Source organism: Cajanus cajan, chromosome 3, assembly GCF_000230855.2.
Source record: "Cajanus cajan strain Asha chromosome 3, NIPB_CcT2T_4, whole genome shotgun sequence".
NCBI lineage: Eukaryota > Viridiplantae > Streptophyta > Magnoliopsida > Fabales > Fabaceae > Cajanus > Cajanus cajan.
This window is the reverse complement of record NC_138519.1, coordinates 63948076-64001837: the sequence shown is the minus strand read 5'-3', so window position 1 is coordinate 64001837 and position 53762 is coordinate 63948076. Positions and strand designations below refer to the sequence as shown.

Sequence of the window (53762 nt, the reverse complement as noted above, 5' to 3'; positions counted from 1 at the left end):
TACAAGAGAACCTTTTAAAAAGTAAATTTCAAACATATGATTTTCATTGTCTGCTAGACTCTTAAAACAATAGTTTCCTCATTAAAGACATCCAGTTTGTGAGGGATTCAACCCAGTTAGTGACGGATTTTATCCGTTGCAAATTGTGACGGAATTATGGCGTCGCAAATTGTGACGGATTCTACTCAATAATAGGCATCACAGTTTGTGACGGATTTTCTTCGTCGCAAATTGTGACGGATTCGTTCATCACAATTTGTGAGGGACTCACATACCTCTCAATCCCTCTCAAATTGCGAGGGGTATAATCCCTCAGAAATTGCGAGGGATTTAATCTCTCACAAATTGCGACGGATTTTTATTAATTTTTAAACATTTATTGTTAGAAATTAGTGACGGAAATTATACTGTTTGTGATGCCTTAATTCCGTCACTAATTGTGACGGAGCAAATAATCCGTCACTAAATATTTTGTGACGCCAAATTTTGTGACGGAATCATTTCCGTCACAAATTCCGTCACTAATTTATTTGTGACGGATTTTATGAAGATTAGTGACGGATTTGTTCCCTCTCTAATTTTAATTTTTCTAGTAGTGTCGGTCGTGAAGGACGATCTGTTGGGCAAGATTGGTGAGCCTCCTTCGCTCGGTACGTCGGCTGTTCCGAAGTGGGGGTGATACCTGCAAAAGAGACTTTGATGCTAAAGTTAGTCTTTGTAGGTATATGGTTCTCGTATATGTAGTGCACGTACCTTAGTGTGAGTTAGGATTTATCTAGGCCCTGGGCCCGAGGTTGATTGTGATCCGTTCAGATAGTGGGCCTTTGTTATGGTCGATGTCTTGTAGTGCTTTAGTGCCGAGCTTGAGCTCGGCTTCGTGATACAGATAGTACACTATCCCCCCGAGCTCTGAAGACTGCGGGTCGAGGAGTTAATGTCGAGTTCAGTGAAGGGTCGCGACTCTTCGTTTATGCCTCTTAGGCAGAGTGCCATGTATCATAAAGTGTTGCCTCGTTTCTCGAAATGCATGGGCGGCGCGTAATGGGGGTGACGGTTTATAATGATGGGGTGCTCCCGTCATTATGACCCTCATTTAATGCCTGCCCGTTTTGTCTTTTTTGCTTTTCGTTTAAAACACTTTGCCTCTTTCCTCCTCGCGCACTTTGCATTCTCACCTATTTGGCTTCCCTTGTACGTTTTCGTCTCCTCTACACCTTTCTCTTCTTCACCTACCTTCTCTGTCTCCGTTTTCCTTCGTTGTCACCATTTCCGGTAATCAGGTCATCGTTCTTCGCCACTGTCTTGTTGTTGTTGAAGAAGTACTAGGTACTTCTCTTCTTTTGCCTTTTCTTTCACTCTTCCCCTTTTCGAGTTTTATCCATTTCAATGGCTGGTGAGGGAAAGAGTGTCGCGCCTTCTTCTTCTGCCAAAGGTAAGGGCAAGGTGCGCAGCAAGGCGGCGGCCGTCGAAACGGTTGCTCCTGAAAAGAAAAGGGGTGGGAACAACCCTAAGGATTTCCATGCCCTTATCTCCGTCCTAGGATACGAATGGTTCATGGGGAATGTCGGAGAGTTTGAGAGTCACTTCAGGGCATTCTTGGATGTCAACGCCATGTGGAAATCCCTCAAAATTTGTAGTTCAAAGATTTCCAAGCTTGTCCGGGTGGAGCCTTGCCAGCCCAACGAGCGTGTTTACATGGCGGGTACCCCTAATACCCCTTTTTTTATATGTACGAGTTCTTCTTTAGGGACCTCGGTGTTTGCTTGCCATTCATCGAGTTTGAGTGTGCCTTCCTCTAGTTCGTCAATGTGGCTCCTTGTTAGTTGCACCCTAATAGTTGGGGTTTCTTAAGGGCATTTCAAGTTTTGTGCTCAGCCCTAGGAATGGGTGTGTCTCTGCCTGTCTTCTTGCATTTCTACCAACTGAAGTTGGGTGAACCTCCCCTAGGTTGGCTGTCTTTGAGTGGGAGTAAGGCTGGGGGGTTATTCCAACTTTACTCCCATCGTATAAAAATTTTAAAAAAGAGTTTTTCTGGATCTGTCCTACGGTTGTCGATCCGAGGGAGGAGGTGGTTTTCCATAGTGAAGTGGAACTGAGGTTCCCTTTCTTTTGGCAACGAAGCCCAGTCAAGTTCAATGGGTCGAGTTGTCTTTAATTGTCAGATTTGGACAAGGAAGACATCGTCAAATTGGTCGAGCTTCCATGCCCACTGGACAGCAAACTCGTCCTGTCCCTTGCCAATTTGACTGATAAACAAAGGGGTTTAGAGAGTGAGTACTTCATTTTTGTTTTTCCCTTTGTCCCTTCTCTTTTTTTTGTTGTTGTTTCTTGTAGTGTTCTAATGTGTTGTGCTGCTTTATGTGTGCAAGTCTGATGGGGAAGAGTAAATGGCGTGAGTTAAAGGCCAAATTCAACACGTAGGAGCTCGAGGTACCCGAGCCTGGCGAAGAGGTGCCTGGCGAGGAGGTTGCCCCGTTGGAGACTCGCTGTAAGAGGAAGAGAGCAAGGCAAGAGGTCGGTGAGGCTTCAGGTGCCCCTGCTGCTGAGGAGGTGACGTCTAAAGCTATTGATGCCACCCCCATTGATTTGACCGAGAGTCCTCGGGCTGAGACTTCTCAGAGAGAGCCTGTGGTGGAGGCTACTCCGAGGGGACAGGTTCTTGCCTCACTCTTCCTTAGTATTGTCCTTCTTGTGTTACTCTTGTGCTTGTAACTTAGGGATTTATGTTGATTTTGTTGCAGGTGGGTCCGATGCCTTCCTCTGCCGAGGTTTGCGGAGAAGGCCCCCGTTTGGCGATGCCGGGACCGGCTCCTTCCGCCACTACGCCCACTCCCCTAGGTGCTCCGAGACCGAGGTGCATCATGCAACGCTACGATGTCAAACGTCCGATGTCAAGGCTGGATCACATAAGTGTATCCCCGGATGTGATGTCGCTGTGGAGCTCGAGCATAACCACTGGGGAGTTTTTTAAAGAGGACCCGACCTTCGTCGTTGACAGGGCGATGATAGAGAAATTTGGCCTGGTGGAAGGCTTAGACTCTGTGGAGGTCTTTATGCAGAGGTCCATTGCTATAGTGGAACACTGGAGGCACAAGTGGTCGAGGCTTCAGGGCGAGCTGAAGAAGGCGAAGAAGAGCGAAGCTAAGCTCCAAGCTTTGAGGAGAGATCTTTCGAAGACTCAGAAGTCTTTGGAGATTGCCCTGGAGGCCAATGAGGCGTACACCACCGAAGTTGGTAGCCTGCAAGAGGTTGCTAAGGTCTGCAAGGCTGATGCGGAGATCGCACAAAGCCGGGCCCTGTCCTTGGATGAGGAGAACCGGGCCTTGAAGGCTGAGTTAGGGGAGGCTGCGGAGAAGCGTCTATACAACGAGGTGCTCCTAGCTGGTAGGGAGGAGGAGATCGGGGCCTTGAGGACTGATATTGATGCGCTGACCACCTCGAAGAAGACTTTGGAGGATAAGCTTCTTGAGACCGAGCGCACCGTTGAGGTTGAGCATCGGTGGGGCTTTGCCAAGGCAGTGCGTCAGGCTAAGTTGCTTGCGCCAGGGATCGACTTCTCTACTATGCACATAGAAAAGGATGTGCGGGGTGGGCAGCTGGTGAACGAAGATGACTTGTCTGAGAGTACAAGTGATAATGCGGCCTCTTAGGCCTTTTCTTCTTGTTTCCCTGTAATTAATTTAGTTTACAGTTTTTATGTATGAACTCTCCGTTTTATATATTTGCATTTCTCCTTCGTTTGCATCAATTTGGTGCTAATTGCTTTGATCTTGATTCTGCGCTCTTTGACTCGAACCGATGTTCCTTCAAGGTTGAAACTTTGGCCTTGGATTGTATGCTAAGAATCAACCTCGGCTTTTGGCTCAATTTTGACTTGTTTATGAGGTCCGAACTTGGTCTTTGAGGTTCATACTTGGCCTCTATTTTGTGTTTTAAGGCTCATGTTTGGCCCTTGAGGTTCAAAACTTGACTTTTAGTTTTCATTTTAAGGCTCAAACTAGGCCTGTGAAGGTTCAAACTTGACCTTTTTTGCTTTTCTAAGGTTCAAACTCGACCCTTAATATAATTTGCGCAAAGTTCTGAATGTGACCTTGATTTAAAATGAATCGTGCCAAGGTTCGAATTTGACCTTGGCTTAATATAAATCATGCCAAAGTTTGAATTCGACCTTGGCTTAATATAAATCGTGTCAGGGTTCGAATTTGACCTTGGCTTAATATAAATCGTGCCAAGGTTCGAATTCAACCTTGGCTTAATGTAAATCGTGTCAAGGTTCAAATTCGACCTTGGCTTAATATAAACTGTACCACCTTGGCTTAATATAAATCGTGCCAAGGTTCGAATTTGACCTTGACTTAATATAAATCGTACCAAGGTTCGAATTCGACCTTGGCTTAATATAAATCGTGCCAAGGTTCGAATTCGACCTTGGCTTAATATAAATCATGCTAAGATTCGAATTCGACCTTGGCTTAATGTAAATCGAGCCAAGGTTCAAACTTGACCTTGGCTTAATGTAAATCGTACCAAGACAGTGCTAAATTAAAGAAATATGAATAAAAGTAAGTTGCTTTTATTGATGCTGTGGGTGTGCCTCATTAAAAACCCTCTCAGCCAAAACCCATTTTTCTATTTTTTGGGACAAAAGACTGAGTAGGGAAAAGAGTGCACATCCCATTTATACAATTCAGCTAAAATAGAACTTGAGATGAGTGGCATTCCAAGTTCGCGGGATGGTCTTGCTGTCGATCTCTTCTAGTCGGTATGCTTTGTTTTCTAAGTCTTCTATGAATCTGAACGGTTCATCCCAATTAGGTGCGAGTTTCCCTTCTGATGGGTCTCTTCTTACTTCGACTTGTAGACTCCATACCAGGTCGCCTACCCGAAAAGAGCGAGGTCGGACTCGTGTGTTGTATCTTCTAGAGGCTCGAAGTTTGTAGCCTTCTTCATGAATTCAAGCCTCCTCTTTGAGTTCGTCTATTAGGTCGAGGTTGGCCGTTGTTTCTTGAATGTTTTGCTCAGCTTCAAAGGTGTGATGCCGATGAGACGTCTCGCCGACCTCTACTAGGATCATGGCATCGGCCCCGTAGGTTAGCCTGTATGGAGCTTCTTGAGTCGTGGACTGGGGGGTGCAATGATATGCCAAGAGAATGCTGGGAAGCTCATCAACCCACTATCCCTTGGCACTTCTTAGTCATTTTTTGAGTTCCCGAAGAATGACCTTGTTTGCAGCTTCAGCTTGGCCGTTGGTCTGGGGATGTTCCACTGAGGTGGGGAGGTGCTTGATACCGAGTTCTCGAAGGAAGTTTTCGAAGCTCTGTGTGATGAACTACCTACCATTATCGGTGATGAGGGAATGTGGGATACCGAACCTACAAATGATGTTCTTCCAGGTGAACTTCTACACGTTCTCGGTAGTGATTTTTGCAAGTGGGCAGGCCTCAATCCACTTGGTGAAGTAGTCGACTGCTATAAGGAGGAATTTGATTTGACCTTTCGCAGGGGGAAATGGTCCAAGGATGTCCATTCCCCACTAGGCGAAGGGACACGGGGACATCATTTTGTGGAGGACTTCGAGTGGTTGCCGATGTGTGTTGCCGAACTGCTGACATTCTTTGCATCTTTGCACGTAATCTTGGCAGTCTGACTTCATTGTGGGCCAGTAGTATCCAACTCGGAGCACCCTGATCGCCATCGAGCGTGCCCTAGAGTGCATACCGCATATTTCTCAGTGGATCTCCTCGATGACGTGGGTGGCTTGGGACTTTGTTAGGCATTTCAACAGGGGAGTCAAGATGTCGTGCTTGAATAGCTCGTCCCCGATGATAAAAAATTTGGATGACCTCACCCTCATCTTCCGAGCTTCATTTTTGTCTTCAGGTAGAGTCCCCTCCTTCAAGTAGCGCCATATACCTGTCATCCACCCCTGGTCTTCAGTAACATTGGTGTTGACGACTTTGTCATCTAGGCTGGGAGAATTGAGAGTCTCTTGGATGATGGTCCGATGTTGTCCAGGGCGCTTCGTGCTGTCGAGCTTGGACAGGAGATCAGCCCTGACATTTTGTTCTCGGGGTACGTGTTGTATGGTGAATTCCTCAAAGGATGAGGTCTATTGGGACACTGCGTGGTAGTACCTTTGCAGTAGGTTGTCTTTGGTCTGGTAGGACCCACTGAGCTATTCTACCATGATTTTTGAGTCACTGTTGCAACTCACCCTTTGCGCTCTGAGGTCGTGAGCCAACCTCAGCCTTGCTAGTAATGCTTCGTACTCTGCTTGGTTATTAGTGACTCTGAATCCAAATTTAAGAGATTGCTCTATGGTGACATTGTTGGGTCCTTCCAAAATAATACCTGTACCACCACCTTTAGTGTTGGAAGATCCATCAACATGTAGAGTCCATACCTGCTTTTCTTCTACCGAGGTTGGGGTGAGTTCGGCCACAAAATCTGCTAGGCATTGAACCTTCAAGGGGCCTCAACTTTCATATCAGATTTCAAACTCGGATAGCTCTACGGACCACGCGATCATGCGCCTTACGAGTTCTAGCTTCCTCAGTATTTGTTTGATTGGGTAGTCTGTTTTGACGATGATTTGGTGGCTTTGAAAATAGGGCTGGAGGCGTCGGCCCGAGGTGACCAACGCTAAGGCCAACTTCTCAATCGTTTGGTATCTTTTCTCTATGTCTTGAAGAACTCGGCTAATGTAGTATATAGGGGTTTGGTTCTTGTTGCACTCTTGCACCACCACGACGTTGATTGCATTTTCAGCCACCACCAAGTACAAGAGGAGGTCGGATTGATGATCTGGCCTTTGTAGGACTGGTAGGGTGGCGAGGAAAGTTTTGAAGCTCTTAAAAGCTTCTTCACATTGGTCAGTCCACTCAAAATTCTTCAGCTTGCATAATAAGGTGAAGATGGGCCCTATTTTCTCCGCCAACCTAGGGATGAAACGAGAAAGAGAGACTAACCTTCTTGCCAAGTGTTGGACGTCTTTGACGGTCTGGGGGCTTTGCATCTGTATATGGTGTTTCATTTCTCCGGGTTGGCTTTGATTCCCCTGTTGGTGATCATAAAGCCAAGAAATTTACCTCCCTGGACACCGAAAATGCACTTTTCCGAGTTTAGGCACATGTTGTGCTTCCGAATTTGGTTGAACACCTCGGCCAAGTCGATGGCGTGAGCCTCGGTTGACGGTGTTTTGATGACCATGTCGTCTACGTACACCTCCATATTTCTCCTGATTTGGCGCTAGAAGACTTTATCCATCAATTTTTGGTAAGTGGCTACCGCGTTCTTAAGGTCGAAAGGCATCACGCGGTAGCAGAAGTTGGCTTGATCGGTGATGAAGGTGGTGTTTTCTTCATCCGGTGGATACATCATAATCTGGTTGTACCCCGAGTATGCGTCTAGGAAGTTGAGAAGGGCGTGGCTGGAGGCCCCGTCGACCAGCCTGTCTATGCTCGGCAGAGGGTACGCATCTTTTGGGCATGCCTTTTTCAGGTCAGTGTAATCGACACACATGCGCCACTTGCCCGAGTGTTTCTTGACGAGTACTACGTTGGCTAGCCAAGTAGTGTATCTGACTTCTCGGATAAAGCCTTCTCTCAACAATTTTTGCTTTTCAGCCACGATGGCTTCTCGTCTTTCCCCACCGACTTTGCGTTTTCTCTGAGCCACTGGTTTGGCTTCTTTATGGATCGCCAACCTGTGACAGATAAGGTTAGGGTCTATACCTAGCATGTCGGCGCTGTACCATGCAAAGAGGTCGGGTTTTTTTGAAGATTTCAGCTACAAGTTGTTGCCCCAACTCCATGCTCAAATGTTAGCTTATCTTGGTGCACTGGCCAGGGAGTTTTCCGATTTGCAGATCAGCAAGCTCGTCAATTGGACTCGGTTGGTTGTCATGGGATTCCGTCCTTGAATCTAGGTCAGTGACGTCAGCTTGGGTTATGTGAGCTACTGTAGGGGGGTCACTTCGATAGTGCTTCTCTAAAGGTGAGGCCTTTAGGCTCTCGGCATAGCATTGCCGAGCTATTTTTTTATTTTCCCTAACTGAGATTATCTTGTCGTTGCTCCTTGGGAATTTCATCGTCAAGTGCGGGGTAGATACCACAGCTCCAAGTTGTTTCAACGTCGGCCTACCGATGATAATGTTATATGACGTGTTGGCCTCAACGAGGAGGTATCTGACCATGATCTTCCTTGAGTCGGGAGGGGTCCCGAAGGTTGTTAGCAGGTCGATGTATCCCCAGGTGTGGACTCGTTCACCTACAAAACCAACTAGGGGCTCTGTATGAGGTTGGATCAGGGAATGGGGGACGTCCAACCTTAGGAATGTTGGCCAATACAGGACGTTGGCTGAGCTTCCTTGGTCAATCAACGTCTTGTGGACCTCCCAGTTAGCTACCTCCACCGCGATGACCATGGGGTCGTCTTGGTTTGGGCAAATGCCAGTGTAGTCATCATCCGTGAAGGTGATGGGTGGTGTGTTGCGGTGCGGGGCCGAGGTGTCAATGTGGATGCTGTTAATGCTCCATAAGTGTCTTTTGCGCGCCGAGCTACTGGAGCCTCCCCCTGCGAAGCCACCTGAAATTGTATTGATGACTCCATGCAAGGGAGTCGTTCCTGTATCATGACCTACCTCGGCCTGCACTGCCCCGCCGATGTTTTGTTGAGACCTGGAGGGTTGATCAGTGCGAGTGCCAGAGCCCCGTCCTCGTCCTCGTCCTCGTCCATGGTAGTCTCCTCTGTGACATTGTTGTCGTTGGACGTATTGTCCAAGGTGCCCTCCTTGGACGAGTTCCTCGATTGATAGACCATGGGCCAAGGGCCCAGTGACCAGAGCTATGGCTAGGAGGATACAGGAAGAGCTGGATATTGAGAAGACTAATGGTCTTGTCAGGCCCAAGGTAATCTTCACTTGGAATGCTCTATCATGAAGAGAAGGCCTTAGTTCTATTTGTTTATATTGTACAGTTTATGCATAGTATTTTGTATAGGTTATTTTGCTTTTGTATTTGTGAGGCACTTTACTTGTTTTTTCCTAGTGATTGTATATTGTTTTTAAGGTAGGCTACTTGGAGAGTTTAGCTCCATTTAACCTCCCTAGTTGATACTTTCATTTTGTATTTTTTCAGTAGGGAAAAGGGGGTGACATTTAGCAATGCTTGAGGGTGTGCTTAGAAATTGGGCCTGAGTTGGGCCTAGGCAAAATTTTACATATTGGACTCATTTTGCTCCTAATTTTTCATAGATTTGATTTAGCTAGGTTTCATCATCAAATGATGAACCTAACTAAACCAAATCAAAGATTTTCAAATCAATTCAAGGAGCATTTTGAACCATGGGCCGCCTAGCTTGATTCCTTCTCCTTGGCCGAATTTCTCAAGCATTCCTTCTTGAGTTTGAAGCTTGTCTTGCAAGCTTCTAAACTCAAGCAAGGTTAGCTTACCTTACCATGGTTCCTAAGTGAACCATGGTCAAGGTTAGCTTCTCCTAGAAGCTAGCTAAACCGTGGGAGTTTAAGATAACCCTACCATGGTTCCTAGTGAACCATGGTTAAGGTTAGCTTCTCCTACAAGCTACCTTACCCTATATATTTGATTTTCCTACACTTGTACTCACTTTTGACATTTATGAGAAATAAACTTCAGATTTCTCTTTCAAGAGTCTTACCAAAACCGAAGAGAAAACCTTCTCTTTAAGGTTTCACCAAGGTTTTTCAAACCTTAACCTAGGTTCCTCAAGCTTCTACCCTAACTAGAAGTAACCGAACCACTTCTCATGGCTTCTCTTCCATGGAAGCTTCTTTCATGGAGATTCAAGCTTCATCCAAGGAATTAACCTCAAGAAGCATTCGGTCCTTGCATGGAATCAAGTGAAGGAACATCAATCTCCTCACCTAGTTCCATCATCGATGCGGTCCCTAAGCGTGCTGCATTCCTCGGTCGTGTGACCATAGTTTATGTGATACAGATAATGCTTGGATTTGTTCGCGCTACTAGGGTTGTGCCCTGGTGGTGGCAGAGTAATCAGGTCGGTATTACTAGTCTCCTCTAGTATGTGTACGCGGGGTGCATTCAAGGGGGTGTAGAAGTCGTACTTCCCGCCTTTGTTCGGTGTAGCCTTCTTGAATTGGTTGTCGTTGGTGACTCTCACCTTATCTTTGTGGCCATGGTCTTGCTTCCCCTGTGGTTTTCCACAAACTTGGTCACGGAATGTGGTGTGTTCTTCCATCTGGATGTACCCGGCAGCTCGGGCACGGAGTTCATCCATGTCCGGGGGAGGTCGTCGATAAAGGCTGTCAACGAAAGGTCCTGGCTTGAGTGCCATGAGCATGGCGTGTAAGGCGACCTCGGGGTTCAGGTTGCGGATTTTGACGGAGATGCCGACAAAGTGCTCCATGAACTTCCTCAGTGGTTCGTCATCGCCCTGTCTGAGGCTGGCCAAGGTGGTGGACGTGATGTGATGCAGTTGACTTGTTGCATACTGCGCCATGAATCGCCTCACCAGAGTGTCGAAGCTGTCGACTGATCCCACTAGCAATTGAGTATACCAGGCAAGTGTCGATCCCTTAAGCAAGGTCAGAAAAACCCTACACATAATAGCATCGTCATTAGTGTATAAGTTCACCTGCGTGACGTACAGATCGACGTGCTCGTCTGGGTCGGTGGTGCCATCATAGCAGTCGATGTTGAGGGGCTTCCATCCAAAAGGGAGAGGCGTCTCCATGATGCCGTCAACAAAAGGGTGACGGCGAATGCTCACCCTGTGTCTTGGAGCTTGGGCCTGTGCGTTGCTGACTTCATGGTCGGATCGATACATCGGTACATGTGACCGATGTGCGGTAGACCTATGGGTCGTAGCCCGGGGTGCAGTCGGTGGCTGGGAAATCGAGTTCCATTCTTCCTCGTTTTGATTGCTCGGTTGAGGGGGCTGATCTGGGGGCGCTGAGGAAGCTGAGCGTGGATGCGCTCGTTCTCAGCTCGTAGCACCACTAGGTCGGCTTCGTGGCGAGCGCGCATGTTCTCCAGGTCAGCAGTATGTTGTTGTCGCATTTGATCGACTTATTCGATCAGCCGTTTCAATGTCGCCTCTCCTTCCATTCTTGTTGCGTTATCTTGTTCGTTTGTTACTCGTCTACTATGGCTTCGGGTGAAAATCATAAGCGTGGCCGATAAGAGATGTCTTGATCGGCCCCACGGTGGGCGCCAAATATTCTTACCGGAGATCGGTCGTGAAGGACGATCTGCTGGGCAAGATTGGTGAGCCTCCTTCGCTGGGTACGTCGGCTGTTCCGAAGTGGGGGTGGTACATGCCAAAGAGACTCCGATGCTAAAGTTAGTCTTTGTGGGTGTATGGATCTCGTATATGTAGTGCACGTACCTTAGTATGAATTAGGATTTATCTAGGTCCTGGACCCGAGGTCGGTTGTGATCCGTTCAAATAGTGGGCCTTTGTTTTGGTCGATGTCTTGTCGTGATACGGATAGTACATAACTACTAAAATCAAAACTTCCTTATTTATAGAAACTAAAAATAAAATCATATTTAGTGCAAATTTAATTGGGATTATTTCCATATAAAGTATAAAAAAAATGTAGATATTGAGCTGTTTCAATATACGATCATTAATTAAGAAGCTTTTCCCACTCAGTAAGAAACCAGCTGTGCCATAGCTTTACAAGGAAACTTTTTAAGGTACTCACCAGCCCTTCTCTCATTTTGCGTGAATTTATTTAGAAAACCCTGCTCATAACACCTACGAGTGCCAGTATGAGATTTTTTTATTTACCAGTTTATACAGATTATGATCGGTTCTTTATTAAACCCAATCTATTCTAATTAACTGTTCCAAGTTACCGAGATTTTTATTTACCGATTTATACAGATTTTGATCAGTTCTTTAAGAAATCCAATCTAATGTTCCAAACATCTCAAAATTTTGTAAAATGACGCAATTCGGCAATTGTTTAAAACGCGAGTTTATCTCTTGCTCATTCCTATAAAACCCATCTTGAAGGGCATATTATTTTTCATATTGTATTTTTTTTTCTGTAGACATAATTGATATAGTGTCTCAAAACTAACGATGAAAGACTAATCTGCATTTATAAAACATATTTATGTTGGTCAAGTATCATTTTAACACATGAAAATGGAATTTGAGAACACTCTTATCTCATTCCTTATAACTTATATACTATATTTTAACCTTATTATTGATCGATATGAAATTTGGTTTTTCTTCAATACAAATTTTTAATTTAAACAATCAAGATCATTAATTAAAATAATTTTAATTGTATATTAATTGTCCTTAATTTTATTTCATTCAGTGAAGGTCTCAAAGTGACTTCTACACATTCTAAAATCTGCGGTTTGAAGTTGCTCTGCTTCCAGCTCATTATAAACTATTTGCTAAACTTAAAATACAATCTTAAGTTATTGAATATTTGAATATTACGTGCTAAACAAATTCAAATAATGTTCAATTTCTTTCATATCACTTGAGCTATAATTCCATATACATTTATTTAGCAATATGCTATATCTGAAACTTCAAAAGAATAATCGGTAATTTAATTTAAAAAAATTATAATTACATTGTTGTTCATAAAAAAAAACATCACAACCTTGTTTCATACAATTAATTTCACAATCACGTCCAGTCAAGACTAGATCAAAAGTGATCGATAAGCACGTTTGAGGTCAAGCGCGCAGAAGTTTTGGCGTTAAGGAGACCTCTAGGGTTACCACCTAGCATCATATGTCAAGAAGTACCACGATGCAATCCAATTTCTTAATCGTATATATAGGCACGCAGTTTCAAACAACAACCTCTATTGTTGATCTGGGTTAGAAAAAGAAGTGTACCACGAGACAAAACCAAAACGAATCAACAAATATTGGATTTCCCATAAATCCTTACACTGCCAGCAGACGCCTGATTTGCTGCTCGATTGCTTCCAAAATTCTTCCGATTTGATTCCCTTGCAATTCTTGAACCAAACTACAACAATGAAAATATCATCGAAAGACACATCAATCAATATGCAAAAGAGTGGTAATTAACCAAGCTACACACATACGTGCAACTTATATAAATATAGTAGTCATTGCCTGATCTAGTGAAGTTGCATCCTCTGACTATTTTTTCCTTGCACACTAGTTTCTTCAGAAACGGTTTGTAAGAAAAATTGTTATGTTTCTTTTATGTTTTTCTGAAGAAACTATTTTGCTGAGCGTTGAGTGCTTTAATGGTTTTGCATAGTTATAGAACTCAACTGTACATTTTACATCAAGTAAAATTCAAGTGTAAAGTTTCAGAGATGCACACCTGGATTGCTCGTTTTGGTAGAACTGCTGCTTCATATAAACCAAGCAATTCAGCAACCTTCAAGAAACACATTAAGATTCAAGTTTAGGAATCCTTTCTTCTTTTTTCAGTCTTCAAAATTCAAACAGGAAAGGGATTAATTTGGTAAAATAAAGTGTCTCTGAAAAATTGGCTTTTTTAGACAGAACATCAAACTCGTGGAGTTATCCTTAACAAGAACAAATTAGTACATTATCTACTAAATATAAACAGAATTACTTATGACCAACTGGAGGTTAATATTCTCGAGTGTGCATATTTTTTTTTTCTTTCTTTTATTTTGTTGGGGGGGAGGTGTCAAATACAACCCATTGGTGTCAAACATATTAAGGGAAAACACATTTCCAGTCAAACCTAGACCAGAAGCTTTTAATTTTCCCATGTACGGAATATGGATTTAGTTCAGGCAACAGCACTTATTCATAAGGCATATATTTGCTTGTGTAACCAAACACTCATATCACTGGATTCAGTTCAAAGTGATTGAAAAAGATCTTGAAAAAGTGTCAACTAAGTCGGCCATTAAATGATCCAATTACTGTAAATTCAGACATCAGTAACTTAATAACAGTTGAAGACGATAAAAGTAAATACATCCTTCAAAGTAAACAAAGAAATAGCAATACCTCTCTTAAAATCTTTTTATCACCAATGCCACAAGGTTGTTCAAGGTTGGCAACCTCCCACAATGGAATACTGAGCAGAAGTCTTATAACATCCTCATCTAAGAATGGAAATCTAGCCTAAAGGAAAAATAGAAGCAAAACAAAAAAGGAAAAAGAACTTAATAAGTAACTGATAGGTCCATATAATTTTCGAGTAATGATACACATACAACAATTTGTACATCATCCTTTTGTGTCTACCTCTTTCTATCACGTCATTTATTACATTTCAAATTTTTCTCTCTTCATTGTACAAAACTAAAATTTGTTGTACATGTATTTTTTTTTATTCATGGAAATTGAACTTGATAACAAGAAAGTTCACAATACTCACACACCCTGCTCAACCAACTGAGCTAGACTCCATTGATAAAAATTTTTGTACATCCTTTTTTGTAGTACATGTATCATTTCTCATTTTTTTTATAGAATTTTGAATATTACCTCCTTCCCATTATCAGAAATACATCTATCATCTCTCCCTAAATTTCTTCTCCAAATTCTTTGCATGTCGAGTCTCATTTCCTCATGTAGCCCCAGCCAACTGATCAAGGCATACTATACCATCAGAAAGCATTAAAAGATAATGCACGTATATTCTACAGTTAATCAGCATTATTAAGTTAACAAGATAACCTGAGAATTTCAATAATATTGCTTCTCATAGTAGAAGTACATTAAACTACCACATTAAAAAGAAAAGACAAATCTTCTAAATAAATAATCAATCAGTTTGATAAAAAAAATTTAAGTGAAACCTATTTACTCTCTGGTCCTTGAAATATTATGTCATCAATTTAGTCTTTCAATAATGTTAAGTGTCATCAATTTAGCCCCTCAATCATGCAAAATGTTGTCAAAATAGTCCCTAAATTAGGATTAAATAACATTTATTTCTCTCAATCTAACAAAGAAAGAGCAATTTGATGACACTTTGAATAATTGAGAAACTATATTGATGATAAATATTTTTTGACAATGAAGATGATTTCTTTGGAAAAGAAAATTAGGGGTTTATTCAACATTTTGAAAAACAAAGTGAGCTGAATAACACTTTAAACCTGAGGAAAATTTATTAAAGCAGCGTATAGTATATGGATTATATTCTTTCCGGTTGAAAAGACAAACGTCTAGCATTAATTTTCACTTTCTAAAATGAAATTGCCCATGAATAATGCAAAAATGTAAAAATAAATAATGACATTCGAACCAAATATTATAAGATCCAAGCTAATATTAAAAAGGAAAAAACAAGTTTTATTCATTATAACATAGAATCAACATGATATTATCATCGTAAGTTGTAAACATAAGTATAACAAAAATGCTAAAACACAATTTACCATAATCATAGTAGTACCTTCCACGTCTATAACTTGTTCTGTGTCTCCCATACCCAGCACACTGCTCATCAGCACCAGAACCAACAAGGAGAATCTTTGCATTCGACTTATACTTAATCCTTACATGGTTGTCATCATTATCAGATATATTTGCATCAGATACCCAGCCATCACCACCAGAAGCAAGCCATAAAGCAATTCCAATATTAAGGTCCTGAAAAGATATGAGCAAACCAATCATCATATTAGAAACACTAAAGGTGTTAAAAAACTTAACTACAGGATTTTCAGTCTGAAATTTCCATTTCACCTGTCTGGAACATTAAAATGATGTTAAAAAAAATTGAATCCATTCAGCAAGAAAGGAACTAAAGCAGAAGCAGCTCGTGGTCAGTGGCACAGACTTTAATAACTTTTAGATGATATATCTGCTGAAACCATTGCCCACCTTATATATATTTGCCTTTTTACATTCCTTTTCAACCTTGTATGCATTGTTTGTTACTTTGTTTGTCTCTTCTTGCTACGATAAATTTACTAAATAACAGCTAATATTTTTTAGTCAAATTAATCTATACATTCCTATAGTTTCACCAAGTTTTAAATTGAAGTTCTTACAGTTTAAAAATATTTAATGAAGTCTTTATAACTTGTTGTGTATCTAAATCCTTAGAAATTAACAAAGTTAAATTTCTGTTATTTTGACTTCTCAACCTCTAACGGTTTTCCTCAATTCTCTCTCTCTCTCTCTCTTCCACATAATTTTGTTCTCACAAAATCATTTTTCCCTAAATAACTAAATGGCTAAATCATTGCCTGCATACAAACACACACTATTGACTTCTTTGATGATATGCATATGCCCTTTCAACAGGATGACAGTCGCAGTTGGTTTCAAATCAACTTACTTAAAGTAAACTAGAAATGTTTGTACAAGACACAATAAAAAATTATAAATTACAGATCCAGAGGATTAATTAGTACCATGTAGGTGTTGGCAGGATTTATGAGTGACATAACATGTCTAGTTTCAAACACCAAGTCTGACAAGTCAGCATCAATTTCCACAAGTTTCCACCTGCAATTACAATGCACTTTCACTTGAACATGATAGATGCTACAAAAGATATTTTGACATAAAGCACATTCAATAAATAGGTGGATGATCACAATTCACAACAATAGGCCCATTTGTTTAAACTTAAAAAAATGATTATAAAAAAAGAGGCTTTCTAAAAAATTAATTTGAAGCAGATAGAATTTGTTTCTTAAAAAAACAGTTTTCTGCTTTTAAAAAAAATAAACAATTTGGACAAATACATCAAAAAAGCGTAAAACTATTTATTTTATTTTAAAAAAACATTTCTTAAATAAAAGAAGTTTAAACAAACAGTCAAATATAACTACATAAGAATCCAGTTGAATGACAAACAATATATATCAAAAGTAAAAATAAGACTCATCATAACGCATGTTAGAAATGTAAGTGATGTATTTAATGTTCACAACCAAGAAAAGAATATCTTTGTTAATTCTCTTGAATCTCCTTGATACAGCCCAATTAATCCATGTAATTGACCCACGTTTGTTTTGAAGTTAACAGACCTAGCATATACTAAAGCCTACATGCAACTAAAAACTAATGCAATAAATCTCGGACATCAAATTAAGCTTTCCATAAGCATCATGAACTCAAGATACCAAGTCATGGAGTATGAGATCAGAGTGAGAACGAGGAATAGAAATTGGATGGTAGGATTATTAGGTACATGAAATAATATTGGGAAGGATAGAAATTATTGTATATCTGGAACTTTTAGTATTTTGGGGTTATTAGGACATCTTTAATAAATTAGGCCATTTGATTGTTCCAGTAATTAAGAATTACTTGGTAATCAAATTAAAATTTGCTCATTCAAGGATTACTGTGTACTAATTTGCATTTTAATTTGATGTTGAATTAAGTGTCAATATTTTTGCTCACTTTCTGTTCTGTTCCATTCTCAGTCTACTGTCCCCTATTTTCTTCATTTTCTTGCTTAAGGGGATTTTTGGTTTGTTTTCTATTTTCATTTTCAATTTGTGTTCAATGACAAATACAAAATTACCACCTTGTTTTCACTATTTTCAAAAATGGTGAAAATATTTTCCATTTCTGTTCTCTCCCTTTCTCTTTACACATTCTACATCATTTTTAATCAGAACTGGTTCTACCACCGTACCACCAACACATCTATTTCCAAATCTCCGATCACTTAGTTTTCCTGCCTCCCTTCTTGTCACCAATGACCCATCAGCCCTGCCACTGTCTTTGAAAACATAAGTAGCAAGGATACAAGTACAGTACTAGTACCCGGTATGGATACAGGAACAAGATACCACAATAACATTTGGTTGAATATCATTCTATTTGAAATTAGGTTGCAGTCATTTCCAGTCAAATTGCAATATCAATCTCACTAGAAAGATGTTTCAGACCCTTTTCAATGCCCATAACAAAGGAAAAGACATTATTCTTAGAATTTAACAAGAAAAAGTTTCCAGCTGAAAAATTTAGTGTGTTTAGTTAGGTGGTGATATTATGGTGAACCATGGGAGTTAAACTAGTTTCACTCAAATTTTGGAAGTTTGGTTACTAAAGTAACATCACTTTCAATTGAGGAAGATCATGGTGCGATTGAAGCAATAGGAAGGTGCTTTTGCTTCATTCAAAATCAATTTTGAACTTTTACTTGTTATATTTTCACTAATATACCCTCATACAGTACTTTCACCAATTTATACCCTCAAGCATCGGTGATCTCAAAATAGTTCCAAACTAGCTTTACCTTTTAAAAGATATATTTACTGTTGAAGTCTCGGTGTATACTAAAAGATATATGCATCAAATTGATATAGTGACCATATAAATTAAAAAATCTCATACATAACCAATTTTAATGTTTCTATAAGGGTTATGAATTCTATTTCAAAAGTTAAAATATTATACATATTTTTTAATTTAATAATTAACATGCAGTGAAAAAATTTACTGCATGCCTATTCTTCTTAATTTGTCAATATATGTGTGTGTACGCGGGCATATATGTATATATATAGCTAATCATCATGATAGAAAAAAAAAATGCAAGGACATTAAAAGCCAATTTATTAATTACACACTCAATTAATTTTGATTCAAAATATCCAAACAATATTTTCTTAAAAAATCACTTCTAATATCTATTAACCAAACAAAAATCAAATTATTTTAAAATCAATTTTAATCATAAAAAACTCTACAAAATCACATTGATTTAAAACCAATTCTATCAATACACATTCAAACACACACTTGATCTAATAATATGTGAAAGATTTTCTCTCTTTTTCAAAATAATCATCCCAAATAAAATCAGTAAATTCAACATCATACAGCCTAAATTTAATAATTAATATTACTCAATATGTACTTGCAAAACAGACTAACTAGACCACAATTTAACATTTAAAAAGTTTTTTTTTTTAAAAAGTCAATTTGTACATTTAATCAAAAATAAATAATAAATAATTCAAGGAACAAGAAAGAAGAAAGAAAAACAATGGATTGCATACTTTCTGGAAGGCGCAACTCTTCTTAGTTCGTTCAACCCTGCCTTGGCGGATTTTCTATCAGGAGCTAACTGACCATCAAAACTTACATTAAGTAGATCGATTTCATCTGTCAATTAAAAAAAAAAAAGATTAAAAACTCAGCTTAACTAATGGTTCCCAAATTAAAACATGTCTCAAGTCAACTAGTGTCTAGTTCTCCTACTTTATGCATCTCAAAACCAAACAAGGAACTCATTAAGATTGCACCATATAATTAGCACAGGAGCAGGTAAATTAAGTTAATTTCAAACCACTCACAGCTGGGATCCAGGCATTTATCCAATAATGCTGCAAGTATCATAGAGTCCAGACCACCGGAGAAAAGAATTGCCACAGGAACAAATTTCTCTTTCATGATACCAGGTATCACAGCCTATGCAATTGAATCCAAAGAGTCTTAACATGAGTCATACAAAATTACGAATATAAATAACACTATCAAGTTTCCCGTGTGTTGCACGGGTATTTTAATTTAATGAAACCTTATAAATAAAAAATAAATTAAAGAGAATGGTATATTAATAATGAATATTTGATCTTATTAGATAGGAATAAATTAAAATGAGAACACTTTTAAAATTGAGGGGGAAATTATAAAAATAAATCATTTGAAGCCAAATTTTATAAATCAAATTCAAATTAGATTGAGTAAGATTACAATAATTGTAAAGTTCAATTGATCTATAAAAAGAAAGAATTCCAATTTGATATAATGTCTCAATATTCAAATTTAAAATTTAAATCAAATTAAGATTAAACTTGAGTAACAATGTTTAAAAGGAATAAAAATATATATTAAAAAAATACCCAATGTTGAAAAAGACATGTCACATAACTAGGAAAGAATAGGAAATAATCCTAAATTTTCAAAAAAAATAATAGAATATACATATTACCAGTGACATATGAATACAAAACTTGTAGCCAGTTCCAATTAAGTTGCATACCTGATAAATAGTATACAATGATGTACGCCTTAACACAGACTCCTTTAAAGCATTAAGCAAAATATAAGCTGGCATTGGAATTGCAGGTTGAATTGAGCCTACATAATGAAGACAAAGATGAGTCAAAGCCTTGTAAGATTTGAAAGCTAGAACAGTGTTGGCAAACAATGCTAAAGGAAGTAAGGAACTACAATGTATGAGAACAGCAATTAAAGAATTGAATAACTAAATGGAGCATTCTGGCACTGTTATACATTAATCACCTGTTTCATTTGGAAGTGCCTCTGAAGAAGCCAGATGCATAGCTCGTTGCTCCCTAGATAACTTATGACAGAATATCTGTAGGTCTTTGGAGCTTGGTTCAACAGAAATTCTCTCCCATTTGATAAGTTCATTTAACATTGAGTTTGTATATTCATGTATCTTGACTTCACCTACCAGATATCCACTTGAATTTGAAGCATCCACATGCACACTATATATTCCACATGGTAGCTCTTCCCAGTAACTAAGACATCCTATCCCATTAGGAGCTTCATAATCTGAAGCAAATTAATATTAATAAGTCATACACACAATTTGTTCCAAACTTTAATTTACATATTCAAGAACTCACATAACTAACTACAGTTAAAACTCACATAAATGTGTTAAATCAGGAAAACAAAGGGTATCTTTTACAATTAAACCAGGACATTCAGTTTTTTGTGACTTTTTCCCCTTTTTCTTTTAAAGCTGGAATTTTTAGCCAGACCAGCAGTCAAACAGATGACCTACCTAGCCCCCATATTCATTCCTCCACTAGTCCAGGTTTACAACTATGTAACTAACAAGAAAAGCCAAATAATTAAAATATACAGGGGAGCAAAAACACTGTAATTTGACATTAGAGAAATAAAATCATTCATGAACCTAATCTAACAGCTTAAGCTTTAAGCAGAGTTGGTCCTTGACAATTAAAGGCAAGTGAGAATGAGGGGGAAGAAAAACATTTAAAGAAGTGATATTTAACATTTCTTATAGCCTTTTCACCCCTTGTTTCATAATTCTCAATAAAAAAACCCAATGAAGTTCCAAAGTTATCAAATAGGTGTCAGGCTTAACCCCCCCAAAAATGGTATAGCTTAACTAAATTTCCAACTGCAAAGATTGATAGCTTGAATTCAAATGATGAGCTTATATTCTGATAGGCCATCAATATTAAAAGATTATAAAAGGATATATGCGAGTATAAAGACCATAAAGGGCAGCAAGAGAATGTTGTCAAAGATGATATGCCAAAAGGTGGCTGTTGATGATAATGTAACAAAATCAACATATAGCAGCCCATAAGAGGAGGAAAAGATTCTGGAGATATGCAAAGGTGGATTGGGATTAAGGGAGGGGGGGAAAGGAAGGAGAGCAAAGGCAGAAAATTACGTGGAGATAGGATAGTGATCTCTGGGCTCTTCTTGACAGGGAGCACCTCTGCCACATTATTTTTATTTTCTTACTATAAGATTATGGTTTTCCTCTTTACCGCCATTTCCAACCCATTTAACACCCGTATGTACAATATTGAAAAAACAAGAAGCAAGAGTCATCCAAGCAGCAGCAGCATTAAATACAAAATCACAAAATCTCCTAAAATCAGTCACACCCTTGTTTGTGCACCTTTCATAACAACATATCCATCTACATCAACCAAGAGACCATACTGAGTGCATAATTTACACTGTACGGTACATTCCCCCAGCACTAAATTACAATAACAGTCAATAGTTAACTAAATGGCAATAGATTCTCTTCGGATCACTCTAGTGCACAGAAAAATTGAACCATGCGAGCAAGGTAACCATAGTTGTTTCATGCATTACATACCAGAGGCCTGCTGAACCGGTGAAACAGGTGACACAGAAGAAAGCATAAAGGTCGAATCGTCTTCCGTAGGCCAGTGAACAAGGAGGCTCCGCCTACCAAATGCATCTCGCCCAAACCAAAGAGTCCTCGAACTATCCTACAAAAGACAAACAAAACACCACCTCTGACACTGCATCCACGAAAACCATGAGCCAATTTGGATATAGACTTAGAAGAGCTTTTGATAACTTTTTATTGAAAATAAAGAGCTCTTTCCAGCAGAGAAACACTCAAAAACTCTTTTAAGCTTGTATTCAAAGAGGCTCCAGACAGCAAAAGATTCAAACACACAGAAACTTACCACTCGGTGTTACCTGCCAATAGATGATAGCCCAGGGTCCTTTAATCGCAGAAAGAACATCCACAACGGAACTTTTCCCACATTTAACACAGCAACCAGTTGCACAAGAACCACATGAGCAACACTCCCCTAGAGTCCTCATGAGAAACTCAGTATCGTTGCAATCACTAGCGAGGTGAAGTCCCCCAAAAATCTCACCTAAAGAGCACAACGGAAATCAATACCTAGAAACACCATAATTCCACAACAATGCTTTAAAATGCAACACGTGAAACAAACAGAATACCGTTATACACGAGAACATTTCGAGACGCATCCACCAGTGGCTGAACGAGCGGAATAGTCCCCCGGAGCTGCAGAGTTGCACCGAAGAAATGAAGTTTCGCGGTTTGGATGTTGTCGCATTCGCAACAAGACACGTCATCGTCTTGTTCTGTGAAGGACGAGATTCGGCTTTGCCCTAATTGCAGAAGAAGTTTCTTGGCGCACACGCTATCGGGACCCCTTCTCCGCAGAGCTGCTTTCAGGTCATCTAAAGAGAACGATAACTGTCGCAGATGAAAGGAAACGGCACGAATTGTTATGAGCTTGGTTTAGAGTTTCGGTCATTTTGAAGAGTAAGAATTACCGATTACGCTTACTTTCTCGGTTACGCGAGTTGGGCTTGTTGAATCGAAGGGCAAAGATGAGGTGTCAACACGAATGCCTGAGACGATCAACGCAATTCCGCACATTTTCCTCACCGCTAGTGCTCTGGCAGCTGAACACTGAACGTGGTTTTCGTAGGGTTTTGACTTCGACTCTACTTCGTTGTCGTAATATAACTTTCTAAAGTTTCCTCTGACTGCAAAAAAGCAGCGGTGGCTTCCGTAGCATAGTGGTAGTGCGTTCGCTTCGTAAGCGAAAGGTCGCGAGTTCGATCCTCGCCGGGAGCTTCCTTATTGGGTTTCCTTATTTATCACTTATTATTCCCATAAGAAAAGAGTAAATAAATTATTTTAACAATTTACGTTTTTAGAGCAATGTAATTTCGGTTTTGCCCTTCTCATAAAATAGACTCTCTTTTTTTTTCGGTCAAATTTGTTACATCTTCAATTTTCTAGTTTTTCTTTTAGATTTGTTTTTTCATTCCATAAAAATTAAAATCCAACTAAGGTATAAAGTACAACAATATTGTTTGACTACGAATTATGTTAATGCATTTTTCTTAAATATTATTTGGGTTTTCTATAACATGTTTTATTATTCTGTTATCTTAAATTATGTGTTTCATTAAATTAAATCATATATATATATATATATATATATATATATATATAACGATTAATAAATAGAATATACCATTTTAAATAATTACTTTCGTTTCTTTTTTGTTTTTTTATACATTCAATTATACAATAACTCTCTTATAACAATATATTGGATAGAAGATAAAATAGAAGGGGAAAAAAAAAAATATATATATATATATATACATATATATTAAAATAAATGTAACTGTTTATATAACTATTATATAAAAACATGAAATGTTTCCGGTCTACTAAGATATTATTACTTTAAATATTTTAAATAAGTATTCATTCTATTATTATTTTAGGTTTTTTATATAACACCAGAGAAAAAAAAGGCGCTCCTTATCTCTCTATTTTTTAAATTAATCAAAAATATAAAAAAAAATCATGTAGTATGTAGTTAAGTGAGCAATTATTTTTTAAAAAATAACAAAATTGAGACGAAAAAATATTTGTACCACCTAACTTGGATTTTTCAAGTCGACCTTTATCAACTCAAACAACTAAGCCAACCTCACAACCAAGCATTATCTCAACAAGCTTGAAATTGTAACTTATGCAACAACCAAGCGATAATGTCAGCACCATATCTTTAAATATTCTAAAACACATTAAAGAGCAAGACATAAATAACATCTTCACAATCATGGAGATACCCCATAACGGTCACACAAGATCATCTCCTATAATAATGCAATACAACCAACTCATATATGGGGCATCAAGTAGCATTCTAACATAACCTAATTCTTAATATAAACTCTCTTTTAACTTGAGTGTTGGAGTATCTTTGCGAGTGTTCCCCATCGCTGTGGATATTGGAGCAACCGAGACGTCACCCTCGTGGTTATTGGAGCAACTAGGACGTCATCTTCATTGTGGAAACACTTGCAAAATCTAATAAGAACATTTAGTGCCCATTGCGGGGTTGAATTGAAACTATCCTCCAACCACACAAGGTTTCCACCCGAAATTGAATGATGAACCATAATGTGATAGGGATCTTCATAGCAAATGGCGACATTGTTCTTGAATGACAACCTCCCACCTCCACGACACCACCATCCAATGTTGAGCTACTAGAGCAAATGAAAAGCATAACAAAGAAGTATTCATTGCCCTTCGCCAATAGCACAAGTTTGATAATGCATACTACAAAGCTGACCTCACACGCTGCATACAAGAGCTTCAAATCATATGTTGAGAGTTTAATAGCACTCATCATGGTACGAATTTTTTACGGAAGTAGAATTTTTTGAAAAAAATTTTACCAAAAATGAACCTGTTATACTTTATTTACACATCTAGCACCATTTACTGTTCATTTTCAAAATTTGGTTCCCAAGGAACCGAATTCTGAGCTTCAAAGTTCCATTTTCAAAATTAACATTCTACGTGTGAATTCCAAAATTCGCGCAAACTGTTCCACCAACCAAAAAAAAATTAAAAACTACTCAGAATTCGGTTTCCCAGGAACCGAATTCTGATCACAAAAAAAAAATTGAAGCTCAGAATTCGGTTCCCCGGGAACCAAATTCTGAATATGAACAATGAATGGTGCTAGATGTGTAAATAAAGTGTAACAGGTGCATTTTTGGTAATTTTTTTTTTTAAATTCCATTTCCGTAAAAAATTCTCATGGTATAGCCATCTCCACAACTGAGGAATACACCCTTGTAGGTCATTCAAAGACACATGCACCGCGAGAATCCCAACTTAGTGATGAAAGTCACTCTCCCCCTAGATTTCCACTTGGGTGTCTCATTAGTGAACGTTGAGGTCACCCTTTTAAAGACGCCATGGTCGAGGCACCACTTCCCTAAGGATGGAAACACCTCGCGATGAAGACATATGATGGTCTGACCTACTTAGATAAGCACTTAGTTGCATACAAAATCAGGACCTCACCTTTACCATGGAAGCACTTGCAAATTCTGGTAAAAATAATATTGAAAGAGAAAAGGTGACTTTGACTTATGAGTAAAATAATAAATAAAAAAAAAGGTAAAATAATTCATATGAAGGTGGAGACTAAAGCAGGTGTTGAAAGAGGTCTCCCTTTTATATAATAATATAAATGAAAAATATGTGCGTATATGAAGGATAGTTTTGCATTATTTACTTTTTTCATTTTGTATTATTATATTTATTTAATATTTTAAAATTCCTTGATAAATTAATTACTAATTCAAAAAAAAAGTAAAAAAAGATAAAGATATTTCACTTTGAAAAGTCTAATGTAACATCATTGGATTGGGGTGTGTTGCAACCCGAAAATTTCTGATCTTGCGACCTATGATTTAAACATCCTTTTGAAAATCTCATCAATTAAGGAATGTCCGGAGACTATACTAATCCCTAATTAATGGTTTTGAAAATAGGTTCATAGAGTCGCCACCAATATTTTACTTAAAACATTGGAAAAAGAAAAGGTTTTTAAAAGTCCTATAATGGCCTTGATAACCAGAATTGGGTTCGGGGGCTAGTTACATATAGGGAATGTATTAAGCACCCCTACAACGCCCTTAATCGGTACCCTTATGATGAAGTTAGCATAGTAAGAATTAAGAAGTTAAATATTTAATCCCCTTTATTAATGGTTATTAACATGCTTGAAATTTAAATTTCATAATTGATCCTAAAATGTCTACATGGTTGCTTTTATTATAACGATATTTAAAATGAGGGAATAGAGAAAAGAGAAGAGAATTTACTAAAATACCTCTTAAACGAGCTTTACTGAATCTTCAAACATGGGGATCTATTAGGTGTTTTTTGGCTACATTTCACACTACACAAATGCCTCATAAATTTCAAGAAATATAATAGGAGGGAGAGAGAGAGAATTTTCGAGCTATAAGGAGTCTTGAACGAATTTTTCTGGCCACGAGAACAGTGCCTGAGTCTGCTATTTATAGACATCAGAAGTGGCCAGAATGACCCATTCCAGATTCGGAACGGCCCGTTCTTAAATCACAACGGCCCGTTCTAGAGTTGAGTTTTAACTCATAATTGCCATGTTGGAACGGCCCATTCCAAACTAGGTTTTTAGGCCTTTTTGGTGGTTTGGAACAGGCCGTTCCAGTTTAAGAACGACCCGTTCCAAGTTAGGAATAGGTCATTCCAGCTTGAGAATAGTCTGTTCTAGTTGGGGAACGGGCCGTTCCATTTTGGGAACAGCCCGTTCTAGGCTACTAAATCAGTCTTTACAGGGCTTTTAAGTCTCCTGATATTGTATCTTGTCGTTTCCATGCTTGGGAGCTCCTTTTCTTCACAAATAGAAGTCTATCTCTCAGCTTATAAGTCCAGACGAAATTAGGTGTCCACAGGGTGTCTAAAGATTATTTTAATTTTTTGTCTTCGGTATCAATACCTGAGAATGTAACTTCGTTACTAGATACTCCACCCAAAACAATTGGTCCTTTAAATCTTATATGGGCTTATTTGTTTGAAACTTGAAAAATACTAAACTAGCAAAGGTTATGGACATTAGACTTTCTAATAACAATTGGTGATAAATATTACCCTTTGTTAATGTGGGCTTTATTTAGAAAATCACCACTTTTTGCAAATTGAAATTTGAATGTGTGCACCATAATACTTAAAAGTGGTGTATCCAATACCTTGTATTACTTTTGTGATGTTGATGTATGACATCTCATATAGGTCTCAATCCCAAAATTTTTTATTTTCCGCTAATCCTTTCACATATTGAACATAAGGAAATAAAATAAACCACCCCCTAAGTTGAATCCTCAATATGATTTCATGTTGTTCAATGAGCCTATTAGATCAAGTCTCAAGGAACTTATAAAAAAAATTAATTTGATTTGAAAAAAAAGGGGATTAAAGGCCCATAAAATAAAAATAAAATAACATAATTAATTTAGTGACCACCATGAATTAAGCTAGAGTCAATATGAGGCACATGGGAACCACCGATATGTTGAACCTAAAGGTGTTAAAATAGGTTCAATCCAATAAATTAATTCATATAACTTGTCCAAATGACTTGGGTTGAATGGCAGTTTCCAACCCTCCAATACATATAACGCAACGACTCAAATGACAAGTTAGGTTAGCTCGTCAAATTGACCCGTTGGGTAAACTCATTATTCTCATGAACTTTTATCTTTGAGCATTAACTTATCATGTTTTATTTATAGTTCATTTGTTTGATGAGGCCTACAGTGGACTAGTTTAATATGTGGTCCATGGTGTACTAATTTTATTAACCATTAGATCATCTCATTCTCTATGATACACTATCTGTACTGGACTATTATTTTTTCTAACCCTCTCCTTCGTTGCTACCTTGTTAGTTATGTTGCCTCATTGGGATTTTTTTCTCACTTATGATTCCTTTGTTGTTTATTAGTGCTTCGCCTCCTTTCCCATCAAAACACTGCTTTTAATTGTCTCTCCCATGCCAACATCTATCTTCCACATCATTAAGTCCAATGACACTTAATTATCTTTTCATGGAAGTTATTAACCCTACTCTCATTGAACATTATTTTTCCCCATTGATTGTTAGAATATGGAAACAAATCCAAAGATAGGGACATTGAAACTCATGACGCCACTTCCTTTGAAATCTCCAACAAGAGACAAATCCAGCAAAAAAAAGCACATCAAAAGAAGGAGTCAAGAGCCCAAACATCTGGCATTTTTCGCTTCCAAGTTTCAAAGGATAATTTTACACATGAGGAAGCCCAAAATATGTTGCAGTAAGGAGAAAGCAGCAGATGGTGTTTGATAAGTGTCAATTACCTAAATGACTTAACTTTTTCAACACTTATTTAACTAGTTTTGAAAGAAATTTGTGTTTTACCCCTAAACTACTACAAAATTCAAAATAGATGTGTAAATTAGTTAGTTTATAAAGAGCTGATAGAAATTTTACTTAAACTTTTGTTTTGTATCTTGGCGGATTCAATGAAGATCCAAAATCTCAAAAAACTCCAATTCACTTAAGTCTTTAGAAAAGGGTTAAGCCCTTTTGAAAAGGTTGAGCCTTTTAGAGGCAAAGAGCAAGATTTGAACCAAAGGTCAAACCACTTAGCCATTTGGAAAGGGCTAAGTGAATTAACACTAGAGGGGTACAAAATTTTGATTTCTTAGGGGCTTAGCGAATTTCCAAAGGCTCAACTAGTGGAGTTTCTTCACCATGAAGAATTCTTCAAATCGCTCGGCTATTTAGAAAGAGTTGAGCTATTTACTCTCTCTCTTCCATACTTTGTTTTATTTGTTTCCCATATATAGGACTTGGGAGGAAAAAACAAAGGGAGAATAAAGCAAAGACTAGTGCAAAAAGTACAAAGCTTATAGGAAGTCTACGAGCTAGTTGGGAATGGGGGTTCTAAGGACTTTATCTTCTTATACTCTTTCTCCATGTATTTTGGATTGGTTCTCACTATCATGAGTGACTAATCTTTTTCTTTTGTTGGGATCAAATGTAAACCATCAAACTCTCATGTACTCCTTTTGATTTATATATGATGATCTATTATTCAGTATTAATGCTTTTGATTTTATTCTTAATGCTAAGGTGAGTTGAACACTCATTTTTTTATTTTTGGTTAGCATTTTAGTTGGAAAATATTTTCTAAATTTGGTTTTAAATCAAATCACCTAATAGCTTCAAAGGTTAGGAATAGATTTAGAACTATTAGTTGAAAAAGTTCTTGCACTTAATGCAAGGTTTCTAACTTAATAAATAGAGGAATCATTTGTTAAGTTGAATCCTTAGAATTTTTGAAAATTTTAATGAACTTGATGATCGGTGAAGTTTAATCCCAACAACTTTCTAAATTGTTTTCTTTTAATTCTACACTTTAATATTTGTTTTGTCTTCTATGAATTTAGTATTGATATGAACAACAACACGTTTATATTTGGGAAAAATCTTTCTTTTTCAAGTTTTAACTAGGATAATAAAATTATCAATATCTTCCAATTCCTTGAGATTTGACAACCTGTATTCATTTTCTATACTATAAAGACTTGGTGCACTTGCCTCAAAATCTCATCAATGTTGCAGTGACAATCCCTATAGGTAACATTGGAGAGGGAACAACACTAAAGGAGAAAGAGTGAGAAAAAAATAATCTAGTGTAGATGGTGTATCATTAGAAGTTATAAGAGAAATATTTTATTAAAATAAATGGGGATAACTCATCAGAAATAATTAGGCTATACTCTGAGCCCAACCCAAAGACTAGTTTAAAAGAGGAAAATAAAGAGGGGTTAGGTCACTTTGCATGTATTTTGAAACCTTAAGAACTCATAGGAGGAGAATCAAATGAGGTTGTGGGAGAAAGCACAAACTGACGATAGATAGAAACTATAGGAGAGACATCGCTTCTTAAGACTCGTCACTCTAGGTAGGGGGAGGGGGATTATCGATTCCTATGCATATATGAAGAATAAGGGTAAAAGGGTAACCCCTAAGCCCCGTAGGTTGTATGTTTGTGATGTGGTATATTGTGAATAATTTTGTGGTCTTGTTGATAATTTGATGGCAAATTTAGTTTGGTGTTCTGTTCTATGTAATTGAATGATGAATTCGTATGGTTTAAAGTTAGGGTTTTTATAGATGAACTGAGAATTTGGAGTTGAATGGGATGAGCCTTAATGAATTGATGTTATGATAATGCTTATAGAGTATGAATTAATTGTTTGACCGATTGAATTATGTTTGGAATTCTAGATAAATATGTATGTGTAATGGATTGAGAAGGGAAATGCAGATTGCAAATTTGCAATGTGCAGGTTCTACGATCGTGCTGGACATAGGGTTGTCAAAGAGGTCCTACACCTCTTGGTGATGGGTGTGAGGTGCTACGCCCGACATCATTTGACATTGATTTTGTGAGCATGGTGATGTCGAGTGTGACCAAGACCACATTGAGTGAGACTAAGACTAAGAGGTCCCAAACCTTATCACACTAGACGCAAGTGGTACCACATCTGGTGTGAGGTTGGTAGAGACTCTAGTCTCTCCGCATTGGGTGTGGCTTAACCCTCCCTAGGCACCACATTTTTTTTACCTTTCAAAATGTTTTATTTTATGATTTACCTATTAGATGAGAACCCTAAGGAATGATTGATATTGCTTACTATTAGAAGAAATTGATGAATAATGATGTATAATTTGATGTAACTTGTGTGTTATACCTTTAATGATGTGTGAAAAATTATGTTTAGATACCATTGATGGATTTTATGTTGTATTTTTGATAGTGTGATGATGAGATATGATGAATAAGTTCAATGTTGCGGACTAACATTCGAGGAATTGAGAATGCATTTATGTGGTTGAATTGATTATTTAAGTCCATATGTTTCATGCTTTGTTCTGCGAGATAATGTGAATCTATGCAGGTGGGATATCATAAGTCATCTACTTATGCACCAGGGGTATTATGGTGGGAAAGCATCTATCAGAAATGTGAGGCTACCATGACCAACTATAATACTTCGATATGACCTTGATAGACATTCTCTAATTATGGTGGTTCAAGTGGATCACTATTAATGGATGGTCTCGTTCCATTACTCTTAGGCTATTATGTACACTTAATGATGAGGAGGAGATTGATACCACATGCATGTAGAGTTGGGAGCATGCATCACATAAGTCTTAATTTATACTATGTTGTGTTGTAATTGATTGAATAATAGTGATGGATGGAATGAGATATGTTATAAACTATTATTACTATAGAATGAGAGAATTGATGGTGATGCATGAAAGATGATTGTTGCCATTATGTGTATATGCATGTCTATATTTATACCTTGTATATGTTGTTATGGATGAGATATATTCTCATTCTCTATGTTTGTATGTTTGTATTTGGGTTGAACGCATTTGTAGGGATAGAGCAAGTAAAAATTGATGGATTTAAGGAAGATGAACCATAAAGAGGGGTCTTACTTTGATAGCGTGACATTGAAATTGAGTTTTAGGATTAGTAGTTGTTTTAAGTTGGATTTATATTTAATTTTGTTTTATGGATTCAAGAAGTTGTCCTTAGTTGATTAAAACAATGTCTTATATACTTTCTATAGTTTGAGTAATGTAACACCCTAGATTTCATAATTTATAATAATAATATTTTAGAAATTATTTTAATATTTTAAATGTGTTTATTAAAGGATTTTGATATTATTTAACTACTTATGAGCACTATTTTGTAATTATTATTTTGATTGGTGATATATCGATAACTTTTATGATTTGTATTTTATTAATAATTATGCTTATATTATTTGATTATAAAGAAAATGTGTATTTTAATTATATTATATTGTATTTATTATTTTATGGAAGGGAAGGGAAGGATGTGATGGTCATTTGATTAATTATTATTATTATTTTTATTTTTATTTATTTTAAGAATGGAGTTATCAAAAGTTACCAAAAGTCATTTCACATATTCACTCTCCTGACTCATTTCTTTTCTACTCTCTCTAACGACCAAGGAGAACCAAGAGAATGAGACTAACCAGACCCTGCCCTTACTTCATCTTCTACTCATCCAAGTAAGGGAGGAGTGAGAAACCCCACTCGGGAGTGTGGGAATAACTATTGGGTAGCAGGATTGGCCCTCAATCCCTTGCCAAATAAGAATAGACACTTCATGAAAGTTTTCTATTTTGTTTTCTGATTGTTCTGTTGCATTTCTTGTGTGATTTTGAGTGTGCATATGCGTTCAATTTCAAGAATAGATAGGTTTTGATATGGATTAGAGTGCTCTATGAATTCCTATGGGAAACCTTATGAGAAATAGACAAATTTTGAATATTTTTTGTTTTGGCTTCTAAGTTTTTTGTTGTATTCCTTGATGATTACTGAGCATGAATGTATGTTTAATTTTGAGTTTATTAGAGTGTTCTATGGGTTCCTACGGGAAACCCTATGAGAAATAGGCAAATTTTGAATATTTTCTATTTTGGCTTCTGAGTTTTCAGTTGTGTTCCTTGATGTTTGCTGAATGTAAATGTGTGTTCAATTTCAAAAATAGACAAGTTTTAATATGAATTAGAGTGCTATGTGGGTTCCTGTGGGAAACCTTATGAAGTGAAATTGGAGATATGATCTTTGGATGAATTTTGAGGCAATATATATAAAATTGATGATGGATTCGTGTTTTGGGTAACATTTGGAGTGTTTTAACGTATTGAAATATTATATTACTTGGCTAGTTGTAAAAGAATGCGTGAAATCATGAAGTTGGGTTTATGACCTTTATGCTTCATATGTTATGAATTGCGAATTGAATGTGTATGATGTTAGATAATTTCCTGTTATGGTTTGTGTGCTATTCTAATGTATATGCCTATGAGAAATTCCTTGTATAAGACCATGTGAATATGATGAGACAATGTGAAAAGTGAATATGAGACATGAGACATGATGATATGTGACAATGAGACATGATATATGAGAAACTATGATAAGTGAAATGATGAGTCAATGAAGTACGAGTGTGTGACATGCATCATGTGCATCTATGTGACGGATACGATATGGAGTACATTGTTAGGGAAGGCCCTCCTTGTGTAACAGCTTGGGGGAGTCCTAGGGGATACTGCAGTTTGGATGTCTCGATTCTACCCGTTTGTGAGCACGAGACGTAACTTGCGCAGCTCCGCTATCCCGACCAAACCCTAGCAGTACATCTTTCTAGTTGAGAGTGTATGGATAGCTCCCTACATGTACTCCTATACTACCTTAGGTGTGTTGTTTAGGCAGCACACTAGTGATATTTGATATGTGATTAGCGCCACATACATGCATTTATGAGTTAAGTCCATAGCATCATTGCATAATGAGTGAATGTGTATGTGCTACTAATGTATGTATGACTTGAGTTATGCTTGATTAATGTGTGCTTTGTGTTGTGCTTTGTTATGATTTGTGTGTGTTGCTTGACCGTTATTTTTACACCTTAACCTGAGTGAGATGTTTCTCACTCTCCTGTTTGTTCTATGTGTGTCTTCTACTATATTGCAGATGACCATCAACATGAGGATGTTGGTGATGAAGCTTAGGCTTTAGTTGGGCATGCTCTGATAGGATATGTGACATCGAGGCGTAGTTAGGACTAGTTTAAGATGTTGTTTCCATTGAACTGTTTTGAAAACCTCAATTTCATTCCTTTGTGATTTCCATATTGGAGATATTGTTTATGAGTTTATGAATGTGAATCCTCTACGTAAGATATTTGAGATTCTGGTTTTATTTATGAAAGATTTTAGTTATTTTTATTTTTTGTGTAATTATGAATGTGGGGTAGAGAGTGTCACAAGTAATGGATATAAATGTGAACCTTTTTACAAGTTTTATAGAAAAAATTGTTATAATATGTTTTTTTATCAATAATTTATTGTATTTTAATTATTAAATTATTTAGGGTAGAAGGATATTATAATGGATAAAGAATTTGATGCCTAAAAGTCCTATTTATTTTCCATTTCTTAATCATCCTAGAATCCTTTTTGTAAAAATTAATTATGCATGATTTGTAAAATTGAAGTTTTTCAAGATTTTTAAATTATAGTATGTTTTATCTTTAAAAAAAAATCATAGTCTCTTTGAGGTTTAAAAAGTTACAAATCATAACATTATTTTAATATATTATTTAATTTATGCATGCTTACATAATGAATTGTTTGTTTTAATAGTAAATATTGTTGATAACTAACTATTAGTTTCATAGCTTTTCTCTCTTCCTGTGAGAGCTTTTTCTCTCTCCTTTCGTGAGAGTCTTGTCACCTGTCGTTGATGTGCAATATATGTTGCAATTAATCTCGTAGTCACTTCTCTACTTTTCTCTCCCGTAATCATTTCTTCCTCTCATAAACATTGCAGGGTTTCTTTTCTTTCACCTTTTCACATCACAATTGATTTTACGTATCTTCTTGTATGTTTTTCTTTGTTTTTGCTACATGTATGCGTTTTTCTTGTAGTCTTTTTATGTAGTCTTGTATGCATCACATATTAAATATCTCTCATTTTAAATGATTTCTTTTTTATGACAATTTTTGCATAAACCTTTCTTTTCCTACTTTTGAATTTTCCAAGATCTTTATTGTTCACATTCTATTTTTTAGGGTCGTCTAGTCTATTTTGTATCATGGTCACCGTTTTTTCTTTTCCATTTCTTTTTCTCTCTCCGAATTTTTCATTTTCCTGATCACCATATTTACATGTTGTATATTCGACGTAAAGCCTAATTTTTAAGTAATCATCTCATGCTCTCTTAAACCCATTTTTGTATTTTTGCACGTGATTGTTTCTGTTTTCTCTTACTTTCAATTTATATCACTACATGTTTCTTTTAAACTCTGTCTGCACAATCTTAAGTCAATATCTGATTTCGTTAAAACTATGAGCTCCCTGGAAAAAGATCTTGAAGGCTTAATCATCAAAGATGGAGATGACGGAGGTACCTCTAACCTGGTTAACCTGAGTCTTGTGGGTCATTTCCCTACTAACAGACCCATTCATACTCATATAATGAAGAACCGTATGGCTAGCATATGGCGACCTGGTAAAGGTGTCTCTATTTCTGAACTTAAACCAGGTGTCTTTTTATTTCAGTTTTATCATCATTTAGATCTTAAACATGTCCTTGATAATGGCCTCTGGAATTTCGAAAACAACATCCTTATTGAAAGCAAAATCTTTGAGGGTGATATTCCAAAAGATATTCCGTTAAACCATGTAGATGTTTGGGTTCAAGTTCATAATTTGCCTGCAGGTTTTATGTCTCAAAATATAGGTGAACATCTAGGAAATAGCTTAGCAAATTTTCTTGACTATGACTCCAAGCACAACACTTCTTTATGGAAATTATGTATTCGCATTAAAAGAACATTCGTTCCCCTCTGCAAAAAGATAAGAAAATTAAGAAACAAGGTGGAGAATGGAAGACCGTTACTTTTAAGTATGAAAAAATTGGCCAGTTTTGTTATTTGTGTGGTATTCTCGGTCACAATGACAAGTTTTGCCCAAAACTCTTTGAACAAGAAGACGATGATGGCATTCGTCTTTGGGGCCTAGAACTACGTGCTGATATACGCCAAATTCCCAGCTTCGGAGGAGAACGATGGCTTCGTGATGACAACATTACCACAAATGATAACTATAAATATCAAGATAACAATCATGAAATTGCGGATCCTACTAATGACTTACACCTACACGCTAATGAGGTTATTGTTGGAGCTGATAAGAAACGTAGAAGACATGAACCTAGTACCAACCTAGAACATCAAAAAGACTTTGTTCAAGCTAACATGGATGACTCTAATGAAATTAACAATCTGACTTTTTTATCTACGATCCCTAGCACTCAGGGCTGCTAGGAATTATGAGTATAACAAGTTGGAATTGTCGCGAAATCAGGCACAAGCGTGCAATTCCGATATTATGGGACCTTACCCGCTCATATAAGCCTGATATACTCTTTTTTGAGCGAAACCATGGTCAACTCTGATAGAATCAAAGATCTGTGTCACATCTTGAATTTCAACCACTAGTTTGTTGTTGATAGGATTGGTCGTGGAGGTGGGCTCGCTCTTCTCTGGAAAGATACCTTCGATATTACTATTACTTAAGCCAATACTAATTACATAAACGCTAATGTTAAAGATCAAAACGACAATTATTAGAGGCTCACCGGTTTTATGGTTACCCTGAGAGACATAAAAGAAAAGACTTTTGGGACCTGCTTAGACATCTTGCCTCTCTCTCAAACCTCCCCTGGTGTATTATTGGGGATTTTAATGACATACTATTATCTTTCGACAAAAAAGGCACGAATCCTCATCCCCATTATTTGATCTAGGGTTTTTGTCAAGCCACGATGGATTGCGGCTTAGAGGACCTTCCCCTAGTTAGTCATCCATTTACATGGATCAAAGGAAACCTCCAAAATAACCTGGTTGAAGAACGGCTAGACAAAGCGCTTGTTACTAAGGATTGGTGTCATTTGTTTGCTAACTACCTTCTATCAAACATTGTAGCAAGTAAATTCGATCACTATCCTATTACTCTCAAGCTTGATGCTAACCTTTCTAATCCTCTGCATAAGTATTTTCGCTTTGAGAATATTTGGATGGAAGATCCAGATATCGATCGTGCTGTTAGATATGGCTGGAACTATCATAACAAAAAAGGTGTCGAGAATAAGATCATCTCTTGTGGTAGATATCTTTGTCTTTGGGGTAGACGAAAGCATGTCAACTTGTGTAAATATATTGATATCCTTAAGCGTGATATGGAAAAATGCAAAAACGCTCAGGGTAGTACTGAGTGGAGTCTATACTTTCAGCTACAACACCAACTCAGCCACCAACTTCATAGCATGGATTCTTATTGGAGTCAACGTGCTAAAACTTTCTGGTTAAGAGAAGGGGACTCCAATACAAAAAATTTTCACGCAGCGGTGAACATACGTCGTCAGAAAAATCATATCTCCACTCTTTATGACTCTGAAGGTAAAAAACACTCCACCCTTACTGAACTTGGTAACCTTGCATGCTCTTACTTCCAGGACCTATTTAACACGCTTCCTGGGAGATTCACCTTGTAACTGATACCTTGGGCTGTAAGATCTCCCAACTTGATAATGAGCAACTCACAACACCCTTATCAAAAGATGAAATTCCTACGGCTCTTTTTCAGATGCTCAAAGACAAAGCTCTTAGGCCTGACGGTTTTAATCCTGGTTTTTACAAAAGCTTTTGGGAGGTTTGTGGTGAAGACATTCTTTCCTCTTGTAACTCATGGCTCAAAGTGGGTGAACTTCCTCCACACATCAATGATGTAGTGATTGCTTTGATCCCAAAGTGTCTTAACCCATCTAACATGAAAGAACTTCGACCAATATCTCTTTGTAACGTGATATATAAAATACTTCCGAAAGCTTTAGCAAATCGGCTAAAACCTCTTCTCCAAAAGTGTGTCTCTTTTGAGCAGGCTGCTTTTGTTCAAGAATGGCTTATCACGGATAATGTGCTTGTCGCGAATGAAGCTATCCACTATCTACGTTGTAGTGGGAAGAAAACTAAACACGAAGAAGCTTTGAAGATCGACATAAGCAAGGCTTTTGACAGGCTTTCCTGGAATTATTTGCGTTGCATCATGGAGCGATTTGGTTTCTACAAAAAATGGGTAAGTTGGATGATGATGTGTATCACTTCTGTTCATTTTCAGGTCCTCCTTAATGGCAATCGCGTCGGCTCCATTATTCCGGGTAGAGGTCTCCGACAAGGAGACCCCTACTCCCCTTACCTCTTCATTCTAAGTATGAAAGGATTATCCAGCCTTATTCATAAAGTTGAACTTCTTGGTAACTTGAAAGGTATTCAAATCTGTCATGGTGCTCCCAAAATGCATCATCTCATGTTCGCGGATGATGTATTCCTTTTCTTCCAAGCTACTGAGAAAGAGACCAATAAGGTTGCTTCCATTCTGAAAACCTAGAGCTGTCAAAATGGGCTACCCGGCCCGGCCCGGCCCGGCCCACCACGGGTTGGCCATTTGGTGGGCCAACCCAACCCGGCTCATTTATCAGTGAGTTCAAAAAAATCGAGCCCGGTCCGGCCTACCACAGGTTGGTGGGTTAAACGGGTAGGCTCACCTTTAAAAAAAATAATTTTTTTCATTTTTTTTCTTCTTAATATACAACTAAAGCCCAACAATTTAAACTTATTTTAAAAATATGAGATTCTTAATTAAGAAATCCATAAATGAATCATTCATCCCAAACATTAAATGATAATTTTAAATACAATCAAATCTAAATAATCTCAAATAGATAAATATAATCCAAAATCATCTTAAACTTCAAATACAATTCAAAATCATAAAAATTACAAATCACAATCCAACATTAAATTATTATTGTCTCATGTTGGACTGTACCATGACCCAATAATTATTGTATTTTTTCAACAAAAAAAAAAATTTAATCCCGGGTTGGTGAGCCAGCCCGGCTCACCACAGGTTCAACCCGGGTGAGCCGGGTTGTTAGTGAGCTGGGTTCAAATTTAACCCGCATTGAAATTTTCAAAAAAATTTTAACCCAACCCGGCTCGAACCCGTGGTGAGCCGGGTTGGCTCACCGGGCCAAGCCCATTTTGACAGCTCTATGAAAACCTTTAAGACAGCTTCTAACCAAGCCATAAACTATGATAAATCCGAAGTGTTTCTGAACAGACATGCACCTCCTACTATTCATAATCTATTATCAAATATTCTACATGTTCAGAGTTGTGAGACCACTGGTAATTACCTTAGACTCCCATCTATGATTGGACGAAATAAAAATGAAATTTTCAGGTTTATCAAGGAGCGTATATGGAAAAAATTACAGTCTTGGAGCCACAAATCGTTATCTAAGGCAGGTAAAGAGACCCTCATCAAGGTTGTTTTGTAGGCTCTCCCTTCATATGCTATGAGTGTCTTTTTGATTCCTTCTCGCACCATAGATGAGATTGAGAGACTACTAAATGCCTTTTGGTGGGGTGCAAATTCAAATATGCACAAAGGAATTAAGTGGATGCATTGGGAAAAGCTTGCCATTTCCAAACTTGAGGGTGGACTTGGCTTCAAAAACTTATCTACCTTTAACCTTGCTATGCTTGGTAAGCAAGCTTGGAGGCTTCTTACCAACCCAAACTCTCTGATCAGTAGAATCTGCCGAGCCAAATACTACCTCGAAGGTAACTTTCTCAATGCTCCACTAGGTCACAACCCCAGCTACACCTGGAAAAGTCTTTGGTGCACCCAACATCTTCTTAAGAATGGTATTCATTGGAGGCTTGGGAATGGGAATAACATTCCTATTTGGGGCGAGCCTCGGATCAAATACAATGATAATTACCATTGTATTCATCCTCATGACCCCTCAAACAGCCAATTTTTTAAAGTTTCTGATCTGATAAGCAACGATAAGTTTCATTAGAACGCTGATTTGATTAACTCCCTGTTCGACACGGACACTAGCAACTATATACTCAACATTCCTATCCTCAACCCACATTGTGAAGATAAACGCATCTGGAACTGTAATCCCTCTAGTTTTTATACTGTTCGCTTTACCTATAAAGGATATCTCCAGCATAGCCTCTACATGAGTCATCTTAGTGTTCCTGGTCCATGGAAAAACATTTGGAATCAATGCATTCCCCACAAAATTAAGCACTTCATATGGAGATTGATGCGGGACATCCTTCCCACTCGGCCTAACCTTCAAAAGAAAGGCATTCGATGTCCCAATACATGCTTTCGATGCAATATTGATATTGAAAACACCTGGCACACTTTCTTTAGCTGTCCATCAGCCAAGCTGTGTTGGTAGGGAAGTAAATTCCACTCTCGCATCATGAACTTGATTAACTCTTTTGATGGTGTTTTTAACCTTATATCTCATATTTTGCAGCACTGGACTCCTCAAGCTACTGCAGAATTTTCCATGATTCTTTGGAGCATGTGGCACAGCTAGAATGCTTTGCATTGGAGTAACACTCCATGGAACCAAAACGAGATCAACCTTCGTGCCTCCTCCATGCTTCATGATTGGGCCACTACTAATAAAGCTGCTCTGGTTCAGCACTCTAAACCTCCATCTAGACAACGATGGCCCCCTCCTCCCCAAGGGTCGGTTAAGTGCAACATTGTCACTCACTCCTTTCTGGTGGAAGGGCTTACCGGAATAGGTATCTGCATTAGAGACTATCAAGGTGCCTTTATTAGAGCTCGTTCAACCACTATCGAAGGCTGTATGGAGCCCCATGTTGGTAAAGCCTTTGTTTTTCTTCATGCTATCAACTGGACCCATAACCAGAACTTGGAGAATACTATTTTTGAAACAGATTGTAATCGTATCTCTTCCTATTTCTCCAATGACCACTCTATTGACATAACTGAATTTGGTTGCCTTCTTGACCAATGTAAGCCTATTATGGTTAACCCCTCAAACTCTCATGTAAGTTTCTCCCTTAGATATGCCAATATTGTTGCTCACAAACTTGCTAAAGCAGTAATAGATAGTGCAAATCCTTATGATTTTTTTCACATCACTAATTGTATCATTCATGATATTCTTAATGATATGAGCTAAGTTTTTGTTTTAAAAAAAATAGTAAATATTGTTATTTTAGAGTAGTTTAAATTTTAACTTCATCCAAATGTAGACATTTTTCACTAATCTTATTACTGTTTTATCTTGATTTTAATTATATTGTTTTAAACATATTATAATCATATTAAATATAATTAAAAATAATAAATTTTTTATTTTAATCATATTAAATATAATTAAAAATAATAAACTTTTTATTTTAACTTAAATGTTTATATTATTTTTTATATACACAATAAAATGTATCTATCAACATGTGTTACATGGATACATACATTAACAATTATAACAGCACATTTGCACGAGTTACTCTCATTTTTATGTATGTTAAAATTATATTTGTTTATAAAATTATTATTTTTATATTGAGATAACATAATTAATTGTTTGAATATTTTACAAAAATATAAAAAGAATAAAAGTGTTTAAGTTGAATATAGTCTTTGTCGAGAAAAGAAAGACACTGGAAGATGATTGAATAGTGTTAATAAAAAAGACATTTTTTGAAAACACTGAAGTTGTATCAAGACTTTATGGGTGCAGATGAATAATAAAGAGAAAAGAATACATAATATTTTTATATTGGTTCGATTCAACCTCTGAGATTACTTTCAGTTTTTGATCAACTCAATCAAGTTGTACTATTTTTTATAAAGATATAAGTATTCTCTCATAAGCCACATGTGGATCAACTTAAGTGCTCTTTGACTTATCTCTTTAAGCGACTACCCAAATATTCTTTCAATACAAAGTCTCTCTAGACTTTAATAACCTAAGTATCTCTTACAGGTCTGTTTCATTTGATTTCATCTTCGTTCCTTGTTGAGAGAAGTGTCTGTTGGTACATTAAATGTGAGCAATAAATGTGTTTCACCAAATTATCACTTTTTATCTAATCAAGAAAGTTACTTATCACCTTTTAGGCACCAAAAGAGAGGAATTTGTGCGTGTGTTAATTAAAAACAACTTATCCTGATCATTTGCATGCTTCAATGGATTTGGTTGCCTTTTATGGTGCAAAACATGTCTTGTGTTCCTTTTTTATAGTTTGAGTACTAAATAAGCTTTTCATATTCTTTTCAATCTATTAAGGAATAACATACATGATTTAGTTATCAGATATCATAAATGATATATATTAAATGTTTTTGCTTTATAGACGAAGTGATTCATATATGAGACTAAATATCAAAATAACCAATCATCTTATTACTATCTGTCTTTGAAAGATCTAAAAAAATATTTCCTTTGAAAAACGTTTGAGTTTGTTATCATTAAAACTTATGCCCTAAAGGATCCAAAACTTAACAATCTTATGTATACTTCCTCTGTCTCTAATTATAAAACCCTTTCAATTAAATTACATCCCTTAAGAAAATTAGTTATTTTTTTGTCCATGGTCAGTCCATGCAGTGTACCAAAGCTAATAATTAAGGACTAATCTACACTCGCAAAGTGTAGAAAATTAGTTAATTTAGTTAAAAATATTAAAATTTTCAATGATTTAAGCTACTTTTCTAAAATTAACCTTATTTTTTTCACTTAATCATTTCCCGCATAATTAATTAATGTTTGTAATTTTAAAATGGGAAATGATATATGTATTTAATCATTAAACAACTATATTATAAATAAAAAATTTATTATACTATTTATAAATAATATTTTGAATATTTTCTATGGGTTAATAAAAAGTTATTGGAAGTCGGAGTGACAAAATGTCCCGTGTTCCATCCCATCCTACCCCATCTTGCCTCATCTGGTTCAACTCAACAAAGTGAGTTTCAAAACTAACTCACTTCATTTAATAATTAATATATATATATATATATATATATATATATAATATTTATTGAAAATTAATTCAATATTTTAGACACAATAAATGAAATACAAAAATTCAAATATTATAAAAATGAAAATTTAAAATGATTAGTTGAACAAATAAGACCTTTTTAAATTATCTTGCTTAAAAGGAAAAAAATGTTAAGAAATAAATATAAATTTAAAGTTTTAGCTTAAAAAGGAACAACTTATTTTTCATAAGAATTTTTTTATAAATTTAATATTTCTCAAACACATAAAACTTTAAAATGTGAAAAATTTAGACAATGTAAAATTAATCACCATTATTTTTATTTATAGAATATATAAAAATCATCTAATTTTGATAATAATTACAATTAAAATCATTCTACAATAGTAAGATTATTTAAAATAATAATATTATAATAATTTTATATAATAAAAATATTATTATAGTAATAAAAATTAGTAAGAAACTAGACAGAATCATATACGTTAGTATATTAATTAACATTAGAATAATAATAATAATAATAATAATAATAATAATAATAATAATGTTAAACATCAATTTATTTATAATAGAAAAATGATTATCTTAACACATTAGATTATAAGAGTATAAATATATATTTTTCTTCTATGTAAAACTTTTCTATCTTATAAATTATTTTATTAAATTTTAGAATATTATTATATTAGTTTTGTAGTCATGATATTTTTATATATCTTATGTTTGTTTGTTTAGATATATATAATTATTTAATATTTATGATATTGGAAGTTAGAATGACAAAATATCCCTTGCTCCGTCTTATTTTGTCATATTTAATAAAGTGAGTTTGAAAATTCAATTCATTATATATATATATATATATATATATATATAGAGGAGGGTTCAAACGACATTGGTGTAACTTTAACTAAGTGTTACACCGCTCAATAATTTTATATTAAATGTGAATTTTTTAAATCCAACCGTTAGATTGAAAGTTCATATCTCTTAGATCATATATCAAATTTTATATTAATCTAAGATGATTTGATACTTCATTCTCATAAAACAAAATTGACGTAATATATACATTTTAAAATATACTAAAATATGAACACTTTGATTACCTTCAAGTTGTTGTTCAATTTTAACAAAATTTGACATATATGATCTAAGAGATATGAATTTTCCATCTAACGGTTGAATTTTTAAAATTCACATTTAATATAAAGTTATTGAGCGGTGTAACACTTAGTAAAAGTTACACCGGTGTCGTTTGAACCCTCCTCATATATATATATATATATATATATATATATATATATATATATATATATATATATATATATATATATATATATATATATATATATATGGAGCATATCAAGTGAGAGAAAATTTATTATGAGAGATGAGAGAGTTAAAATATAATCCTGATTAATTTCCTCTCACTTGATTAATCTGAGGGTTATATTTTAACCCTCTCATCTCTCATAATAAATTCCCTCTCACTTCATATGCTCCCTATATATATATATAGATAATTACATATACACTAAAAGAGTTTATTCAAAAACTATTTAATCATTGAGCTTTTCCTCTCCTCCCAATAGGATGCTTTGACCTAGTTTTCCAATATCGTTTACGTAAGTCATCACTCACCATGACCTCTCCTAGCCTACACAACCTCGACTTAGGCGATGATGCAGATGTCCTCGTCCTACCTGATGATCCGCAAGCATACACTTAGAGAGACGAGTCCTTATGCTTGGTTGGACGCTTCCTCCCTGAACGAACCATCAAAATACCCATATGAAGAGTCGTATATGGCTGATACCTTACAGCCACGTCGTGGAGTTTTATCCAAGAGATCACCCCTAACCTTTTCTTGTTTCAATTCTACCACAAGATGGATATGTAGAAGGTGCTCAAAGGTGGCTCGTGGTCTTTTGATCGCCATCTCCTCATTCTTGGAATTCTTTAACCCGGTGAATTCCCCGACATGATTCCTCTCTATATAATGCCTTTTTAGGTCCAAATACATAATTTGCCACCTGGTTTTATGTCTTTATCTGTTGGACAACAACTGGGCAATTATATTGGTGTCATCCTTGAATATGATTATAAGAATGCTACATCCATGTGGCATTCCTACATACGCATACACAGTTTGCTTGACGTGAGGGAACCATTGAAGAAGGAAAAACACATCAAGAAAGTCGGACGTGGCGTAATTACCACTATCTTTAAATATGAACATATGGGGCCTTTTTGTTTTTTCTGTGGCATTATAGGTCATTTAGATGACTATTGTGATGCTCTTTTCGCCATAGCTCAAGACGACAGTAATAGAGGTCGGAATGTCCATGCGACACCCTTTACCCCGCATAACATAACACATAAATAAAAAAATTTGAAGAACATAGTCTTTCATAATTAAAATATCAAACGTGTTCAGATACAGAGCACCACATTTATGACTTAAACAAATAACATAATCAGCGGAAATTACAAAGAAACAAGGCAAAGGTTTCCAAAATAATTTAATAAGAACAACATCTTAATATAATCTTATCTACGCCCCGATGTCACATGTCCTATTAGAACAAAGCCCAACATTGAAGCCTAAGCTTCATCACCAACATCCTCAGCCTCATGCTGATGATCACCTGTATAATAATCAAAGGAAAACAACACAAAAGAAAAAAGAGTGAGAAACATCTCACTCTGGCTCACAGTGTAGGAATACACACTGGATAGCCAAACACAAACAAGACATGTATATGTACATAGCATAGATAGATTAACAACAATATCGCATCTCACTCACCAAAGACATAAAAATCAAGTTAACATATAACATTAAAAATGCACATGTAATGGACACGGACTACATATTATCATGCATGTGGTGCCAATAACACATCACATGGTGTATTGCCACTAGCAACACACGTAGAGTAGTCTAGAAGTACATGTCGGGTCACACCCTCTGCACTCTCACTAGAAAGACATACTACCAAGGTCTAATCAGGATAGCTAAGCTGCGCAAGATACATCCCATGCACACAATGGGTGAGACTAGAACTTACAAACCAAACTATCCCCAAGGACTAATCCCCAAGCTTTTACACAAGGGAGCCTTCCCTAGCAGTGTATTCCATATCGTATCCTTAAAACATTTATGTAAATGATGCATGTAATTCAAGACTCTATGCATTCTCATATCACATTATCATGTCTTATTATCATATAATATTATCATGTCTCATTATCATATAACATTATCATGTCTCATTATCATATAACATTATCATGTCGTTATGCCGTATCAAATTGTCTCACATCACACACTCATCAACTATATTCACTAGAGGATAACATTGAGTAACACAAGAGATTTACATCATTGCATATCATAGATCTCTTCATCCAATCGGTAAAAACGTTATAAATCATACGATAAACATTTAAACAATACAATTTACTCATATAATTACCTCTTTAAACAATCTCCTCTTATAATCACCAATGCATTCCCTTAGGGTTTCCAATAGGAACCCATAAAGATCTCAAATCATACAATTACTTACATATAAGAAGAGCAATAAATGAAACAGATACAATTGGGAAAAACCTCTCATACATGAGCATACAACAAACATAGGATTGGGGGCCAATCCAGCTACCCAACATACATTCACTAGTACACAAAGGTTCTTTTACGTCGGGTATTTTGAGCCTTTTACGTCGAAAAAGGTTCCGACGTTAGTACGGGAGACGTAAATTTACGTCGCCTCTAAAACACGACGTAAATTTACGTCGAACATTATCTCAGCCCGACATAAAAAGGGACAAAAAGCATGCCATAATTTTACGTCGGACATGGCTTGTCCGACGTAAATTTATGTCGGCCACTGCAAGGACCGACGTAAATTTACGTCGGACAAGCCATGTCCGACGTAAAATTATGGGGTTTTTTTTTAAACGTTTATAAATTTTTGATATACCCAACACCTGCATATATATAGTCCAGAATACCAAATCTAAACCAGGCAGTCCAGAATAGAAATTCAAATTATATTTCAAAATTGAATGACAAAAAGAAAATAATATATAAATCTTAAAAAGCATAAATTATGACAATGTAAATCCTATTATCCTAAAAAAATTATAAAACATATGTTTGTCAATGCTATCTAACTAACTAAACTAACTAACTATCAAACTATAAACATAATATCTAACTAACTAAACTTAGAAATCTAACTATGATATACTTTGAAGAAAAAAAGTTGCCCATTGTTCTATTATCTTGAGCATCTCATCTTCGGGCAATGGAGATGGATCTTGAAAGACCTGAAACATTAATTTAAGTGTCATTAATATGCAATGTTAATTATCCTAAAGGTAAATATACTTAAATAAATTTTGATATGAATTACCTGCGCCCAAGAATCAATAATACCCGCAGAAACTATGGCTCTCATCCAATACATGATGTAATAGCCACATTCAGACGAGTCTTGTTGCCTATTACACTAAAATGAGAAACAAATAACTATTATTTCCAAAGTCAATAAATTTAAATATTATTAACTATATGAATTAATTTTCTAACCTTAGGGTATATGAAATGCAATGACTTTGATGATCTGGCTCTTCCACTTAAAATATTAACTCCAGACACGATTCTAATTAATTGAAATAAAAACAAATGTTAGCTAATATATATAATTACAGTTTTAAAACATAATGAAAAAATTTAATTACCCTTGTAATTGGCATTTAATTTCGTGGCTTGGTTTTCGATGTAGTGAACAAAACCACACCACGGTGTATTCCTTAGAAATGATTACCATTAACTGCCAATGAGACCTACATTGTATGACAAACAAATTAGTTATAAAATTACCATGATTAAAAAACCAATTAAAAAACTAACCCGTCAATGTATGGAGCCATGTATATATCTCTTCTTGAGTCACTCATCCATGTTTGCATATATTGCTGGGTCTGGACCTGAGTGTTTCCTGATTTTTGGATGGATTGAGGCTCAATAAATCCATATACTTCTGCTTGTGCATGCTCCACACTCAATTTGTCCATGTACCTAACACAAATAATTATTATAAGTTAAATGTAATTATTGTAAATTTAGACTCATAAAAGAAAATATGACTTACATGGCCCACAGTTGTATGATAGAAATATTTAACATGGAGTTTCCCCCAACAATCTCTAATGCATCAGGCATAGATATGTATAGTGGAATAGCAGCGCTATCAACTCCAAAAACTCTAATGTCCCACTGCAATTGAATTGACTTCTTATTTAATCGTGGTAATATGATTAGAAGCTTAGATATGGGATCATCCTCAGCTGTTGCAATATTAGCATCATCAACATGAGGTTCTCTCATGACCTCCTTACCACGATTGATAAAATCCTAAAGAAATAATCACAATTAGTTAAACAATAATAGAATTATAAGAATATAAAAGAGCAATAATATAATTACCTTTGCCCGTGCTGAAAGTGGCATAACCAAACGTTTTGGCCAAGCTAAGAATGTGCCGGTTGCCTGCCCCACTAGTTGAACCTTTGTATTGGGCAAAGGCACTGGAGCAGCAGCATCTTGAACTTGGTCAACCACAACCCGTGTCCAGTCTGGCTGTAGAGGGACACCATGGATGGTTGAGCCACCCTTAAATACTCGGCCAACAGCCACTAATCGTGGGGGGTCATCCTCAACATATAACTCACACTGGTTTGGTACATCAGTGTGAGTCTGATCCGGTGAGGGATCTGGAGCAGCACAACTCCCTTTAGTGCTGACTCGAACACCATCATGAGCAACTGCAGTCTGTTGCTGAGAACGAGCCAAAAGTTCAAACTTCTGTTCAAACTCTTTTTGAATATTCTTCAATTTCTCTTCAAACTACATCTCCAATCTCTGCTCCATTCTCTGCATAACCTCTTGACTGCAAGAGTCAACAGTGCTCCTCGATGATCGGGCACCAAAGAAATCTTGGTGGCTCCAAGAACCACCAACACCACGCACACGATGACCTCCATGCTCTGGCCTTCCTATGGCCGTTGTGAGGATATCATTCCGACCATCGAAAACAAATGAGCCCTGGGTGCTCTGCTCAACTAAACCCTCCTACAACATATTAACAATAAGTATACCCTAAACTACACTTATGAATTAAATGAGTTGAAATGAAGAGTCTTAGTTTGTATATTTTTACTTACTATTTTATCAGCAACGACCCTTGCAGACTCAGAAGTCATTTGCCCATCTGATTTTGTCCGGGCTGCTATCCACATCTCATGGCGGGGAGGTGACTCCACACGGTCAGCAGACTCAACCCCTGCTGCCTCTGCCCTAGCCTTCTTCATTTCCTTTTTTTTTCTTTCATATCCCCCTCTTGACAATAGATGGGGTGCATCATTCTTGGCCTGTCGTTCTTGGGCAGCTATTCTTTTAGCCTGCAATAATACAAAACAGAAAATGAGATTAATTAAAATATACCTTAAGTATTTGTGTCAATGTAAGAGTTATCAATAACTAACCTGCCACGAAGGGTCCAATCGAGTGGCACGAAATTACATCCACTCCTCATCAGTGATCTGGTACTTTAGACAGGGAGTCTCATTTTGTCGCTCTCCAAATACATACTCCCGTGTCAAGAAAGTCTTGAAGTTTCTCCACCTAGTGGCCAGGGCAGATAACATCTTCCTCCTCATGACCTCACTGTTGGGAATGTCAAAATTTTGCTATGGAAATAACAACAATTAATAAATAATGTATTTAAGTTATATAATATTCAAGGGATGTGAAAGTATATACCTGAATATCCTGCCACATGAGGTTCTTGTCAACCTCCTGAACGTCATCCCATGATGGAATGATAATAGAAACATGTCGTCGAGCTATGACTCCCAAATAGCTCTTAAACTTGGCAGCATTTGGGCCTGATGCCTTGCCAGAACGAGGATCCACCTCAACCGGTGTCCTCTCCTTGGCAATGCGTCCAGCTGTCAACCCAGACAATCGGGTGACAGATCTACCTTCCCTCCTTCCACTGCCAGACCCAGAATCCTCCATAATCCTGAAAAAATTAAACTTTCATTATAAAAACAATGAATTAACTGAATAGACAAATAAAGTAAAAAAGATAATAACAATATAGCAACAAAATAACTAATTAAAAAACAAATAATACACACAGAAACCTATCTGGAACAGCCCATACTAAAATCAGAACGGGCCGTTCCATATAAACAATTTACAATACAAAAAGTTTAAGCAGAACGGCACGTTCTGCAAACAGAACGGCCTGTACTGCATGCAGAACGGGCCGTTCTGCAAGGAGAACGGGCCCGTTCCAGATGAATAAATAGCATAAAATAAAAAAATTTGCGTAGACAAGAAACTAACCTCAAATGTGTAATGTGCAGACACTTAGAGAGTTACAAACGTCCAATGTAGAAACAAACGCACTGAGAGACTTAGAGATTCAGAGAAAAGGGATTATTAGTTTCGTAAGCAGGGAGCGCGGGAATGAAAAGTGGAGTGAGCGTTTGATTTTAGGGGCATATTTACGTCGGGTGAGGTTTGGTGCGACGTAAATTTACGTCGGACAAATGGGGGTCCGACATAAATTATCCCATTTACGTCGGAGCTCTCACTGTCCGACGTAAATGGGATAATTTATGTCGGACCCCCCTTTGTCCGACGTAAATTAGTTCCCATTATTTACCATTCTGCCACCGCATTTTTATAACGTCGGTGGTGCCTTGTTCCGACGTCATTTAGGTGACGTAAAAGCCTCTTTTTGCACTAGTGATTCCCACACATATAGCGAGGTTCTCACTCCCCCCTTACCTAGACAAGCAGAAGATGAAGCTAGAGCAGGATCTGGTTGATCTTCTTCTCTTGGTTCTTCTTGGTCTTTAGAGAGTGTGTCCAGGAGCAGTGCTTGAGTATGCTATTTATAGATGTCAGAGGTGGCAAAAACGAATCATTTCGGATCCAGAATGGCCCGTTCTAGATTCATTCGTCATGTGTTAAATTCGCATCTAGAACGACCCGTTCTTAAACTAAAATAGTCCGTTCTGGAGTTGAGTTTTAACTCATAACAGCCATGTTTGGAACGACCTGTTCCCAAAGTGGAACGACTCGTTCTGCGTTCAAATTTTACTCATAATAGCCTGTGTTGGAACGACCCATTTCAATATAGGGTTTATAGACCTTTTTAGTAGTTTGGAACGGCCCATTACAGTTTGGGAATGGCCTGTTCTAGGCTACTAAATCACCCAAATATACTTTATGAAAATCGGGGTATTATAGTCCACCTCCGAGCAAACTCATAGAACCCTAGTGCAGGATCTAGGTGGCTATGCGATGGCACTGACAATTCTATGCTGCATGAAAATCTTGCATATTTAAGGATTAGGCGCAAATTATGAAGCAACAAATTCAACGGTAGTATCTTAGCAAATCCCAAGAATCTCGGACATTCAAAATCAAAAAGAGATCATGGCCAACGTTTTTCAATTATGGCTATACCAAAACCTATGTTTCCTGACTCATCCACATATACCCTTCACCGGACATGGATGAAGACAATGACGATCTTACCATTAATATGGGTAAAAAGAAACGTGGTTTTAGTGACACTCTTACGGACCCTCCCCCACCACATGGGAATGCATCTCACGCATCAGAATCGGTGGAAAATACCAACAACACTTTAACACCTCCTTTTTTTTATTGATAGGCCTTGTGAATCAGGCCTACCAAGGATCGTGGGCTTCATTAGTTGGAACTGCCAGGGCCTAGGCCACCCGAGCACAGTTCCTATTCTCTTGGACCTAATAAGGACATATCATCTGAATGTCCTTTTCTTTTGTGAAACTTTGGTAACCACTTCTCAAACAGAGGAACTTTGAGCCTATCTCCATTTCGACTCTTCCTTTGCTATTAACTACACTGGGCATAATAGAGGACTTGCATTATTCTGGAAAAAACCATTTGACTATCTCCTTAACTACACCCCCTACTTCATCAATGTACAAGTGTTTCATCCCCATAACCTTGTTTGGCAGCTTACGGGGTTTTATGGCTTCCTAAAAAGATCGCATAGAAAAGATTCTTGGGATCTTTTGCGATATTTGGCTCATGATAACCCTCTCCCTTGGTGTATCATAGGAGATTTCAATGACTTGTTGTCTGCGAAGGATAAGTGTGGATTGCATCCTCACCCCGTATGGCTGTTACGCAGTTTTCACTTAGTAATCACAGATGTAGGTCTTCTTGACATACATCTAGAAGGTTACAAATTTACCTGGGTCAAGAGTAGAGGAGCGCCACACTAGATTGAGGAAAGGTTGGACAGAGTTATGTCCACACAACCATGGCTTGACCTTTTCCCACATTACCTTCTTAAAATTGTCGTTGCAGCCAAGTCAGATCACTCCCCACTCTTTCTTTCCTTATCCTCCCAAAATCACTCGCGTAGCAAACATGCTTGTAGAGTTAAGAACGCATGGTTAGAGGAGCCGGGTTTGAAACCGTTGGTCACACACTGTTGGCAACATCTACCTCCCTCAAACTTTCTACAAAAGTTACATCATTGTACATCAGAAATGGATGCATGGGGGAGGAAACTCAAAGCTAGATTTAGAGCCCCAATTGAAGCATGCAAAAAACACATACTAGCACTTAGAGATAAAAAAGACCCCGGGTCAGTTATTAGACTCATTGATTTTCAAGAAAGACGTAGCATTTTTATCATGCAAGCGGAAGCTTTTTGGAAGCAACTTTCAAAACTGTTTTGATTAAAAGATGGAGACAGTAATACTAAGTTTTTCCATGCCATGGCTAGTGCAATAAAGAAGAGGAATCTTATACAACAACTAACTCGTGATGATAATTTAGTGGTTTGTGACTAATAAGGACTTCAGGATGTGGCTGCTTCTTATTTTAACAACCTATTCCAAGCTTCAGTCAATGTGGTGGACCTAATTATAAATGCCTTGCCCCAACGTGTTACACCAGAGGATAATGACTTTTTAGTACAACCATTTAGCATCAATGAATTCTATGACGCCCTCTTCTCAATGCATGCAAAAAAATCTATAGGCCCTGATGGTCTTAGTCTAAGTTTCTACAAAAGATTTTGGGACCTTCTCGGCCTAGAACTTTTTAATGCAAGAACTCAATGGCTTGACCAAGGCACTTTCCCAACTCCATTGAACTAGACTAACATCATCCTAATACCTAAAATAGAAGACCCAATCTCTATGAAGGAATTTCAGCCAATTTCATTATGCAACGTTGTCTACAAGTTGGTATCAGAAGTGCTCGCAAATTGCTTAAAATTTGTGCTACCCCATTGCATCTCTCTCGCCCAGTCTGCTTTTGTTGAACATTGCTCCATCTTGGTTAATGTCATGGTTGCCTCTAAGATCATTCATTACATGAAATGTAAAACACAAGGCAAAATAGGTACAATCGCACTAAAAATTGACAATAGCAAAGCTTTCGACAGGTTAAGCTAGACCTACTTACGTGCTATTCTGTTGAAGATAGGTTTTCATGACCAATGGGTTTGCTGGCTGAGCATGTGCTATGAATTGCCAACCTTCTAGGTCATGATCGACGGGGATGGAGTTGGGCCTATCACACCTGAGCCTGGTGTTAGACAGGGTGACCCATTATCACCCTACCTGTTCATATTGTGTTTAGAAGGTCTCTTTTCTCTTCTACATCAGGCCGAATCCAAAAGGGACATTCACGGAGCCCAGATGTATCACGGTGCACCACAAATCACGCACCTCTTATTTGTAAATGATTGCTTTCTTTTATGTAAAGATACTGAAAAAAAATGCTCAGCCCTTCGCTCTATCCTACAACTATATGAAACAACTTCAAGACAAGCAATCAACATGCAGAAGTCCAAGATCTTTTAAAGTAAGAATACTCCCAATGCAATGTGTACTACCATCAACTCCATCCTAGGCGTTCATGAATGTTTGGGTATGGGGAAGTACTTAGGACTACCTTCCATAGTGGGCCGCAAAAGCCGCGTTATTTTCTCTTATTTGAAAGATCGTATATGGAAAAAGGTGCACCATTGGATGGGTAAGCACCTTTCAAAAGCAAGTAGGGAGACCTTGATTAAGTTTGTAGCCCAAGTTATCCCTAGTTATTGTATGAGCAATTTCCTCATCCGAACCAGCTTAGAGAAAGAGATTCAAAGAATGTTGAACTCCTTATAGTGGGGCTCCAATCACCAATCTGGTCGTGGAATTTGCTGCCTCAG

At 37.0% G+C, this 53762-nt stretch overlaps 4 protein-coding genes and 1 non-coding gene across 7 annotated transcripts; 3 read left to right on the top strand and 2 right to left on the bottom strand.

Moving 5' to 3' along the window:
• Positions 1–9897: 9897 nt before the first annotated feature.
• Positions 9898–10824, bottom strand: LOC145956394 (uncharacterized). Its single transcript, XM_083071987.1, has one exon. It carries the CDS (start codon positions 10822–10824, stop codon positions 9898–9900), a length of 927 nt encoding a protein of 308 aa, XP_082928113.1.
• Positions 10825–12553: 1729 nt separating this feature from the next.
• On the bottom strand, positions 12554–22967 carry LOC109796313 (Asparagine synthase family protein). 3 transcript variants are annotated; one of them, XM_083071061.1, is made up of 14 exons: positions 22807–22967; positions 22452–22713; positions 22179–22363; positions 21826–21961; positions 20229–20507; positions 19966–20063; positions 19277–19391; positions 18980–19085; positions 16370–16463; positions 15403–15599; positions 14487–14586; positions 14004–14120; positions 13339–13395; positions 12554–13011 (listed from the first exon to the last, which is right to left on the bottom strand). In XM_083071061.1, the coding sequence occupies exons 1-14, from the start codon at positions 22897–22899 to the stop codon at positions 12898–12900; spliced, it is 1953 nt and encodes a 650-aa protein (XP_082927187.1). In that variant the 5' UTR covers positions 22900–22967; the 3' UTR covers positions 12554–12897. The 3 variants fall into 3 exon arrangements, 2 of the variants coding, with proteins under 2 accessions (XP_082927187.1, XP_082927188.1); XR_014432568.1 differs by lacking the exon at positions 12554–13011 and having other exon boundaries at positions 14004–14115; XM_083071062.1 differs by lacking the exons at positions 12554–13011; positions 13339–13395; positions 14004–14120 and having other exon boundaries at positions 14487–14600.
• Positions 22968–23028: 61 nt separating this feature from the next.
• Positions 23029–23100, top strand: TRNAT-CGU (transfer RNA threonine (anticodon CGU)). The gene has a single exon. It is a non-coding gene; the product is annotated as a tRNA-Thr (tRNA).
• Positions 23101–36341: 13241 nt separating this feature from the next.
• Positions 36342–37070, top strand: LOC109801543 (uncharacterized). The gene has a single exon (XM_020362645.1). The coding sequence runs from the start codon at positions 36342–36344 to the stop codon at positions 37068–37070; it is 729 nt and encodes a 242-aa protein (XP_020218234.1).
• A 2979-nt stretch (positions 37071–40049) lies between these two features.
• LOC145956393 (uncharacterized) lies at positions 40050–40604 on the top strand. Its single transcript, XM_083071986.1, has one exon. It carries the CDS (start codon positions 40050–40052, stop codon positions 40602–40604), a length of 555 nt encoding a protein of 184 aa, XP_082928112.1.
• Positions 40605–53762: the final 13158 nt, after the last annotated feature.

Coding starts and splice junctions, on each gene's coding strand:
- LOC109801543 (XM_020362645.1), top strand. CDS start 36,342: ATGGATTGCGGCTTAGAGGACCTTCCCCTAGTTAGTCATCCATTTACA.
- LOC109796313 (XM_083071061.1), bottom strand. CDS start 22,899: ATGTGCGGAATTGCGTTGATCGTCTCAGGCATTCGTGTTGACACCTCA. Junction 19,392..19,965: donor CATTGTATACTATTTATCAG/GTATGCAACTTA, acceptor TCAATTGCATAG/GCTGTGATACCTGGTATCAT. Junction 14,121..14,486: donor TTTCTGATAATGGGAAGGAG/GTAATATTCAAA, acceptor TTTTTCCTTTAG/GCTAGATTTCCATTCTTAGA.
- LOC145956394 (XM_083071987.1), bottom strand. CDS start 10,824: ATGTATCGATCCGACCATGAAGTCAGCAACGCACAGGCCCAAGCTCCA.
- LOC145956393 (XM_083071986.1), top strand. CDS start 40,050: ATGCTTCATGATTGGGCCACTACTAATAAAGCTGCTCTGGTTCAGCAC.